This window comes from Dasypus novemcinctus, chromosome 7 (genome assembly GCF_030445035.2).
Source record: "Dasypus novemcinctus isolate mDasNov1 chromosome 7, mDasNov1.1.hap2, whole genome shotgun sequence".
Taxonomy (NCBI): domain Eukaryota; kingdom Metazoa; phylum Chordata; class Mammalia; order Cingulata; family Dasypodidae; genus Dasypus; species Dasypus novemcinctus.
In genome coordinates, this window is record NC_080679.1 from 38,450,945 (window position 1) to 38,506,080 (window position 55,136).

The following is a 55,136-nucleotide window of genomic DNA, read 5'->3' on the forward strand; positions in this document are numbered from 1 at the left end:
ATACCAAGATACCAAACAAAAATTACAGTCCACACCAAGAAACAGGAAGATATTAGCCCAGTTAAAGAAACAAGATAAACCTCCAGATGACATAAAGGAGTTGAGACAACTAATCACAGATGTTCAAACAAATCTCCTTAATAAATTCAATGAAATGGCTAAAGAGATTAAGGATGTTAAGAAGATACTGGATGAGCACAAAGAATTTGAAAGCATGCATAGAAAAATAGCAGATCTTATGGGAATGAAAGGTACAATATATGAAATTTAAAAAACACTGGAATCACATAATAGGAGATTTGAGGAGGCAGAGGAAAGGACTGGTGAGCTTGAAGAAATGGCCTCTGAAAGTGAATATACAAAAGAACAGATGAAGTATGGAAAAAATTGAACAAAGTCTCAGGGAACTAAATGACAGCCAGAGATGTGCAAACATATGTGTCACGGGTGTCCCAGAAGGAGAAGAGAAGGGAAAAGGGGTAAAAGGAATATTTAAAGAAATAACAGTAGAAAATTTCCCAACCCTATTGAAGGACATAGATATTCCTGTCCAAGAAACATAACGTACTCCCATCCAAAAAAATCCAAATAGACAAACTCCAAGACACATACTCATCAGAATGTCAAAGGCCAAAGACAAAGAGAAAATTCTGAGAGCAGCAAGAGAAAAGCAATGCATAATATATAAGGGATATCCAATAACATTAAGTGCTGATTTTTCACCAGAAACCATGGAGGCAAGAAAATAATGGTCTGATATATTTAAGATATGAGAGAAAAACTTCCAGCCAAGAAATTTATATCCAGCAAGACTATCTTTCAAAAATGAGGGCGAGATTAGAATATTCACAGATAAACAGAAACTGAGAGAATTTCTAAGCAAGAGACCAGATTTTCAGGAAACACTAGAGGGTGTGCTAGAGCCTGAAAAGAAAAGACAGGAGAGAGAGGCCTGGAAGAGAGTCTAGAAATGAAGGTTATATCAATAGAAGTAACTAAAAATGTCAAAAGAGTGGTAAAAATAAAATATGACAGATGAAACTCAAATAGGAATAACTTAACTAATAATGTAAAGCACTTATATTCAGAAAACTACAACCCAATGCTAAAAGAAACCAAAAAAGTCCTAAATAATTCGAAGACCATTCCATGCTCAAGGATTAGAAGACAAAATATCATTAAGATGTCAATTCTACTCAAAAAAAAAAAAGTTGCTAATCCAGCATTCTACCATACTAAGAAATAGTTATTTAATTTCAATCCTTTGAAGTAACTGCTCCATTACATATAACCTGTGTATCTTCAGTTAAACTATCTTCTCACCAGCATCAACATTTATTCCTTTTATTTACTATTTCTCAAACCAATTGTAAAATATATTTTTGTTTCCATTATTCTCTGATTCTTTAAGTATTTCCGGAAAAAGTGTCTAACATGAGGAAAAAGTAAAGACATATTTAAATATATAATATTATATAATTAAATACAAGCTTAGCCTTTAAATTGCATTTTAAAAAATACAGTATTAGTCTTCACATTAGTTTTACATGAAAATATATCACTATTTGAAAATTTAAATATAGTTTCTCTTTACAAAAAAAAAGTACCACTCAGAGCCCTAGTTACATAAATAATTCAAATGTACAAATGCACAACACCCTTTACATAATATGGTCCACACTGTACAACTTAGGCAATTATAATTAAAAATCTCTGCAACATACTGAATAAGGACAAATTTAATAAATACTAGTTATGGTCGTAATTTGATTTTTCACTATTAAAAGAAACAATGTATTCTTGAATATGTGAAAACATTCTACTGTTTCATCTATTCTGCAAGTTAAGCCAAAATGTACTTAGTCAAAGGGGCACATCTTATATCCTACCAAATACTGAAAGTAATTAATTTCTGGATTTAATTTAAATGATAATTTTTACAATTTCAAGTTTTCAACCTTGTCTAAATTAATGTTGATTATAAAAATTAGGAAACATTTCCAAACTGTTAAACAAAATAATCAGGGGAAACAGATGTGGCTCAAGCAACTGGACTCCATCTACCATATAGAGGGTGCCGGGTTCAATTCCCAGGGCCTCCTGGTAAAAAGCAAGCTGGCCCACATGGCACAGAGAGCTGGTGCAACAAGATGACACAACAAAAAGAGACACAGAGGAGAGACACAACAAACCAGGGAGCTGAGGTGGCTTGGGCGATTGAGTGCCTCTTTCCCACGTGGGAAGGTCCTGGAATCCGTTCCCAGTGCCTCCTAAAGAGAAGATGAGAAGACAAGCAAACAAAGAAGAATGTACAACAGTAGGACACAGAGAACAGACAGTGAAAAACTGAAATAATCAGTATTGTGTTTTACTTTATAGTTTCAAAAATATACAGTTTAAATACATTCCTTTTTTTAAAAATGGTATTTAGAAGTTTACAACCTAAAAAAGGTAATAAAATTGTTTTAACTTTAAATTTTAATCACTTGAATATGAGTTTCCCTCTCTGTATGATGTATATGTATATGATGTATATATATTATACATTATTTCCATATGTTCTCTTGTTTTTCAACTTACATTAAAAGCATGCAGAATGTTTACTACTAGTACTTAAGAGAATAATTTATCTATCCCATAGGAAGACACTAATACCCACAAATAGAATATTTTTATATATTAGCTGTTTACTTCATGATCAATGGGACAGTTTCCTTACTAAATTAAAACTGGAGGATTATTTTGAACTAATGGCCTATAGTGATATTTTAGAAGGAAATTAAAATGTTTGTATATAAGGAGGCACAGTTGAAGGAAATGCTACATATGCCACATTGCAACTAAAAATATATATATTTGCCAGTTTTTAAAAAATAATTACTACTTAAATTTTGAAGAAACTACAACAAAACACCATTATAACATACCCACAGGTTAAATGGTCCTGAAATAAAACCACATTTAGAAACCAAATGTTATATTGCATTTTCATTAATACTAAAATAACCCATTTTATATCTCTGAAATCATAATAATATCTTACCATTGATCCTAGTTTCAATAAAATATGGAAGTTATACCATATAGTTGAAATTCAAGTTCCTAGCATTGAGATCTGAGATCTTGGCTTAATAGGAAATTGGATGCATCTGTAACAGCTCAACCCAGCAACCCTGAATAAATGCTATATATTGAGCACCCCAGATTTAAACTGTATAATTCACACCTTTTATTAGAATTATTATAATCAGCTAAATACTTTAATAACTTTCCTTAGCAAGCTTAAAGAAAGCTAAGCCTAATGTAAAAATACATAGTTTTTCATTTGCAAACTGGGCCTTTACTTACATTATCAGTTTTATTCAATCTTTTAAAATATTAAGGTTATAAATAATTTACCAATGAAAAAAATTAATGCCTCCCTAACTAATATTACCAAAACCAATCATTTCAATTCAAATAATGAAAAAATGATACGGTAATGTCAAAAATATTTTTAAGATATAAGGCATAAAATAACCTGGATTTTCATTTAAACCACCAACTCTTTACGTGGAGGAGAGTAAAGGTGGTAGAATAGCATAATCATACTGGCAAGATGATTTTCCCCTCTAGATCTAATAATGCTAATGAAGAACCTACAGAGATTGTAGGTATGCACTGTCCAAATGAGTAAAGTTAGGGACTTGCAGATCCAATTTAAATGGAACACAAGGAATTTGTGTTATGTATATAAAATCACCAGATGGCTTTTAAAACTGGATTTAAGATTATGGAATCTCATTCTCTGGGAGGATTTTAAAAGAAAGCTAAATTGTCTTTTGCTTATGATGATTCAAGACAAGCCCAGTCAAAAGTTAAGGTAATTTATTACATTTTTAATTATTCACTTAGTATACTATATTGACAATATATCTCTGAAGCACATAGACTGTAATATATTATTTGTTCCAATTTTTAAAAAATGAAAATAAGATAATATTTAATGTTTGCTCTAATTATTCATGCAGTGTTACAGCCTTCTGGCAAGAGAGATGCAGGCATAAAAATAAGCAACGTGATTTGAGGGAGAAAATCTTTTATGTTATGCTAAATTATATTATGAGATAAATAAGATTATATTATGAGATTAATATAATATTATGAGATGAATGATAATATAATTTATATATAAATTAAATTATGAGATGAAAGTCTTCTTCAGGAAACGGTGGGCAAAGGATGCTTTTGACTCAAAAAAAAAAAACAAAATAAAAAAACAGGAACCTAAACACTAACTGCGAATGAATATAAAAGTTCTGAAAAATAATTATCTAGAGCAAAATAGTTTTAAGGTTAATTTTCATCCCAAAGTTGGGAAAGCTTTGTGCATTAAGGATGAAATGGATTTCAGTTCAAGTATTGGATCTTCAACCAGCCTTAATACAAAAATGTCTAGTTTACCTTATTACCGCTCAATTTATCTGATAGCCGAGTCCTTATTCTATCAGATTGTGCTGTCTGAGAAGATAAACTTCTCAGATCATATATTTTAACAGGTTTAGAAGGCTGTCTGGTGGTACTAAGGCGATTTTTTTTTTTTTTTTTTTTTTTTTAAAGATTTATTTATTTATTTAATTTCCCCCCCTCCCCTGGTTGTCTGTTCTTGGTGTCTGTTCGCTGCGTCTTGTTTCTTTGTCCGCTTCTGTTGTCGTCAGCGGCACGGGAAGTGTGGGCGGCGCCATTCCTGGGCAGGCTGCTCTTTCTTTTCACGCTGGGCGGCTTTCCTCACGGGCGCACTCCTTGCACATGGGGCTCCCCCACGCGGGGGACACCCTTGCGTGGCACGGCACTCCTTGCGCGCATCAGCACTGCGCATGGCCAGCTCCACACGGGTCAAGGAGGCCTGGGGTTTGAACCGCGGACCTCCCATATGGTAGACGGACGCCCTAACCACTGGGCCAAAGTCCGTTTCCCCTAAGGCGATTTTTATTACCATTCATCTTCCTTCCTGCAATGCTGGAAGGATCCTGTACAGGTGGCTTCAGAGCAGAACTTGCTATCGCTCTTAACTGCTCATCAGTACCAGTTGATGAAATTAAGGTATTTAAAAGCATTTTGGCTGGTGTCTTCACCTTCTTTAGACTACTGACATCAGTTTTTTTCTTCTTAAGATATACTCCAATAAAAGTACTCCTGGATTGATATCTATGATGCACAAAAACAGAGTATTTTGGAATATACTTTCTAATTATGTCACTTGGTTTGGTCCTGATCCAAACTGACTGTTTTTCTGAAGCTATTCTTTTTTGCTGGAGAATATTAGTTCTATAAACCTTTTGGGGAAAATGTGGCTTATTACTAATTGTCATCTTTCTTCCCTGCCTTTTCTTTTTACTTTTACTTTCTAAAGACTCATTTCCAACTGATTTTGGAGAGATTTTGGAAACATTCTGACTTACAAGAGTTAACAGGAAACTACTTTCCTTTGGAATCTCACTAGAATTCAAAACTTCTGACTTTTCTAGAAAAACGAAGATCCACTGGCCCCTTGATGTGACCTTAGTCTATATCTTACCGGCACTGTCATAAAAGGTGCTGAAGGAGAGCTTGGTATGTGAGTGTCGTCTCGTGCACTGGAGTTTAGGTTGCTCCCATTGAAATGAATTTTGACCCAGTTATGCCTGTCAGACTCTGGTACTACTGTGTTCTGGAAGGATTAATTACAATTTGATTAGTCAATGGATCATAATACTTAAAGTAATTTCTCTTATATTCATATTGCATATTACCATCCCACCTATTTGTGTCACTGTGGTGTCTCACTTTAGAGAAGCTGAGGGATTCATAGCCCTTATCTTCCAGAATGGCATACCCCCCTTTCAAAATTGGTGGTTGCTCAGCCACTGACTAAAGAGGGACTTTTGAAACATAAATTATTTCAGAACCATTGGGCTCATAGTCCTTATCATTCAGACATATATGTTCCTCTCTTAGAAAAATTATTTCTTTAATAGCCTCTTGAATTTCATCAGCCACAGACTGAAGAGGTTCATTAGAATCAAAATTTAATTTCAAAGTACTTTCATCCATCTTATCTTCCAGGTTAACATGTTCCTTCTGAAGGTTGATCTCCTTAAGCACTCCTTCAGCTTGGCCAGTCACTGAGTGAAGGACATCAGAATTATACATAATTTCACAACTTCTAGCATCACCCCTCTTATCTTTCGAGCCAACTTCTTCATCCTTCCAAAGTCTTATTTTTTTAACAGTTTAAGTTGGTCAGCAACTGACTGAAGAGAGTCATCAGAATCAAAACTTACTTCAGAACCACAAGATTGATTTTGTTTGTCTTCTAGCTCAATATGCTCCTGCTCCAAAATAGTTATTTGATGTTGATCAACTATTAACTGAAACAAGAAATCAGAATCCAAGCTCATTTCAGAAACACTATATTGGCTGTTTTTATCTTCCAGGTAAGCATGATCTTCCTTTTCAAGGTGTATCTGTTTAACAGCTACTTCAGGTTGATCAACTGCAGAGTGAAGAGAAAAATCAGAACCATGAATTAATTTAGAAACATTTGATTCATCCATCCTTATTGTCCTTATTGTCTACACATATATGTTCTTCCTTCTGAAGTTTTATATCTTTAACAGATTTGTCTGAATGCTCAGTCATTAAGTGAAGAGGCATATCAGATTTCAAGCTGATTTCGGAAACACTCGGTCCATTACCCTTATTTTCTGAGTGTACTTGTCCCTTCTGAAACTTTATTTCTTTAATGGGAACTTTGGAATGGCCAGTCATTGAAAAAAAAGTAATATCATAATCCATAAAGAAGTCAGAATTATTAGGTTCACTGCCCTTATTTTCTAAGTGTTCTTTTTTTCCTTTTTGAAGAGTTAGCTTTTTAACTACTACTTCAGGAGGATTAGTCACTGAATGAAGAGGGACATCAGAATTCACACTTGTTTCAGAACCACTGGATTCATCCCTCTTGTTTTCTAAGTGTACATGCTCTTCTTTCTGAATGGTTATTTCTTTAACAGCTACTTCAGATTGATCAATTCCTGAATGAAAATGTATATCAGAATCAAAAGTTATTTCAGAAATACAAGATTCATTACTCTTATTTTCCAGATCAATATGTTCCTTCCCATCAACAGTCACTTGAGGTTGGTCAACTACTGACTGAAGAGGAATATCAGAATCAAAAGTTATGTCAGAACTATCAGATTCACAGCTCCTATCTTCCAAGTTAATGTGCTCTTTTTTTATCTCATCAAAGGCCAGCTGAGACTGCTCAGTAACTGACAAAAGAGGGGGATCAGAATCAAAAGTCAACACAGAACTGGAGCATGCATAACTCTTAACTTCCATGTCAACACTGAACTCTTTAAGATTTGTTTCACCCCAAACCCCTTGAGGAAGGTGATTAGCTGAATGATGAAGAGAAGCATGAGAATCAAAACTTAAATCAAAAATGCTAGATTCATCACTCTTATTCTCCAGGTCAATATTCACTTCCCGAAGGTTTACGTCTTTAACTGCTACTTGAGACTGGTCTGCCACTAATTGAGCAACAGTATGAAAATGCATTTCAAGACCATGAGATTCACAGCTCTTATTCACAAGGTCAATGTTCTCTTTCGGAAGATTTATTTCCTCCACAGTCCTCTGAGGTTCATCAGTTACTATCTGAAGACATATATCACAATCAAGACATCCTTTAGTACCATTGAGTTTATACTTCTTATCTTTCTGGTTAACATGTCTATCTTTTAGGTTTCTTTCCTTGACAGCCAGTTGGGGATGGTCAACTACTGACTGATGAGAAATACCACAATCAAAACTTGTTTCAGAACAACTTGATCCACAGTTCTTATCTACCAAGTCAATGTGCAACTTCTTCCGAAGTTTTATTTCTTTGACAGCCACTGGGAGTAGGTCAACCATGGTCTGAAATGGGAAAGCAGAATCAGTACTTATTTTAGAACAACTAGATTCATAGTTCTTATCAATCAAGTCGGTGTGTACCTCCTTGGGAAGGTTTACTTCTTTTACAGGTGGTTGGGGGTGATCAATAACTGACTGAAGGGGGGTATCACAATCAAAATTAATTTCAGAACTACTAGATTCATAGCGTTTGTCAACCAGGCTAATATGTATTGCCTTCTGGAGGCTTATTTCTTTAGCAGTCACTTGAGATTGGTTGGTAACCAACTGAAGAGAGCTATCACAATCAGAACTTATTTCAGAAACACAAGATTTATTATTTTTACATTGCAGATCATCATATATTTCCTTTGAAAAGTTTAATTCTTTGGCAGTCACTTTAGATTGGTCAGTCAGTGGATGAAAAGAGGAACTGTAATCAAAACTCATTTCAGAACCTCTGGATTCACAGTTCTTATCTTCTTGGTCAATTTGCTCTTCCTTCCAAAGGTTTAATTCTTGTACAGTTTCTTGGGGTTGACCAGACACTGACTGAAGAGAGCCACAATCAAACTTCATGTCAGAACTCTTTGAGCAGTTCTGTTCCAAAAAAGCTGACCTACTAAAAATTAAATGTTTTTCTTGTTGGGTACAATCTGTAGTAGAAAAGAGTTCCTCATGGTACTTTGGAATGTCATCTTCCAAGATTCCTTTATTAGAAAACTTGTCAGTTTTATTCAGGATTACTGCTGAGTTTACTGGTAACTTTGAAAGAGATTTAAATCTGAAGGAGCCCTCATTACCCATAATTTCATGGAATTTAAAGCCAGTTGACAAAGTTTTACCCTGAGATTTTATATCTTTTTGTAAAACCAATTTACCAGATTTTATACCTAAAGATTTCCTATTTGATTCTTTAGATTTCTGATATGAAATTGAAGAAGATTCCAGATGGGGTGATGACACAGTATTGCTAGAGCCTTTGCCTACCTGGTCAAGAGCTCTGTTGACTTTTTTTGGATCACATTTGCCAACTGAACCCAAATGGGCTGCTAGTGGTAACCTAGTAATATTATTCATAACTGGTCTGTCATAACAGCTTTCAGATAAATGACCAGTAGGAACACTGGAAATCACTGAGCAAGATACTAAATTTTGTCCATTATTTGAAGCTTGACCAACATCTATTAGATTAAATTCTTTAATATGGCTCCCAATTTTATGAACAAACTCCAAGGGCTGCTGCTGTCCTTTTTCTAGTTTTTTAATAACTGATGGTCTAATTAAAACATTCTGTGTATATTCTTGAGATTTTCTAGGTCTGGAACATAATTCTTCAACAGGTTCCAAACTCTTGGTGGGTTTCTCTACTGTGAATCCAGCAGTGTCCTCAGCCATTTCTTCAGGAATAAAATCATCAAAATGAGCCACTTCAGATGGTGACACAGGATTCATAAGAAGTCTCTCATTGTGTGCTGATCTAAAAAGCAAGGAGGAAATCCATAAAAATATCCTAATATCTAAAAAATTCAAATATCTATTTTAAGTATTAAAATAAATGCACAATAAATGCTATTTCTTTTTATTCTAGGTCATCCTCAGAGGACAAATAATCAAGGCAATAATATCAGGATGTAGACTGTATATATTTCAGGGAAGCAAAAGAAGAGAATGGTGGTATCTAAAGCAATTGCTACTACTTAGTAAGTACAAATAGTTCCTAAACATTAGAAAAAAATGCAAATAAAACTACATATTTTTCAGTTATCAAGTGGTAAATATCAGAAAGTTTGCCAAAAGTTACTAAACTTCTCTATGCCTCAGTTTTCTACCTCTGGAAAAGGGGAACAATAATAATAGCATTTTCCCTGATGAGATTTTTTTGAGGAGTAAATTTGTTATATTTAAAGGGCTTCACTTAAAAAAGCATAATACATAGTAAGAACTCATAAATGTTAGTTATTATTATAATACATTGTTTTGGCAAGGGTGAAAGGATACAGGGATTTAAATTGCTGGTAGAAGTATAGATTAGTTTAACCTCTTTGAAGAACAATTTGGCAATATCTATTAAAATTTAAAATGTATAAACCCTTTCATATGGATTAAATTGTGCTCCCCAAAAAAGATATGTTGAACTCTTGACACCAAGCATCTGTGAAAGTGAACTTATTTGGAAATAGGGGCTTTGCAGAGGTAATGAATTAATATAAGGTCATACTGGATTCCATGGGCACTAAATCCAGTATGACTGAAGCCCTTAAAAGGGAAGCCATAAAAGGGAAATATGGACAGTTACACACACACACAGAGGGAATGTGGCCAAAAAACTGAGGCAGATTCTAAGCCGAACTCAGCATATAAATACATTACCTTCCCCCCAGTATGGGACATGACTCCCAGGGATGAGCCTCCCTGGCACTGAGGGATTACTACCAAGCATCAGCTAGCAATGCAACTAGAAAAAGATCATGACCAAAAGCAGGGAAAAGTAAAGACAAATGAGTTTATATGGCTAAGAGACTTCAAAGTGAGTAGGAAGGTCATTCCAGAAGTTATGCTTATGCATATCTCAGCAGGATCTCTTTGACTGCCAAAGTAGATACTACCCCAAATAGGGGAGGGGGGGGGGCAGGAAGGCTCTGGAGACATCGAGACACTATAGTCAGGGCACATAGCTCAGGAGTTTGGTGCCTTGCCAGTGGGCTCTACTTTGGAATTTAGTCTCCCCAGAGTGAGAGTTGGACTCAATTGTGGTTTCCCTACACATGGCTCTTCTGTCCTTCTATTTGAACCTATTAGTACTAGAGTTGGTAGGTGTACCAACTTCAAGAGACTTAATCTTTGGGCTGTCCATGCACCAGCTGGGCCCTGAATTTCACTGGAATTGCAACACCTGTTCTCCAGTTCATTGGTCTCACCCAGGACAACTAATATGGAGGTGATGATGGACAACTATCGTACCAAGGAACTGAGAGAGTCTACTACTGCAAGCAAGAAAGTCCATCCGTAGGTCCTATGGGAACACAACCCCTAGGTGTAGTACAGGGGTTTTTTGGGGACTTGGAATTGTCCTGAATGACAATGCAACAACAGATACAGGCCATTATAAATCTTGTTTATAGCCTACAGAATTGTGTGGGAAAGAGTGTAAACTACAATGTAAATTTTAATCCACACTTAGTGGCAATGCTCCAAAATGTGTTCATCAATTGCAATGACTTGTACCTCACTAATGAAGGATGTTGTTAATGTGGGAAAATGTGGGAGATGTGGGGAGCACAATGAATGGGAATCCCCTATATTTTTTATGTGACATTTATATAATCTAAATATCTTTTTAAAAATTAAAAAAAAAAAAAAAAAAAAACTGAGGCAGAGATCAAAGTTAAGCTACCACAAGCCAAGGAATGCCTGGGGCTACCAGAAGCTGAAAGAGGCAAGAAAGGATCCTCCTGAAGGGTTCTGGATGGAGCATAACCCTGCCAACACCTTGATTTCGGACTTCTAGCCTCCAGAACTGAAACAGAATAAATTTCTGTGGCTTTAAGCTTGAGGAAGCTAATATACTTTCCTGAACTTATAATTCTATTTTTGGTTTCCTCATGTGTTTGATGAAGAATGTATAAAAATATTCACTGCTACTTTTTTTTGGTAAGAGTAAATGACTGAAATTGACCGTTCATGTAACATAGGGGAAGACAGACCATACACTCAGAATATCTATAGAAGGACACATTAAAAAACTGGTCACCCTGGATGACCACATAAAGGTGAATAGGGTGGCTGGAGGCAAGGATAAGAGGAAGACTTGGTTTTTAAATGTGCCTTTTGAATTATGTCTGTGTGCATGCATTTCCCATTCAGATTTTTAATTTAAATTATTTTCTAAAATATCTAAAACTTTGATATCTAAAACCAGCCTATGGATCTCCTCTAGTAGCATCAAGACCCAAAGCAGGGAAACGGACTTTGGCCCAGTGGTTAGGGCGTCCGTCTACCACATGGGAGGTCCGCGGTTCAAACCCCGGGCCTCCTTGACCCGTGTGGAGCTGGCCCATGTGCAGTGCTGATGCGCGCAAGGAGTACCGTGCCACACAGGGATGTCCCCCGCGTAGGGGAGCCCCACGCGCAAGGAGTGCACCGGTAAGGAGAGCCGCCCAGCGCGAAGGAGGGAGCAGCCTGCCGAGGAATGGCGCCGCCCACACTTCCCGTGCCGCTGATGACAACAGAAGCGGACAAAGAAACAAGACGCAGCAAAAAGACACAGAAAACAGACAACCGGGGGAGGGGAGGGGAATAAATAAAAAAAATAAATCTTAAAAAAAAAAAAAAAAAAAAAGACCCAAAGCACTTTGCAATTGCTCTTTCAAATAAATATTAATATAACCAGGTGACTTGACAATAATGACAGGTCCTAAATTCTTAATTAAAGGAAGGCAAAAATTCAGTTATACAACAACCATCTACTAAGAACTTAGTACTATGCTAGGTACTGACTTTGACGTCCTATGCCAGATGCTGAGGCAAAGTCAATGAATGATACCATTAACATCTTACATTAGTATACTATATTTGTTACAATTAATGAACCACTATTGAAACATTATTATTAACTAAAGGTATGGTTTATTCAGATTTCCTTAGCTTTAATCCAGTGTCTTTTTCAGTTCCTGATTTCTTTCCAGGATACCACATTAGATCTTATAAAAAAGGGAAAATGAGTATATGGAGACTCTCAGTATTAGCTTCTCAATTTTTCTGTAAATCTAAACTTGTTATAAAAAGTCTATTAAAAATAATAAAAACAAAAAATAGATCAACATATTAAAATACTTCTATTAAATATTTTTCAATTCAAGAGATACATTTATCTGAGAGAACATGCATATGTGTCAGTCACATGCAGCTGTTTCTTATTAAGCACATCATTAATATCACTGCTACTTTCTTTCCCATTTATTATCTTAACAAAAATTAACTTGAAATTTGGAAAAGAAAAAGACAAACCCTCATATTAATATGTAGTGTCATGGGGAATAGAGGTAACTCGACTGTTTGAGCACCTGCTTCCCATGTATGAAGTCCCAAGTTCGATTCCCTGTACCTCCCAGAAACAAACTAATGAACAAATAAACCAACTCTCACTGGGGAATGGCTGAAGGTCAGTGGCTGAGCACCTGCTTCCCATGTACAAGGTCCTAGGTCCAATTCCTGGTACCTCCTAAATATATATATAATGTCATGATAGAGCAAAAATTCCCTAATATTTCAGACTTCTGAACTCTAATGAATAAAATTTTGGGTACAATGTTTCCCAAAGTTTTTCTGAGACTAAATTATCTCCATGTCTTAAAGAATATCAGATCCTCAAATAAAACTATTTTGTAACATTTGGCTAAGAAAAGAAAGGAAGGAAGAGAAGAAAACAAATGAAAGTAAAATCATGAAATCAAACAAGTTGGCAAAACCCCAAAAAGGGTTAGGAATCACTGTACAGATACTCTGATTTACATCTATATTTTTAAGTGTATGTGGTTATGACTAACAACTAAGTCACAAACTATATTTTTTCTCATTTTTAATTAACTTCACAACAAAAAACTCTCCAAAAATCTAAACATTAAAAAGGAAATTTTGAAAAGCTATCTATAAATAAATAAAACAGCTACATATCAAAATCTATGTGATATGGCCAAAATGGATACTTCATATACTTAAATATATCCATTACAAGAATTAATAAATAGAAACTATTAACAAATAAATGAGCACCCAATTCAAGAAGACAGGAAAAAATTACAAGCAAACCCCTCCCTAAAAGTAGAAGAAATAAATTAATATAAGAAAAAGAAAAATTAATGAATAAAAAACAAAAAGCAAAAGCTGATCATGGAGAAGACAAAAATAAACAAAAAATTTACAATACCTGGACAAGGGGGAATAAGAAGGAAGAAATAAAAACAAAGCATAAACCCCATAATTTAGAAAGCATATAAATATAATTAAATAATGCGGTGTTTGCATGGGATTAAAAAAAAAAAAAAACTCAAAGAACAGAATGGTGTCCAAAATCATACATATACATGCATATATAAACACACATACACAAATACAGAAATTTAGTTTATGCTACAGGTTAAATTTTATATCAGTGGGGATAATCAGATATCCATTTATAAAAAATTAAGTGAAAATATTCCTCACACCATAATAAAAACAAATTCCAGGAAGATTAAATATATACAAGGACATGAGGAAAATACATGGAAGATTCCATTAGGGAAAATTCCCCATACATCTGATTATGACTAAATGTTTAGTTTCTATATGGTAAAAGATGCCATAAACAGTTGAAAGACATGACAGATTCTGAGAAAATATAACATATTTAAAAAACAAAGGACATTATCTATATTTAAACATAGCTCACAAATCCAAAATATACAAATAACAGAAAAATGGGCAAACAATTCATAGGATAAAATATATGGCCAAAAATATGAAAAAAGAGGTTCTACTTTACTCATAAATAAAGACTAAGAGATACCCTTTTAGGCTATTATTTTGGGGAGAAAGGGATAATCTCAGTGTTTGCAAGAGTGACAGAATATGAGTATCTCATACACTACTGGTGTGAGTGTAAATTGATATTGCCTTTTAAAAAGTACCTATTAAGGATTTAAAATGCCCATATGTAATTTGAGCAACAAAACAATCATAGTAACAGATTGTAACCCACAGAATAAAATAAAATCCATGAGTCTACAGTAATATAAATAATTAAATAAATGTCCAAATTTGGCATACTCAAAATAACTAGCTTGTAGTTCAGAAAATTGTCAAGAACTTAAAAGCAAAGAAAGACTGAGGAACTGTCAAGATTAAAGAGGACTAAAGAGATGTGACAACTATTGCAGTGTGCAATCCTGCATTGAGTCCTGCTTCAAAAAAAGGCATTAATAGAACATCTGACAAAATTCATATAAATTAGACAGATCAACTAATATTATGGTATCAGTGTAATTTCCTGATTTTGATAATTGTACTGTAGTTATGTTAGATTTAACATTTGGGAAAGCCAGGTGAAGACTACAAAAATTCTGTACTATTTCTGCAACTTTTTTTTAAGGCAGAAATTATTCCAAAGTGAAAAGTTAAAAATTTTTTTTTACTGTCCATAAACTTTACCTAGAAGTTCAAATACTAAAGAATCTATACTACAGAAATAGCTGTATATATAAATACATTTGTGGGTTTATTTTTAAGATTTATTTATTTCTCTCCCCTCCCTACCCCCGTGCCCCGCCCCTGCCCGGCCCCCACCCCAGTTGTCTGTTCTCTGTGTCTATTTGTTGGGTGTTCTTCTTTTGTCTGCTTCTGTTGTTGTCAGTGGCACAGGAATCTGTGTTTCTTTTTGTTGCGTCATCTTGTTGTGTCAGCTCTCCGTGTGTGCGGTGCCATTCCTGGGCAGGCTGCACTTTCTTTAGTGCTGGGCGGCTCTCCTTATGGGGCGCACTCCTTGCGCATGGGGCTTCCCTACGTTGGGACACCCCTGCGTGGCAGAACACTCCTTGCACTCATCAGCACTGCACATGGGCCAGCTCCACATGGGTCAAGGAGGCCTGGGGTGTGAACCACGGACCTTCTATGTGGTAGATGGATGCCCTAACCACTGGGCCAAGTCCAATTCCCTATAAATATATTTGTTAAAGGATTGTTCATACAAGCAAGAAACTGTAAATTTATTCTGATCCAAGATAGGCTAATACTATTTTTTCATCAGCTAAGAAATTGCACATTTTTTCCTGCTTTTTCCCCCATTAAAACATTTGGCCATTTGCAAAATTCTGGGCTGGTGACTTGTAAATCACAGAAGTGTATCCCTTTTTCTACTACTAGTGACCTTTTTAGTTAATTCTGCACAGATGTGCTAAGACCTCATTATACAGCTGTATGCAATTTGCTCTTTCTTGTTCAGCTGTAGCTTACAGTAGTTAATCTGATTTTGAATCAATGTTTTTCTTTAACATGGGACCTTAACCCTTAAACATGTTCAAAATACTTATTTTTATTAAAACAACCAGAATAAATGGATACAAGAGAAACTTATAAAGATATTGAAAGAAAATTATAAAAAGAACCATTACAAGAGAAAACTTTAGGATGTATATATAACTAGAATAAAAATTAAAGGATAAAACATAGGACTAATAAAACACAGTGAACCTTATTGTAGACAATGGATTATAATTAATAGTCCAAGTACAAGAATGTTCTTTCATGAAGTATACAAATGTACTATAATTAATACAAGGTGGTAATAATAGTATGGCATATGGGAAAAATATACTTAATATAAATAATGGATAGAAATATTTTCATAATCTTCCATCAATTATAACAAAGGTAATCTTTCATAATTGTAATAAATTATAACAAAAGTTTAAAAAAAATAGTACAATTATATATTTTTTAAAAATGTTATCATAAAAAGTTCCATACCAATGCAAGTTGTTGTTGGTGGGGTGATGATGTACAGGAATTCTGTATTTTATGCATGATTGTTTTATAAACCTACAACTTTCCTACTTAAAAAAAAAAAGTCATTCTATTTGATATCTCTTTTATTCAGAGTGAGCGTAATAGTTTCATTAATGTGGAACTGACTTAAATTTACTTTGACCATGTTTATTCTGCTATAGTCATTAACTTTTCTGTTACCAATATTTTAAGTTACTTTTGCTTCCCCTTTATTCCTCTATTTAAATGAAAGATCTTAATGATAAGTAATCATTTACTTGGCCTAATACTTTTATTTAGGAAAAAGCATAGTGTAAGCCACATCGTTTGTACTGAAATTTCTTATTTATTCTAAAATGATTCGTTAATGCAATGAGAAATTACTAGATAAAATTCCACATTAACTATATTTCTTCATGCAAAATTTCATTTTAAAAAGTATTGCGACATTAACACAAATATCCACTATAGCACATAACTATGAACTAATTTATTCTTCCACTCAACTACATTACCTGTTTTCTTGATACTGATATGGGTGGTGCCGCAGAACATCTTGTAAGAAACGCTCCATTAAACTACTGGTACCCATCTGATGTCTGCTCTGTGTGGCCAAATTTCTGTGTTGGGTACTAAACATATGCTACAAAGAAAAAAGAAATTGAATTTTTTTAAAATGGGTAAAACTCACCAATAATACGAGTTTCTCAAAATATATTCAGTTATATACTCCTGAAAGAAGTATAAAGTGATATATACTTTCCGAAAAATACAGCTGAAAACCATAAAAGTAGCTATCTTTTAGATAAAGTAAATTCATTTTTAAAAACTATCCTAAGAAAATCATCTTCGAGGTAGATTATTTAGGCAAAAATGATGCTTATCCCAGCATAACAAAATACTGGAAACCATTTAAGTGTCCAACAGTAAAATTCTTAAATTATACCCTAAGACTTAATACTATGTAGTCATCTAAAATGACACAAAGGAGTTTTAATAATATGAAGATATATAATACATTAAAAGAAAAACAGGGGATGCAGAAATCACATGTACAGTTTTATCTCAAACTATAATTCAAAACTGTACAAGCAAATAAATGGAAAACAATATCTCCAAATTTTTAAAGCATTTATACCTGAGTGGTGTGACTTTGGGTAACTTTTAAAATTTTCTTATAAATTCTTGTATTTTTCAATGAGCAAATATTTTTACAATAAAGAGCTGCTGAAAGAGAGAGTAAAGTAGGAATATTGTACAAAGGCCATCATTTCCTCCAGATTTAAAATCCTACCTTAAATAGAATATTGAAATAAAGACACCATATTTTTCTATTTTGCAATTATCTCCATAGTTAGGAAGATTCTCTAGCAAGAGTGATGGGAAAGAAGTCTACTATCTACTGAGCACCTATAATATATTATATAATACAGTGCTATTCTGTGTGCACAGTAATCACAATAATCTCATTGAATTTTCACTGAGTAGGGATCTTGTCCCCATTTTAGAGACTGATGCACAAAGAAGTAAATTGCCCAAAGTTATATCTACCAAGTAGCAAAGCCAGGATTTGAATCTGAGTCTGTCTAACTCTAAAACTTAGGCTCTTTTCATTTTATCAACGTTAGCACTAATGGTGCATTTTTTTTATTGTCTTTTTTTTTAAGGTACATAGATCACAAAAAAAAGTTACATTAAAAAATATAAGAGGTTCCCACATACCCCACACCTCACCCCCCACTCCTCCCACGTCAGCAACCTCTTTCATCATTGTGGCACATTCATTGCATTTGGTGAATACATTTTGGAGCACTGCTGTACCACATGGATTATAGTTTGCATTGTAGTTTACACTCTCCCCTAGTACATTCAGTGGGTTATGGCAGTATATATAATATCCAGCATCTATCCCTGCAATATCATTTAGAAAAACTCCAGGTCCTGAAAATGCTCCCACATCCCACATCTCATCTCTTCTTTCCACTCCCTGCCCTCAGCAACTACCATGGCCACTTTCTCCACATTAATGCTACAGTGTCTTCCATTACTAGTCACCATAGTTCTATAGTCAAATACCAGTAAGTTCACTCCAATCCATATTTTATTCCTCCATCCTGTGGACACTGGGTTGGTGATGTCCACTCCACCTCTACATCAAGAGGGGGTTTAGATCCCACATGGTTGATGGATGCAATTCTCCTCCTTGGAGTTGTAGGCACTCTCTGTTCCCAGGTATGGTGGTTGACCATCTTCACCTCCCTGTTAGCCAAGCTGTGCAAGTCTAACAAACTGGAGAGTAGGAGCTGCAACTCTGCTGAGGCTCAGGGCCCAGTTGTCACATGGCAGTCCAGAGATTGAAGTCTCCTGGGTATATACCAACCCCAGTGCCAACTACAGGTTCAGTAAAAGTAGCAGAAGAGGCATCCAACTCCATCACACTCAGGAGCACAAATTCCAAAGTAGGGCGCACTGACATGACACTGAACTCCAGAGCCAACTGCCATAATCATACAACCTGTGTGTCTCCATAGCGCTCAGGAGCACCAGTACCTAGGGTTGTATCTACTTAGGCTGTCTCTGGGATCCTGCTGAGGTGTGCATAAGTGTAACCCTTCTGCTGACCTCCTGACACATTTTTGAAGACTCTTAGCCATACATATTCACTTGTCTTTACCATTTCACCCTTTTATTCAAGGTCTTTTTCTAGTTGCATCACCAGTTAGTGATTGGTAGTAATTCCTCAGCGCCAGGGAGGCTCATCCTTGGAAGTCATGTCCCACAGTGGGAGGAAGGCAATGCGTTTACATGCTGAGTTTGGCTTAGAGAGTGGCCACATTTGAGCAATTTGGAGGCTCTCAGGAGGTAACTCTTACGCATCCTGCAGCTCTAGGCCTAGGTCAAATTTCAGACACACAGGCTTAACACATGTTCTTTATAATTTTAATAATCATGCATTTAATTTAACAACACTTGAGAAAACTCATGTGTTAAATACCATGGAAAAGGTATAAAAAAAAAAATTAAAGCAGGTTGCTGGCTCTGATCAATCCCACATTCTTGGAATTATTTCCTTCCATGTTGATTTCAAAGATCTACTCTGTTAACTGAAGCCCAAAATCAATCTAAATCATTATTACAGTCTCAAAATTGCCTGACTACAAAACTCCCCATCTTCCAGTATCTATCACCACAGCTAGATTGTCTAATAGATAGAGAGGAGAGGACAAATGCACAAGGGAACAAATAAAGGTACAATTAAAATCTAACCTTGTCCTTCTCTGCCAAAGCAAAGAGATAAAAGCAAATGTGAATGGAGAACTGCACTTATATAAATTGCAGTAACCACCCCCAACTATATATTAGAGAAGAATATGTTTCTACAATTTTTTAACTGATGCAGAGCACACATTTTTAAAAAGTACATAAATCATCAGGAAACAAATATACCCATAACTATATATCCATTAAAAACTAAAAAGCATCCAGAAACCCCTATCACGTCCTATACCAATCCAGTATTCCTTCCCTTCTCCCCAAAAGTAACTATTATCCTGGATTTAGTAACATAGATTAATTTTGACTATTTCTGAAATTCATATAAATGGAGTTATATAACATGCATTTTTTTGTGCCCAACTTCTTTTGTTCTACATTATATTTGTGATACTCATCTATACTAGGTGTAGTCTGTTCATTTTCATTTCTGTATAGTATTCTGTTAATAAACCACTAAAATTTCATTTATTCATTCTCTCTTGATGGATATTTGTGTTGTTTCCAGCTCTGGCTGTTACAAATAATGCAACAAAGAATCTTCTTTTATGCATATTTTGGGTCCATGACCAACAAGTCTTCCATAGTGGTTGTGCCAATTTATACTCCTAACAGCAGTGTATCATAGTTTGCATTGCTCCAGTTCCTCACCAACACTTGGTAATGTAGTCTCTAAATTTAGGTATGGGGAAGCAGACTTGGTCCAGTGGTTAGGGTGTCCGTCTACCACATGGGAGGTCCACGGTTCAAACCCCGGGCCTCCTTGACCGTGTGGAGCTGGCCCACGTGCAGTGCTGATGTCTGCAAGGAGTGCCATGCCACGCAGGGGTGTCCCCATATAGGGGAGCCCCATGTGCAAGGAGTGCGCCCTGTAAGGAGAGCCGCCCAGCATGAAAGAAAGTTCAGCCTGCTCAGAAATGGCACCCCACACAGGGAGAGCTGACACAACAAGATGACACACAAAAAAAACCACAGATTCCTGTGCCGCTGACAACAGAAGCGGACAAAGAAGAACACGCAGCAAATAGACATAGAGAACAGACAACTGGGGGTGGGGGGTGGAAAGAAATAAAATAAATAAATAAATAAATTTAGGTTTCATGGATTTTTAATGTTATATCATTGTGACTTTAATTTGTAATTTTTGTGATAGTTTTTCCTATTTACTAGTAATCTGGATAATATCTCTTATTACATGTCTCTTCACGTCTCTTCCTATTTTTTCTAATGGGCTATCTTTTTCTCATCGATTTGTAGGGGTTACTTTGTTCAATTACGGGTTTCAAATATTTTCTTCTTCTATGCCTCAACTTTTTACTTTCCTAATCATCTACTTCTAACCTTCCATTGCTTAACTTCATTGCAATCCAGTGAACTATTTTTTCTTTATTGTGATTTTTTGTGAACAGTTTAAGAAAATCTGCCTACTTCAAATTCATGCAAATTTTCTTCTATTTGTTTCTAGAAGTTTTATTGTCTTACTTACATTTACATTGCAATCTACTTGGAATAGAGTGAGTTAGAGATCAAGTTTCACTTTTTTCCCACACCAATATCCAATTGATGGACCCATCAATTATTATAAAATCATGTATTGAAGGAAATCTTGTCCTCAGGGCTCTGCCATGCCACCTTTGCCACAAATCAAATATCCATATACACATCTGTTTCTGGAGTTTCTGGTTTGTTGCTATGGTTTTTTTTAACTTTGCACCAAGACTATACTGTAAGTCTTGATGTCTACTAGAGTAATTCTTCTCACTTTGTTTTTTAAGATTGTCCAGGTTCTTAGCCTTTTGCAAGTCTATATATATTTTAGAATTGCTGAATTTAAAAAAACACAAACTTGCAGAGATTTTGATTGGGAATATATTGGATCACTACATCAGTTTTGATAAAATTGACATGTTTAAAGTATTGATTCTTCTAATCCATGAACATGGTATATCCCACCATTTATCTAGTTTTTCTTAAATTTTTCTCAATGTGTAGGGTCTTCTGTGTAAAGATCTTGTGCACCTTTTGTTATATTTATTCCTTAGGATTTGATGTTCTTTGTTGCTGTGGTACATGATATATATTTTTTAACCTCATCTTCTGTGTGGTGTTTCATATAAAAATACAATTAAAGTTTTTATTGATTTCTGTGAAGATGGCATTGGAGAAAGTCATCAGAGCTCAACTATCTTAACAAACAATGGAGGAAAGGCAAAAAGCTGCCCAAAGGAGATGCTTTGGGGATCTGCACACCAATAGAGTGCTGCACATCACCCAGAGGGGCAAGGGACAGATAAATGAAGACACCAGCATGAAAACCATGAGTTATTCACCTCTGTGGCTTGGAATGGCAACCATCAACCACCCTCAAGGCAAAGAGCATCTGTAAAACCCACAGGTGACTGCAGCCAACAGAGAGGGGAACAGAGGTCTTCCTCCTGAGAAGAGGGAAGGTACAGTGGAGGGGGAAAAGTGGTTTCCTGTCAATGAATTTGGTCAGCAGATCCCATTATGAATCTGAGCTCTGCCTGCCCAACAAGTGGAGACTGAAAAAGACACTTCCACGAAAAGACTCACAGAAAAGCGCCACATGCTAGTAGGCTGGGAAACTGCAAGAAGAAAAAAACTTGGGACTCTGTCGTGTCTCAGGACCCTTGGATCTGATTTGAGCCCCATTAGTGGATCCCTGGCCCTGTTTTCTTAACTTATGCTGGGAAATTTTAAATATTTAGAAAAAGTTAAACCAAAAATCAAAGAACAACCATGAAACAAAACCATTAGAAAAGAAAGAGAAATTAATCATAAGAATAAATTCACCAGCAAAATCATATGACTAGACATTAGCAAAAAAATGAGACGTCATACTAAGAAATAGAAAGGTATGGCCTATCTAAAGAAACAATCAAAAGTCCTGACAGATACAGCATTTAAGACAACTCATCAGTGAAGTTCAAACAAAACTCCGAAGTCAATTCAAAGAGTTGAAGAGAAAATATGGCTAAAGAGATAAAGATGACACTAGGTGAGCATAAAGAACAATTTGAAAGCCTGTAAAGAAAGTAATAGAATTTACAGGAATTAAAGACACAAGGAATAAAATTAAAAATATATTAGAGGCATATAACAGCAGATTTGAATTAGCAGAGGGCAAAGTTAGTGAGTTAGAAGACTGAGCACATAAACTTGAAAAGACAGAAGAGAAAGAGGAAACAATAGGAAAAAAATTCAATTCATTCTCAGGGAATTGAAGTACAATCTGCATGCACAAACATACACATTACAGGTGTCCCAGAAGGTGAAGAGAACAGAAAAGGGGGAGAAAAAATTTCGAGGAAATGACTAAAAATTTCCCAACCCTTATGAAAGACATAAATATCAATATCCAAAGACAGTCCTCCCCAAACAAATAAATCCAAATAGACCTACCAAGACACCTACTATTCAGAATGTCAAATGCCAGAGATAAAGAGAGGATTCTGAAATCAGTAAGAGAAAAGCAAAGTATCACATACAAGGGAACTTCAAATAGGCCTAAATACTGATCTCTCATCAGAAACCATGGAGGCAAGAAGGCAGCAGTATGTTGTATTCAAAGTACTGAAACAGACACTGCCAGCCAAGAATTCTTTATCTGGCAAAACTGTCCTTCAAAAATTAGGATGAGTTTAAAGTCCTCACAGGCCAAAAACAAAACAAAACAAAACAAAACAAAAAACAGAAAGGGTTTGTCACCAAGAGACCAGATTTACCAGAGATACTAAAGGGAGTACTGCAGCTAAAAGGAAAAGACAAGGATGACAGACTTGGAGAAGAGTGTAAAAATTAAGATTAAAACTAAGGGTAACTAAAAGGATAAAAAGACAGACAATAGTAAGGTACAACAATGGAAAGTTAAGTGATAAAATGCACAAAGTAAGTAATGCCTTTACAGTAATAAGACTTAACATTAATGGATTGAACTCCCCAATCAAAAGACATTAGATTTTGAAGACAAAACTGTTATAAGAGATGAAGATGAACATTACATATTTTTAAAACAGGCAATGTATCCAGAAGAAATAACAATCATAAATATTTATGTACCTAATAGGGGTGCCCCAAAATCCAGAGGAACACTCTGGAAAACTGAAGGGAGAAACAGATGTCTCCATAATAATAGTTGGAAACTTCAATACACCACTCTTGGCATTAGAGAGAACATCTGGACAAAGGATAAATGAGGAAAGAGAGAATGTGAATAATATGATAAATGAACTACACATAACAGACATTTATAGAACCTTGTATCAAAAAACAGTAGGATATATATCCTTTTCAAGTGCTAATGGATCCTTATCCAGGATAGGATCAGGATATTGGGTCACAAGGCAGGTCACAATAAATTTTAAAAGACTGAAATTATACAAAGCATTTTCTCTGATCAAAATAGAATGAAGACAAACATATATGGTTCAAGCAATTGGGCTCCCACCTACATGGGAGGTCCATGGTTCAATTCCCAGCGCCTCCTAAAGTAGACAGCAAGCTGTTGCAATGGGTTGGTGCAGCAAACTGACACAACAATATGACACAACAAGAGACACAAGAAGAAAAACATAATGAGAGACACAACAAAGCAGGGAGCAGAGGTCCCCAGTGCCTCCTAAAGAAGACAAGCAGGACAGCAAGCTGGAACAATGGGCAGGCACATTGAGCTGGCGCAACAAGATGATGCAACAACAGACACAAGAGGAAAAACATAATGAGAGATACAACAAAAGCAGGGAATGGAGGTGGCTTACATGATTAGGCACCTCCCTTCCACATTGGAAGTCCCGGTTCAATTTCCAGTACCTCCTAAAGAAACAAAGAAGAACAGGCACAACGAGTACAAAAACAATGAGGGAGTGGGGAAAGATTAGTAAATAAAATAAATCTTTTTTAAAAATGGAATGAAGCTGGAAATCAGTAACAAGTGGAAAAAGGGAAAATTCACAAATATGTGGAGATTAAACAATACACTCTTAAAAAACCAGTGGGTCAAAGAAGAAATTGCAAAAGAAATCAATAAATATCTCAAGATGAATGAAAATGAGAACACAGTGTATCAAAAATTATAAAGGGAGTGAGTATAGCTCAGTGGTTTAAGGGCCTGCTTCCCATGTATGAGGTCCTGGGTTCAATCCCCAGTACCTCCTAAAAAAAAAACAAAAAAGAACATAAAAAACAATACCAACAACAACAAAAACAACAACAACAATAAAACCTCACAAAATCTATGAGGTACAGCAAAGGCAATGCTGGGAGGGAAATTTAGAGCCAAACTCAAAGACCTAACTGCACACTTGGAAGAACTAGAAAAAGAACAGCAAACTAATCCCAGAGCAACAGAAGGAAAGAAATAAAGAGTAGAAATAAATGAAATGGAGAACAAAAAAAACAGAGAGAATGAACAAAACCAGAAGTTGGTTCTTCAAGAAGATCATCAAAACTGACAAAACCTTAGTTAGAATAACAAAGAAAAAAAGAAAGAAGATGAAAATAAATAAAATCTGCCTAAGCAAAGTACCAGAAATGTGTTGGCTTTTATACAGGGAATTTATTTGTGGTAAAAGCTTACAGTTCCAAGACCATGAAATGTCCAAACCAAGGCACCATTAGAAATTCTTTCATACCAAAGTCAGCTGCCACGTGGTGAAGCAAAATGGCAGGTGATCGCTGCTTAGGTCTCTTCCTTCCCCTCTAGACTCACCTTCTCTCAAAGTCCTGCTCCTGGAGTTTAGCTGTGAGGAACCTGGCATAGGACTTGTCTCTTTTCTGACCTCCTTTCTCAGTCATGGCTGCTTGGCTTTCTTTCCAAGCTCAGCTCTGTAAGCTATCAGGCATATGGCGGGGATTATCTCCTGAGCCTTGAACTGCTCCATGGGCCCAGACCTTCAGGTGCTGCTTTCTGTGCCCCTATGCAATGCTGGATCCAGACTCAAGGACCTCTCTCAGCTCTCAGGGATTCTCTTGTTTTCCTGTAGTCCCCTATCTTACATGGTGGGATGGATATGGTGGATCCCCTTTTTTCTGAGTATCTCTGTTTCTCCATTTATATCAGACCCAGTAAGAGAGGAGACTCAAGAGAGCTCATGCCTCAAGGATGTAGTTCAATCAAAAGGCTCCATACTGGGAAACGGACTTTGGCCCAGTGGTTAGGGCGTCCGTCTACCATATGGGAGGTCCGCGGTTCAAACCCCGGGCCTCCTTGACCCGTGTGGAGCTGGCCATGCGCAGTGCTGATGCACGCAAGGAGTGCCGTGCCACGCAAGGGTGTCCCCCGCGTGGGGGAGCCCCACGCGCAAGGAGTGCGCCTGTGAGGAGCTGCCCAGCGTGTAAAGAAAGTGCAGCCTGCCCAGGAAAGGCGCCGCCCACACTTCCCGTGCCGCTGACGACAACAGAAGCGGACAAAGAAACAAGACGCAGCAAACAGACACCAAGAACAGACAACCAAGGGAGGGGGGGAAATTAAATAAAATAAATAAATCTTTAAAAAAAAAAAAAAAAAAGGCTCCATACCTACAGTAATGGATTAGTTAACATAATCGTTGTCTTTTTGGGATTCATAAAATAACTTCAAATTGTCACAAACTCTTCCAAAATATTGAACAGAAGGGAAAGCTACCAAATTCATTCTATACAGTCAACATCACCCTAAATCAAAGCCAAATAAAGATATTTTGAAAAAAGTAAACTACAGATAAATATCTCTAATGAATACAGATGTAGAAATGCTCAAATAAACACTTTCCAAATGAATCCAAAAACACATTAAAAGAATTATACACCACAATCAAGTGGGTTTTATCAGAGGTATGCAAGGGTGGTTCAACACTAGAAAATCAATCAGTGTAATACAGCCATTAATAAATTGAAGAAGAAAAACCACATTATCTCAATTGATGTAGAAAAGGAATTTGACAAAATACAACATCCTTTCCCAGTAAAACTAATCTGAAAAATAGGAATTGAAGGAAACTTTCTCAACATGAAAAAGTGCATATATGAAAAACCCACAGTAAACATTTTACTCAATGATGAAAGACTGAATGTTTTTCTGCTGAGATCAGAAACAAGACAAGGATGTCCACTGTCTTATCTGTTATTTAACATTGTGCTAGGAGTTCTAGCTAGAGCAATTAGGCAAGAAAAATAAATAAAAGGCACCCAAATAGCAAAGGAAGAAGGAAAATGTTTGCTATTTGCTGATGATATGATCCTATACCTAGAAAATCTCAAAAAAAAAAAAAAAAGAAAACACAACAATGGTACTAGAACTAATGAATGACTTCAGCAAAGTAGCAGGATACAAGATTAATAAGCAAAAACAGTGTTTCTATACACTACTAATGAGCAAACTGAGGAGGAAGTCAAAGAAAATTCCATTTATAACAGTGACTAAAAGAATCAAATATTTAGGCATAATGAAGGATTTAAAGGGCCTGTATTAAGAAAACTACATGACATTGCTAAAAAAAAAAAAAAAAAAAGAAGACCCAAATAAATGGAAAGACATTCTGTATTCATGGACTGGAAGAGTAAATATCATTAAGATGTCAATTCTACCTAAACTGATTTACAAATTCAATGCAATCCCAATAAAAATTCTAACAGCCTTTTTTCTAGAATTAAAAAATTATCAAATTTATCTGGAAGGGATAAAGGCACCCAAATAACCAAAATGTCTTTAAAAAGAACAAAGTTGGTGGACTCTCACTTTCTGACCTCAAAGCATATTACTTAGTTACAGTGGTAAAAACAGCATGGCACTGGCATAAATATCAAGATTGACCAATGTAATTGAATTGAGAGTTCAGAATAAGACCCTCACATCTACGGTCAAGTGACTTTTGACAAATTGAATTTGTCTGATATTAACATCGCTACTCCAGATTTGTTACTATTTGCATGGGATATCTTTTTCCAGTCTTTCACTTTCAGCCTGATTGTAACCTTTTTTTTTCTGTGTGGTTGCGCAATCGTCTCTTTGGTGCATTGCTTCTCCACGCATGCACCTGTGCCTCTCTGCACTGCATAGGAGCCTGCACCTCACTACACTGGTCTGGGATGCCTTTTTTTTTTTCTTTTTACCAGGAGGTCCTGAGGATTGAACCTGGGTCTTCCATATGGTAAACAGCTTGAGCCACAGCCACTTCCCTGATTGTATCCTCGAGTCCTTGGTGAATCACTTGTAGACAGCATATAGATTGTTCAATTTTTTTTTTAACCATTCTGTCTATGTCTTTTTTTAATCAATTTTACTGACACATATGAATAAATCATAAATCCATTCAAAGTGTACAATTAATGGTATTCAGTATAATCACATAGTTGTATATTCATCACTCCAGTCTTTCCCAGAGTATTTTCATTATTCCCATAATAATAATAATAATAAACAAAACCAACCAAACAAAACTCATCACCTCTCCATCGCTCTATGCTTCCCTTGCCAAACATAAATGCAATTTTGTTCCTTCTCTGTAGTTTATTTGTATTTATATTTTGCAAAAACAGTCTTATATATGCAATATCACCCATAGGTGTATTTTACATAAAATTTCACTATGTTATCCAGTCCCATGTTACACTTTGTAGCTTTCCTCCTAGTAATATAAGTGTCCTTAGGTTTTCCCTTTCACCCACTGTCATATGCCTATAATAGCTCTGCTAGTTACAAACTCATGATGTTTTGGCTATTGTGAATAACTCCACTATAAACATTGGTGTGCAGATGTCTATTCATGTCACTGCTCTCCGTTCTTCTGGGTACATACCCAGCAATGGTAGGTTTATTGCTGGGTCACATGAGAAGTCTATATTCAGCTTCCCTAGGAAGTGCCAAACAGTCCTCCACAGTGGCTGTACCATTACATATTCCCATCAACAATGAATAAGCATTCCAGTCTCTTCACATCCTCTACAACATTTACAATTTTCTAGCTTTTTAATAGTGGCTTTATTCATCAGCGAAAAGGGTGCTGATGCAAAATACCAGATATCTGTTGGCTTGTATAAAGGGTATTTATTTGGGGTGGAAGCTTAGAGTTACCAGGCCATAAAGTGTAAGTTACTTCCCTCACCAAAGTCTGTACCATGTATTGGAACAAGATGGCTACTGGTATCCACAAGAGTTCAGCCTTCCTCTTCCTCCAAAGGCTCCATGGTCCTAGCTCCTTCCATTCTCAGCTGTAGGTTAGCATAAGGCATGTCTCTCTTCCTGGGTCTCATTTCATTGCAGGTTCAAATGCTTTGCTCTCTTCACAAGGTCAGCTGTAAACTATCAGGTTCATTCTCTTCTAGAGGCCTCTGCTGTGTCTGATGGAGACTTCTCTCTTTCCTCACATATCTGCTTCTCTTTGTATTTACTTCCCAGGGCTCCAGCATCAAAACTCCAATTCTCTCTTCTGTGAGTCCCTGCCCCCTTGGTGTTCTGCTGATGTGGCCGGAATCAAGGCCTTATCTTAATTTAATCAAGTAAAAGTAAAATCTCTGAATCTAATACAATATGCCCAGAGGAAGAGTTTACAAACATAATTCAATATCTAGTTTTGGAATTCATAAATAATATCAAACTGCTACACCTCCCCTCTCATTTCTGATTTTATTTATTTGCATCTTTTCTTTTTTTCTTTGTTGGTCTAACTAAGAATTTGATTTTGTTGATCTTCTCAAAGATCCAATTTTTGGTTTTGTTGATTCTCTCTATTGCTTTTGTTCTCTATTTCATTTATTTCTGCTCTGATCTTTACTATTTCTTTCCTTCTGTTTGTTTTAGGATTAATTTGTTAGTCTTTTCCTAGTTCCTCTAGGTGTGCAGTTAGATCTTCAATTTTAGCTTTTTCTTCTTTTTTAATGTAAGCATTGAGGGCTATAAATTTCTGTCTCGGCACTGCCTTTGCAGTGTCCCATAGGTTTTGATATGTTGTGTCCTCATTATCAATTGTCTGAAGATACTTGCTGAATTCTTTTGCAATTTCTTCTTTCACCCACTGATTATTTAAGAGCATGTTGCTTAATCTCCATATATATATGAATTTTCCCTTTTTTGGTCCATATTGATTTCCCGCTTCATTCCATTATGGTCAAAGAAAGTATTCTGTATAATTTTTCAATTTATTGAGACTTGTCTTGTGACCCAACATATGGTCTATCTTGGAGAAGGATTCATGAGCACTTGAAAAGAATATATATCCAGCTGTTTCGGGTGTAATGCTCTATAGATGTCTGTTAGGTCTAGTTCATTTCTCATATTACTCAAGTTCTCTGTTTCTTTCTTTATCTTCTGTCCAGATGTTCTATCCAAACTGAAAGTGGTCTATTGAAGTTTCCAACTATTACTGTAGAGACATCAATTTCTCCCTTCAGCTTTGCCAGTGTGTACTTCATGTATCTTGGGGCACTCAGGTTAAGTGCATAAATATTTAGTATAGTTATTCTTTCTTGGTGAATTGCCCCTTTTATTAATATATAATGACCTTCTTCATCCCTTATAACACTTTTGCATTTAAAATCTATTTTCCCCAATATTAGTATTGCTACTCCAGCTCTTTTTTTTATTACCATTTGCCTGGAATATCTTTTTCCACATTTCACTTTTAACCTGATTGTGTCTTTATGTATGCGGTGAATCTCTTATAGACAACGTATAGATGGCCCACAGTTTTTTATCCATTCTATCGGTCTATGTCTTTTGAGTGGGGAGTTCAAGCCATTAACATTCAATGTTATCACTGTAAAGGCAATAGTTAACTTCATCCATTTTGTACTTTGGCTGTCTGCTGTCCTATCGTACTACTGTCTGTTTTTTTACCCTCCCTAATAATCTTCATTTCTATACTCTTCTCCAAGTCTCTCACCCTTGTTTATTCCTTTCAGGCTGCAGCACTCCCTTCACAATCTCTTGCAATTCTGGTCTTTTGGTAACTTAACTCTATTAGTATTTGATTGTCTGTGAAGACTCCAAACCACCCTCATTTTTGAAGGATGGTTCTGCCAGATGCAGAATTCCTGGCTGGCAGTATTTTTCTTTCAGTACCTTAAATACTTCATACCACTTTCTTCTTGCTCCAAGGTTTCTGATGAGAGGTCGGCACTTAATCTTATCAAGGTTCCCTTGTATGTGATGCTTTGCTTTTCTCTTGATGCTTTCAGAAACCTCTCTTTATCTCTGATATTTGTTATTTTGAATAGTAGGTGTCTCAGGGTAGGTCTATTTGCATTTATTCTGTTAGGGGTGCATTGTCCATTTTGGATATTGATATTTATGTCTTTCATAAGGGTTGAGATGTTTTCAGTCATTATTTCCTCAAATATTCTTTCTGCCCTTTTTTCATTCTCTTCTCCTTCTGGGACACCGATAATGCATATTTGTGCATTTCACACAGTCATTCAATTTCCTGAGAACCTGTTCCATTTTTTCCATTGTCTTCTCTTTCTGTGCTCATGTCTTTTTCAGTTCAGATGTTCTGTCTTTGAAATCATCAGTTCTGTTTTCGAGTAGATCGCATCTGCTCTTATGTGCCTCTTATGTATTTTTAATCTCATCCATCGTGTCTTTCATTTCCATAAGGTCTATTGCTTTTCTTTGCAGGCTTTCAAATTGTTCTTTATGCTCACCCAGTGTCTTCTTAATGTCCTTTATCTCTAAAGTCTTATTTTCCTTCAATTCTTTAAATTGATTTAGGAGAGTTGTGTGATTATCATTAATTGTCTTAAATCCTGTATCTCTTCAGGATATTTGGTTTGTTCCTTTAGCTGGGCCATCTCTTCCTGCTTCCTAGTATGACTTGTAATTTTTTGCTGATGTCTAGACATCTGAATATGTTGGTGAATTTATTCTGATGGCCAATTCCTCTCTCTTGCCTATTGCTTTTTTTCACAGTTTTTCTTTGATGTATCTTTCAACTTATTCTAAATCTTTAAAATTTCCCAGCAAAGTTATCAAAATCATGCCAGGAACTCACTAATGGGGTGCAGAATTTATCCCAGGATTTAGAGTGCAGAAAGAATCAAAAGCAGTTTTTGCCCCATGCAATTTCCAGATTGGCCAGCAGACGGTGCTCATCGGTGCACCTTTCCACAGAAAGATTTCAATCTGTTTCCTTGTGTTTTGGTCTAGCTGGAGCTGAGATTCAAAGCAGACTCTGCTGGCCAAATTCACAGAAGAAAAGCCCTCTGACTCCCCCTCCCTGTTCCCTTGTAACAGTTGACAGGGAGGAAGATATCTGTTCCCATCTCAGTCAGCTGCACTATGCCAGGGGTTTTACTATAGCTTAATACATTGGGGTGGGGGAGGGGAGCCCTACCCAGTTGCTGCAGGGTTTTGGTAACTAATGTTTGTTGTTTGGGGTTCTTTGTCTCTCTTGTCCCTCATTCTCCTAGGAGTTGTGTAGCACTGTACTGGCCTTTGATGCCCAAAGCAGGTACCTTGACAGTGTTTGGCTCTTTCACTGTCATTTTTGTGAGAGAATTGAGCCCTGCCTGCCTAATCCAATGTCATCTTTCCACAATTCCAGTCTATGTCTTTGGTTGGGCAGTTCAATCCATTAACATTCGATGTTATTAATATAAAACAAGGATTCTTAATCATTTTTGTTCCATGGACCCCTTTGCTAGTCAGGTGAAAACCACAGACCACATACTAATTCCACAATATATTGTGTATTATTTAATAAATATATCAAACATGCATCAACATGTCCCCACAAGAATGGTTTTGGATTTTTTTTTAAGGAATTATCTTTTTTTTTTTGCTTTCCCCCCTTCCCCCTCCCCCTTCTCCCCCTGCTGTTTTTAATGTCTGTGTTCATTTGCGGTGTGATCTCTGTATATATTTCTCTTTTTGTCTTCTCTTCTTGTCTTTCTCCTCTAGGATTCACTGGGATTCAATCCTGGGGACCTCTGATGTGGAGAAAGGTTCCCTGTCAATTGCACCCTCTCAGTTCCTGGACTCTGCTGCACTTCACCTTGACTCTCCCCTTTGTCTCTTGTTGCATCATCATCTAGCTGCATGACTCATTTGCCCAGGCACTGGCTCACTGTGCAAGCACTTGGCTTGCTGTGCAGGCACTTGGCTCACAACACAGGCACTGGCTCACTGCGCAGGCACTCACACAGGCACTCAGCTCACACACAGGCACTCACTCATGGGCACTGGCTCATCACACAAGCCCTCAAGTGGGTCCTTGGCTTGCAACACAGGCACTGGCTCACTGCATGGGCACTCAGTTCACCATGTCAGCACTTGGCTCACTGCACAGGCACTCTGCTCATCATGTGGGCACAGGCTTGCCATGCAGGCATGTTTTCTCTTCTCTTTTTTTTCACCAGGAGGCTCCAAGGATCAAACCTAGATCCTCCCATATGGTAGGCAGAGGCCTTATCACTTGAGCCACATCCACTTCCCATAATGTTTTTTTGAATTTCAATGAAAGCTCACAAACCACTTGTTAAGAAACCCTGCTGTAAAGACATTACTTACTTTGCCCATTTTATCCCTTGACTTTCTGATACCTTATCTTACTACTGTCTGTCTTTTAACCCTTTACTTACCCTTATTTATAATCTACATTTCTACACTCTTTTCCACATCTCTCACCTTTGTCTTTTCCTTTCAGCTATAGCACTCCCTTTAGTATTTTTGGTAAATCCAGTCTTTTGATGACAAACCCTTTTGGTTGTTTTTTGTTTGTTTGTCTGATTTTGCCTGTGAAAACTTTTAACTTGCTCTCATTTTTGAAGGACAGTTTTGCCAGATAAAGATTTCTTGGCTGGCAGTGCCTCTTTTAGTACCTTAAATACATCATACCACTGCCTTCTTGCCTCTATGGTTTCTGATGAGAGATCACCACTTAGAATTATTGAGGTTCCCTTGCATGTGATGTTTTGCTTTTCTCTTACTGATTTCAGAATCCTCTCTTTATCTCTGGCATTTGACATTCTGAATAGTAGGTGTCTTGGTAGGTTTATTTGGATTTATCCTATCTGGGGAACACTGACCTTCTTGAATACTAATATTTATGCCTTTTATAAGGGTTGGGACATTTTAAGTCATTTTCTCAAATATTTTTTCTCCCCCTTTTCTGCTCTCTTCTCCTTCTGGGACACCTGTAACTTGGATGTTGTGCATTCTCATTCTCCTTCAATTCCCTGAGAAATTGTTCAAGTTTTTCCACTATTTTCTCTTTCTGTTCTTCTGTCTTTTCTAGTTCACATGCTCCGTCTTCTAACTCACTAATTCTGTATGAGGTTCAGGGTTCAAACCCAGGACCACCAAATAAATAAATAAATAAACAAACAAACAAATGGAAAGAAAGGAAGAGCTAAAAATCAAAGACTTAAATACACACCTGGAGGAAACAGAAAAAGAATAGCAAACTAATCCCAAAGCAAACAGAAGGAAAGACATAACAAGTAGAGCAGGAAAGTGAAATTGAGAAAAACAAGAGAGAATCAACAAAACCAAAAGTTGGTTCTTTGAGATCAACAAAATCAACAAACCCTTAGCTAGACTGACAAAAAAAAGAGAAGATGCAAATAAGTAAAATCAGAAATGATAGAGGAGATTATTACCACTGACCCTGCAGAAATGAGATCATAAGAGGATACTATGAATAACTGTATACCAAAGTAGATAATGTAGACAAAATGGACAAATTCCTAGAAACACATACAAACAATGTACACTGACCCTAGAAGAAACAGAAGACCTCAACAAACCAATCCCAAATTAAGAGATTGAAACAGTCATTAAAAACCTCCTAAGATGAAAAGCCCATGACCACATGGCTCCACCGGTGAATTCTACTAATCATTTAAAGAAGATTAATACCAATCCTGCTCAAACTCTTCAATAAAATTAAACAGAAGGGAACACTATGAAACTCACTGTACCAAGGCCAGATAAAGACATTAATGAAAAAAGAAAATTACAGAATAATTTCTCTCATGAATATATATACAAAAATCCTAAACAAAATACTAACTAAATAAAAAACACAATAAAAGAATTATACAACAAATTAAGAGGGTCTTATCCCTGTTATGCAAGGGTGCTTCAAAACAGGAAAACCAATTAGTATAATACACCACCTTAATAAACTGAAGAAGAATATTCACATGATCATCTCGATTGATGCAGAAAAGACATTTGACAAAATCCAACATCCTCTCTTGATAAAAACACCCCAAAAGATAGGAATAGAAGGAAACTTTCTCAACATGGTAAAGTACATATATGAAAAAACCACAGCTAACACTGAATTCAATGGTGAAAGACTGAAAGTTTCCCCACTGAGACCAGGAGCAAGACAAAGATGCCTGCTGTCACCACTGTTATTCAATATTGTCCTCAGAGTTCCAGCTAGAGCTATTAGGCAAGAAAAGAAATAAAAGCACCCAAAAAGGAAAGAAAGAAGTAAAATTTTCACTATTTGCAGGTAATATCACCCTATATCTAGAAAATCTTGAAAAGTCCACAAAAAGCTATTAGAACTAATAGATAAGTTCAGTAAAGTGGTAGAATACAAGATTAATATGCAAAAATCAGTAGCATTTCTATACACTACTAATAAGCAATCTGAGGAGGAAGTCAGAAAAAAAATCCCATTTACAATAGTGACTAAAAGAACCAAATATTTAGTAACAAACTTAACAAAGGAGATAAAGGACCTATATTCAGAAAACTTCAAAGCTTTGCTAAAAGGAACTGAGGAAGACCTAAATAAATGGAAGGACACAATGAGGTAACATAATGAGAGACACAACAAGCAGGGAGTGAAGGTGGCTCAAGCCAATCGGTGCCTCCCTCACACATGGGAGGTCCCAGGTTTGGTTCCCAGTGCCTCCTAAAAAGAAGACAAGCACACAATGAAAAGACACAGAGAGCAGACAGCAAGCACAAATAACAAGGGGTAGAGGGGAGAAATAAATACATATTTTTTAAAAACTCATGTTTGGTATTAATTTTAAGTGAGTACTATTAGATTTTAAAAAAGCAATTAACAGCAGAATTTTTACTTATTATAAGCCTCTCTGAGCTATCATCTAATATGTAGCAGTTTAGCACTAGCAAAACAAGAGTTTCACCTATAACACAATTCTATAGCTTAGATCCTGAAGAAAGATTGGAGACTCTTTTAAGTTAACAATCCTAGTCAGAAAACTATAGCTACTAATAACATGAATAATTATTTCAAAATTTCCATAAATAATCCTTCACAAACTCTTCCAAAAAGGGAAGAAAACACTACCTGACTTATTCTATGAGGCCAGCATTACCCTGATAGCAAAACCAGACAAAGGCATCACAGAAAAAGAAAGCTACAGGCCAAAATTCCTTATGAATGTAGATGCAAAATTCCTTAAACAAAATATTAGTAAGCCAATTCCTGTGCAAAGCAAAAGTATTATACACTATCACCAAGTGGGATTTATCCCAGGAATGCAAGATTGTTTTAACATCTGAAAATCAATGTAAAATACCACATTAATATAATAAAAGGGGAAAAAAAACATGTAATTATCTAAGAGATGCAGAGAAGCATTTGACAAAATCCAACATTCTTCCCTGAAAACACTCAACAAACTAGGAATAGAAGGAACTTCCTTAATATGATACAGGGTACCTATGAAAAAACACAAAGCTAACATCATACTTAGTGATGAAAGGATGAAAGCTTTCTCCCTAAGAACATGAAAAAGACAAGGATGTTTACTCTTGCCACTTTCATTCAACATTGTATTGGAGGTTTCAGCCAGGGCAATAAGATAAGAAAAAGATATGAAAGACAACCTGATTGGAAAGAAAGAAGTAAAACTATTTCTATTTGCAGATGACATGATCTTGTATTGATCTTGTATCTAGCAAATCATAAGGAATCCACACAAAAACAAAAAATAAAAAATTTCATTAGAATTAATAAACAAGTTCAGCAAGGTTGTAGGATACAAGAGCAATATACAAAAATCAGTTCTGGTTCTATACACTAGCAAGGAACAAATCAGTTCTGGTTATATACATTAGCAAGACACAATTAGAAAAAATTAAGGAAATAATTCCAATTATTACAGCATAAAAAAATATTTGGGAATAAATTTTAAAAAAGAAGTGTAAGACTTGGACACTGAAATTATAAAACACTGTTGAAAGAAATTAAAGATCTAAATAAATGGAAAAATATTTCCTGTTAATGAATTGGAAGACTTAATACTAAGATGTAATACTCTCCAAAATGATCTACAGGTAGAGTCAATGCAATCCCTATCAAAATTCCAGCAGTCTTTTTGCACAAATTGATAAGGTGATCCTAAAATTCATATGGAAATGGAAAGGACCCAGAATAACCAAAGAAATCTTGAAAAAGAATAACCAAGTTGGAGGATTCAAACTTCCTGATTTCAAAACTTTCTACAAAGCACAGTAGCCAAGACTATATGGTAATGACATTAGGATAGACATACAGATCAATAGAATATAAATTAGAGTCCAAAAATAAACCCTTACATTCACATTCAATTGATTTTCAACAACAATGCCAAGACAATTCAAATTTGGAAAAATAGTCTTTTCAACTAACAGTATAAGGAAAACTGGATATCCACATGCAAAAGAAAGAAAAAAACAGCAGCAGCAGCTAGACCCATACCACATTTTTTCGATTTCTATTAAGAAAATAAAGAAAAGACAATCCACAGAATGGGAGAAAATATTTGCAAACCATGTATCTGACAAGGGTCCAGGATCCAGAACATATAAAGAACTACAACTCATCAATAAAAAGACAGTCCAATTTTTTAAATGGGCTAAATACTTGAATAGCATTTCCCTAAAGAAAATATATAAATGGACAATAAGTTCATGAACAGATGTTCAACATCATTAGTCACCAGGTAATGCAAATGAAAACCACAATGAGATACCACTTCACACTGGATAGGATGGTGATAATCAAAAAAACAGGTAATAACAAGTGTTGGCAAGGATGTACAGAAATTAGAACCCACATACATTGCTGATAGGAAAGTAAAGTGGTGCTATCACTTTAGAAAACAGTTTCATCAGTTACTCAAAATATAATCAGGTTACCATATAGCCTAATTATTCCACTCTTAGGTGGACTCAAGAGAATTGAAAACATTACGTCCCCACAAAAACTCTTACATGAATGTTTACAGCAGCATTATTCACAGCAGCTCCAAAGTGGAAACAATTCAAATGCCTATCACTGTTAAGTGGATAAACAAAATGCAATATTTCATACAATGGAACATTATTCAACCATAGAAATGGAGTAACGATACATGTTACAACCTATATGAACCTTGAAAACACCGTGCTAAGTGAAAAAAAGTCAGACCAAAAAAAAAAAGACCATATATTGTATGATTCCATTTATATGAAATATCAGGCATAGGCAAATTGTAGAGTCCAAAAGTAGATCAGTAGTTGTTGGGAAGAGCAGGGAAATAGAGAGTGACTGTTAATAGATATGGGGGGTTTCTTTGTGGGGTAATGAAAATGTTCTGGAACTAAAGAGTGATAATGGTTGTACCACTGTGTGAATATAATAAAAACCACTGAATTAAGTACTTTAAAAGAGTGAAGTTTATGGGATATGAATTTTATCTCAATAAAAATATAAATTTTTTAAATTCTCTATATAAAATATTCTCTCCATAACAGAATATTCCCTTAAATTATAAGTTAGACGATTTACCTCCTCTGTCAATCTCACTCAGATTAAATTCAGTCCCTTACCTTAACTTACAATGCCTTAATAAACTACTTCTCTGATAAATGCACAATTACGTGATTAAGTCAAATACCGTAGATTGTACACTTTGGACTGTATGCTTTATGAGTATGTATCAATGAAATTGATTTTTTTAAAAAAAGATTTTAATGTACTAGGCATGTTTTGAAGTTTCTTATAAGAATTAAAAAATAAATGCATAAAAACTATCTCAAGAAAAAATTTCAGAATTATAAAATTTTGTTTTGTGGTAAAATACATTTAACATAAAATTTACCATTAGTGGCATTTACTACATTCACAATGTTGTGCAACCATCACCATTATCTAGTTCCAGAACATTTTCATTACCCCAGAGTAGCCAAAAGGAAATCTGGTACTCATTAAGCTGTCACTCCCCATTTACTTCTTCCCTCAGCCCCTGGCAACCACTAATTTGCTTTCTGTCTCTATAGATTTGCCTATTCTGGATATTTCATACACATGGAATCATACAATATGTGGCTTTTTGTGTCTGATTTCTCTCACTTAGTATACTGTTTTCAAGGTTCATCCAGGTTGTAGAATGTATTAGTACAGAACTATAATTTTTAATCTGCTCATTAACTTATTTTATTTTAATAACAGCATTCCTTATCTTCTGTTTTTAACTTGTTATCCACTATAGGTCTAGACTGAATATTACAAAATAATAAAGAAGAAAAAAAAATCTACTTTTCAAAATTCTTCATGTATCACTTAAAACCTACCCTCTACCTTCACTATAGCCACATTGGCCTCCAAATTATTTGTTTAGCATGCCAACATGTTTCAGGGTGTTTGTCTTTGGACTCTACCTATGAATTCTTGCTCCATTTTTCTGGCAAGTCTGGCTCCTATACTTCATTTAAATCTCAACTCCAAAGTTGTTTCCTTAAAAAGGCCTTACTTGACCACCCTACCTAAATTAGCATTACCTTCCTTATTTTATTTTCCTCATAACATTTATCACAATCTGATATATACTAAATTTATACAACTATTTATTTTCTATCTTACTCAACTAAAATGTATGCTCCATGAAAAAAGGGTCTGGATTTTGTTCATAGTTGTATCCTGAGGACCTTAAACAGCATCTAATACCTAGTAGATGATCAGTATATTTCAATAAATGAATTTAACAAATTATAAAAGCAGAGAAAACCACGATTAGGTCCTGCAAGGCAATACCATAGTAACAGGAACCTCTTACCTTTTCCAGGTTATTATAGTACACACGGCAATAAGTGCAATATCCTTGTCTGTTCTGCATAGTGAATAACAAAAGTCAAGTGACTGCTCCTGAATATTCCAACTGAAAAAAAAAGAAAAATGACCAAAATCACAATAATTCCTTACAACTATGAGGAAAACGACTATGATAACATCAGAGAACGGAAATTTACTCTTTGGTCCCTCCCCTTTCTAAATCTGAGGAAAATAGATAACGTGCCATGAGCTATTGAATCAATCAGCAAGCCTAAAGCAGAAGAGTTACACATCTTCTGAAAGAGTAGTGTGTTGACAATATTTGAAGCCTTAATAATGATTTTTTTATTCATTCTCTGATAAGCTGTTAGTTTTTAGGAATTGATTCAGTATTGAAGAATACAGTACTCAATGTTTAAAGACAAATTATTTCAAAGATATTACTATAGTATATTTACTATACTGGGGCTCATTAATTTTTCCATCATATTTCTATACAAGACCCTAGGTTACTTAACCATCAATGTCTCATATAACATCTGATTATCTATCATGAGAGTAAAGATACCACATGGGATTTGCTCTTAGCTCACAAAGAAGCAGATTTTAAAATAATTTATCCAACAAAGTTGTTAAAAATAAGAATAACAACTAAGTAATCTTTGAAACAGAAGGTATTTCTTTTCTGACAATTATATAAAATAAGTATGAACAATTTCCCCCCACTGGTACTTTGAGATTTCTCTACAAATAAAAGTTTCCACCCACCTAAAAGTATATTCCTTCAACATAACATACTGCAGTGATTTCCAAATCAGGATGAATATCAAAATCGTCCTCCAAAAATTCTAAAGTAGTAGAACTGAGACAAAGCCTAGGAATCTGAATTTTTAAGACTCCCCAAGTAATTCAGATGCACAGCCAATTTATTAACTGACAAAATGTGTGTAGAGTTTACCACTTTTCACAACAATTTTAATACAATGCACTTTTTTGCTGTTTTGCTAAACTGAAAACAGAACTGCAAGAAGTAATTTTGTCAAAGAGTTTTTACTCTAATTATTTTAAACATTCTTGTCTGTTGGAAAGCACATAATAGAATATTCTCAAATATGCAGAATTGAGTTTTTTTGAATCAGATTATAATGCTACAGAAAAAGCTTAATCATTAAAATCAGTGATTAACAATGAAATTGCAGTATTAAAATCAATAGAATGAGAATAGAGAAGTTTCATTAAGGCAAAATGCTATCGTATCATTTGCTTACCTAATACTTTTTATTACGAGAATCTTTGCTTCTCTGATATCCCTCATTTATTAGGAAAGTAAATAAATAAAACCAGTCTCTGAAATAAAGATTATTTTTAAAAATTACTTACTTAAAATTTGGTCTTTTTTTTCCATTAATTTACTTCACTTACTATATTGACACAATAAAATGAAAAAGTTATTATATTTATAGATATAGCAATTTTCAACCTAAGAGAACCCTAGAGCTTAAATCTAAAGTTTGAAAATCATGAAACAAACATTTTGGTGTTTTACTGAAAATATAATTAAAACATTCATTGAATGAAAAGCAAAATCAAGTAAAAGGGTAACAACCCTTAACCCTTCTGGCCTTTAACCCCATGGCATTTTCACCTACCATTTCCATTACCTCCATCATCATATAAACGCCACAACATCAGTGAACTGCAATGAGCTGGAGGTACCTGTAGGCTTTTTTTAAAAAAATCCACTCGCCAGGCTCCCACCTGAAACTTACTGAATCAAAATCCCCTGGAAGGAGCCCAGACACATGCATAGTATGCATATTTAAAATGCTCCAAGGTGATTCCAATATAGGTTGACTTAATAATATAGATCATTTTTATGCAAACTAGTAAATTTTTTTACTTATTAAAGCAATAATTTCTTTAGGGTCTGGGATTATATTACTTTGCATTACTGAATGTGTCATTTTATACAAACTCTGAATTCTACTGGTACCTGATAGCTTCATAAACAAGTCTTTTACCTTAAGTAGAAAAAGGCAGCTATTTCATCAGCTATATTAATCCCAGCAAACATCTGTAAATTTTGAAAATTAAAGAAAAAGACTAAGTCCCATAAGTGTCTCCCATTGGCTAATACTGCAAAATCATATTTAAGTTTGAAAAGTGACAATTATGCTTTCAATAATAGGAGAAAAATATTAATTTTTTAACACAAAGTACTTTATATATGACTCACTGATTCCCACAACATGACTTTCTAAGATGCTCTGGAGCAGAAAGACTGTGGTGACTCATCTAACCTACCATCAAACACTTCATATCTCTGGGTTCTGGGAGCAGTATCTATAAAACAATATAAAAAGCAATTGTGCCTTTAGTAAAGTCAAGTAGCAAGGATGCTACCAAACGCAAAATAAGCTTCATGAGAATACCTACGTGAAATTAAGTTTGGGTCCTGGACTAATCACCCATCTCTTAGCTACCATGTTAGCTTTAATGAAAAATATCGGCAATTCTTTATAATCTATGTCAATGGGCAATTAAGCAAAAATATTTATCAATTTTTTACTTTTCCACTGTTGTGGAAAAGGGCTGACCCTTCTCCAGAATCATAGGTTAACAAAAAATGCTAACACTTGGACTAAAAAGAGCCAGTGATACCACATACATAATCAAAGAATAATTATCAAGCACCTAACCTATATGTAAAGTTCCATAGGAGAAACTTTAAGGAATGCAGAGAAATAGAACACAAACTTTCTTGCCATTAAAAAGTTTAAAATGCAACACCCCATCGAGAGGCTTTATTTTGGAATATATGATAATCTATTTCCTCAATATAAGAGATTTAGACTCATTTGTGGTATCCCTACTCATGATTATTCCACCCCTTTTATTTGAACCTATAATTATCACTATGCATGTTAAATATATTAATATATCTCAGAGACTTAAATCTTCTATCTCGTCATATGCCAGTTAAGCCTTATGGCAAAAGCAGAGTGGTTATCATCCCACATTCTTCTGAATTGAGGAATGAACAAACATAAGGCAGGTACAACCACAGACCAAAGTAGATTTATTGTTATTGTAGTTATTAGTATGTGGTAACAGAAGAACTTGTAACATTGATATTTGATATGAAGATAGTGGTTACTAGATGTTAAGAGAAAGGGAGGGGAGATTAGGTTGGAGACAGGGCATTTCTAGGGCACTGGAATTGTTCTGTATGATACTGCAATGGCAGACACATGTCATTATACATGTCAAATCTATAAAACGGTACAGCACAAAGTGTAAACCATAATGCAAACTATTGATGGTTAGTAGCAACGCTTCAATATTTGCTCATCAATTTAAACAAATGTACCATACTTGTTACATTTGTAAGAAATAAGATGTTATTAAATGCAGGTGGGGGAGGGGATGGGGTTATATGGGAATCCCCTATACTTTCAATGTAATTTTTCTGTAATCTAAAACTTCTCTAAAAGTAAAGTTTATTATTACCAAAAAAAGTAACAGCTTAAAATGGAATTGATAGTTCCAACAGTACCAGGTGGTATCTGAGAAATTCCTAAGCACAAGTAACAAGTGTCAATGGTTTCAACTGCAAAGTTGTTTTAGCTGGGTGACCAGAGATATAACAAGGAATATGGTATTTTAACTGGGCATCAGTAGGGTTTGCTTACAGAAAGGTCAGGAAACAGCATTCCAAATAACAAACAAGCAAAGGCACAAATGTAAAAGAGCAGGAGGTACATTTAGAGATAGCAAGTTGAAAAGGTCGATAAATCCAAGGTTTCATTTAAGAATTTAAGTTGAAATAAAGAAAAGTAAGGTGGGTTTTGACATCCTAACTTTTAAAGACAAACCGAAGAATTTATCTTTAGGCTGTGTGGAATTTTTTTGGAAAGAAATATTCAGAGTGCTTTAGGAAAATTCTGGAAGAGTAATTCTCTACTACTCAGAGTAACTTTTCCAATAGCAAGGGATATAACTGTTATATATTCTATTCAGCACCATTACCTACAATACCGGAGAATTAAATATTCAAATTATTTCAGTTCAAAGAGTCAGCATTCCTTTGAGTCAGCAAAGACTTAAAGGTCTCATTTATGCTAATAAATTAGGAAAACACACTAAAATGACTCTTCTTTAAAAATGACTTTTATTAGTTCTGTATTACAAAATAAAACATAATTATAGAAAAATTATAAAAATACAGATAGAGCATAAAAATCAGCCATAATCCCGTCATCCACTATTACCATATTATATATTCTTCTAAATATATTTTTACAAAAATGGAATACTATATTCTGTTCGCTAACCTGATTTTTCACTGAACCATATATGATAAGCACCTATATATGCCATTATATAAAATTCCAAAACAGAATGTTTAATGAGTGCATGATATTCCTTTTTATTAGTATAAGAAAGAAGTCCTCTTATCTGATAAGAACTGGTAGTTGGGGAGTTAGCTTTTTAAAAGTCAATCAATAAGAGATTGAAAAAATACATAGTTTTAATATTTTATTTTAACTTAAAACATAAATGTATATATACCTTTGATACAAGGTCAAGTTGGGTTTTTGTTTAGTTTGGTTTGGGTGTTTTCTGAACAGGTCAGCTAGAGATCCAAGTCTATTTTTTTTTAATAAACTACAACAATAATACAACCTCAACAAGTTTCCATTTTGGTTGCTCTAAAACAGAAGAACTAAAAACATTTTCAGAACTGAGAGCAGAGTTACGATTGATTTTTAAGATTTTTCCCAACCTTTTACAGTTGTCACATCAAATTCAATACTTTTGCAACAGCCTTTTGAGCCCAAAGCTTCAACTTACGTTTCATAAAAATGACAATGCTTAGGGAAACAGATGTGGCTTAACCAACTGGGCTCCTGTCTACCATATAGGAGGTCCAGGGTTCGATACCCAGGGCCTCCTGGTGAGGGCAAGCCGGCCCACACAGAGCGCCCCCATGCATGAGTGCTGCCCCGCTTGGGGATGCCACCCTGCACAGGAAAGCCGCCCTGCGCAAGAGTGCCAGCCGACGTGGAGAGCTGGTACAGCAAGATGATGCAACAAGAGACAAAGAGGAGAGAAAACAAGATGTAGCAGAACAGGGAGCCAAGGTGGCACAAGACAGTAATTGCCTCTCTCCCACTCTGGAAGGTCCCAGGATCAGTTCCCAGAGCTGCCTAATGAGAATATGAGAATACAAGCAGAAAGAGAAAAGCACACGGTGAACGGACAGGAGAGCAGACAACTGGGGGAATGGGTGGGGCGGGGGGGGGGGGTGAATAAATATTTTTTTAAATGACAATGCTTTTATACTCTTACACCCTTATTTCATTGGTTTACGTAACATTTATAACTGCAGTAACCCATTTGGGGCAGTGAAAAGCGATCTCTGATTTTAACTGAGATGACTTCAGCACAACTGACTCAGAACAAAAATTAGGTTACATTTTCTTTTTTGAGGATTATTTCTTGCACACATGAGATTCATACCTGCTCCAGAGATAAACACCGATAGAAACGGTTGAAGTAAGTTCAGAGTTGTCATGTTTCTCAAGTTGACAAAGGATTTGAAATAAGAACCAAGAAAATATATACCTATGTTAAGTATTTTTCAATTATAGAAGGGTATCTGATCTATTGAATAAGGCAGTCTAAGTCACTTGTCTAGCAGCAGGAAAACAATTGGGAACCAATCACAAAACAACGGCAAAATGATATAAAAACACTATCCTAAATTGGTGTCCCTTCCTCCATACAACACTATTAACTAATTATTATCATTCCACTTCTTGGATTATCCACCTTATGCTGACTTCCTACTTGTGGTAAGCATTTTCCTGGACAACTCCTTTCAGTACCAGTTCGATTCCCATACCTCCTAAAATTAATAATAGTAAAAATAATATCTAACACTGAGCCAGGGAATATGCCAACAGCTTCACATGCACATCTCATCTAGATCATCTAGATCTTATGAGTTAGGTGCTCTGTTAATGCCCACTTTACAGATCGGGAAACTATGGTTTAGAGAGGAGAGAGCATGCCCAGGTCACACACTAATAAGCAGTGTAACTAGGATCTGACCCCGGGCCAATCCAGCAGTTTATACTCTTAAATTCTATCAAATACTTCCTTTCTGTATTTTCAGGAATGCTAATCAATTGTGTTAATATTAAGCAAAAACAATTAGAAATATAATTTGCTGCAAGAAAACATAAAACTAATGTTTATTTTAATTGTATCATCGCTCCATTGTGAGATAAATTCGACAGAATTTAGAGATTTTCAAACTTAATTAGCATACATAAACACAGGAAACAATATATTCTATACCGAAATCCAGTATGTGTGCAGGCACAACATAATTAAAACAAAATTTCACAAAACAATACCTTAACGACATGTAATGCATGCTGGTATTCCCTATGCTATCTTATTTCATTCATTTTTTAAAATGTTATTCATGACCCACTAAATTAATTTCACATTCACTAATAGGTTGAAAACTGTAGTTTGAAAAAAAAACGCTACCTCAGATCAGTAAACAATAGATGCTGGTTGTTATTCTGAATTTTCGGCTTACTTCTATCCAATGGCCCAGGTGGATAGAGATGGAAAAAAAATTCTTGTCCTCTAGTCTCTGGGTCCAGGTCAATAAAAGGTAAAAAAGGCAGTGTAGTTTTATCCGTTGGAGAGATACTTACACAATATTTATGCAATGATATAGAAAAAGTACTCTATGTATCAACTGTAAAAGGCAGATTACATAAATAACCCATTTGTGTAACACACACACGTTTACGTAACCATGAAAGAGAAGTTAAAGATATACCCCAAACTGTTTATGATTCTCTCTTGAGGATGAGCTTGCTACAGGTTCTCTCAGTGTTCCTTGTTTTTGGGGTTTTTTTCGCTTTTTTCTTTCTTTCTTTCTGATAGAATATCCTTGTAAAATAAAAGTAAAGATACTTCCACTTCGGAGGGAAAAAAGGATGGGTCCTTGAGAACCGTTTATCATGTAAATGCATTTCTTCCACGCACTACATAAAATCAGTGTCGGATAATCTTAGGTGCTGGAAAGGATCTTCTTAGGGGCAAATAGTAAAGACAACGTAATTGACCAGATTCACTTGAGCGACAGTGGTAAAGTGATCATTACAACAAAAATCGGACGTCTCCAAAATAAACTCAAATTCTCTGAGGCTGGTAAGGGCCTAGGAATGGAGACAGCTGTAAACAGTACAGGGCATCAGGAGAAAGAGGTGTGGACACGTGTTTCGCGATCTCTCCCCACAAGTGCCCGGACCGCTCCCGGTAGCAACAGAGTCCGGAATCCGACCTTCGCAGGCCGCCCCTTCCTCATGCCCGAAATGCCGCCAGACGCCCGCGGGCCCCTGCTCCCCACCTCGATCCCGACCGGGAGACGCCGGCTCCGCCCACGCAAGAGGGGCAGAAAGGGACTCCAGGTGAGAGGAAACCAGCGGAGGCAGCGCGGCAGTTGGGCAACCGGTGCGCGCATTCCTCCGGAAGGACGCCGGGTGAGAGGCAAGGAAGCCCCGCCCCCGGCCGTGCGTACGAAGCCCGCGGGCGACGCCGGGACCTCGCCCGGCCGAGCCCCGGCCCCGCCCCCGAGCCCCGGCCCCGCCCCCGAGCCCCGGGCCCCTCTCCTGGCGCCCGGCCCCGCCCTCGCGCTGGGCCCGGGCAGCTCCCGGCACTCACCACCCTGCGGGACGCGGGGGAAGTCGTAGGAACCGGCGGGAGCGCGTCCTATTAACTCCGCGTTAGCGACGGCGACCGGACCCTTGAGTCGTTCAGTGCGGTGCCGCTTGCAGCGCACGGAGGCAAAAATCTAAGCCGCCGGCCGCTCACTCCAGGAGAGAGAAGGGGAGTGCGAACGGCTCTCGCAGGACTCGAGTTGCCTACCTGGCTCACGCAGGCATCCTTGAGCGACGTGGCCTTGCGGCCCTCCCTGACGTTAAAGTCAGGGAAAGTGTGATAACAGGGCCCCATCTGACGCGGGAGGAGGAGCCCCTTCTGCCATGGATCATTTAAGGTGGACTTCACCCAGTCCGGCCCACTGAAGAGCTTGTGAAATCAAACCTTTTGCAAACTAAATGACCAGACCTCTAGTGCATTTAGGACGCGAGATGGAGACAAATGTTTTAGTATTCGAGGGAGCAAATAGAGATTACTTTCCAATTCAAAGCAACGTGTGAACTATGGAAAAGAAAATGGGGGCAAACGTAGCTAAGAGGGCTACTTGTCTTGTTTGTGCTGTTTCCGTGTATTTCCCACAGTGAGGCACACCTAACAAAAGCTGCTGTTTAATGAGCACTTACTCTGTGCAAGGTACTATGCTTAAGATTTTTATATATTCTTGCATTTAGTTCTCAGTCCGACTCTATAAGATGAATCCTGTCATTATCTCTTGAAAAATGTGAAAATTGAGATTTAAGGAGGTTAGGCATTCAAAGACTTATTCTGCACATACAGAGAGCCACAAAGTATCAAGTAATTCAGTTATATTCGCAGCGGTACCCAGTACAGATACATTGGTGAGCTATAACAAACAGATTAATGTGATGGAGGACACAAACCTAAATCAATCACACTATTGAATGTATAAGAAAAAGAATCACACCTGAAACAAGAGCACCCCTGCCCCCACTTAGAGAGCTTATGTCTCATGTAAAAATCTTAAATCGACTATCGCTCTAATTATCACTCTACTTTTTTGTGACTTTGTACCTTTTTTGTTTGTTTAACTTCTCCATTGTTTTGCACCCATAGTTTTCATTCTTTGTATATTTCTCAGCTATTGCCATCACCTTTACATCTTTCTCACTCTTTAAACCTGGGTTATAACAACATTTTTTACTTATATCCCCCTTTAGATTTTTTAACACACCAAAAGGTAATAATTTTTTTTAACACAAGCTCTTTCCACATCCCAACATTGCAATGATTGAAAGAAAACTGATTTATATTTTAACCCAGCCACGATTTCACAGATTCTGAGACACTTTTTTCACACTTTAACATTTCTGAAATAAGGATGCATCTTATGAAGTGTGGTCACTTACAGTTTTGGGGTAGGTGGCAGTCTTGACCTAGTTATCACTGCCTCCATGTACAGGAATTTGGATCTAGCTGTTCAAATTGTCCTCATTTCAACTGAGTTAAGTGCATTGCTTAATAAAATCTGTAACATTAAGGGAATTAACAGGCGTAGGCATCTTTCAAACTTGAAGAGAAGGATTTTCCTGCAACCAAGATATTTCTCAACCCTTAGGAAAGAGAGAGGTGGAATTTGCTAAAAGCTAGCAGACTTGTGGAAGCCCTGGGTAACCCACCAAGTACATTAGTTCTTTTTTTTTTTAAGATTTATTTATTTATTTATTCCCCTCTTATCCTCCCCTTTCTCCTGCCCTGCTGTTTTCGCTGTCTGTATCCATTTGCTGTGTGATTTTCTGTATCTATTTCTTTTTTGGTCTTCTCATTTTTTCACCTCTAGGATTCACTGGGATTCCATCCTGGGGACCTCTGACACGGAGAGAGGTTCCCTGCCGGCTGTGCCACCTCAGTTCCTGGTTTCTGCTGTGCTTCACCATGACATTCCACTTTGTCTCTCCTTTGTTGCTTCATCATCATACTGCGTGACTCACCGACTCACTTGCATGGGCACTGACTTACCGTGCAGGCATTTGGCTCGCTGTGTGGGTAATCAGCTCACCAAGCAGGCACTGGCTTGCCGTGCAGGCACTGCCTTGCGGGGCAGGCACTAGCTTGCTATGCAGGCATGCTTTCTCTTCTTTTTTACCACAAGGCCGCAGGGACTGAACCTGGGTCCTCACATATGGTAGAAGAAAGCCCTATCACTTGAGACATATCTGCTTCCCTAAATTAGTCCTTAATGCATTTTTGAAAACTCTTATCTGAATAGTTAAATAATGAACCTAATAAAATAATAACAAGTGAAATGAAATGATTTGGTTATTGTTCCTGATGACATGATTAGTTAGTCTTAACTTCTCCGGGTTTTAGTCAAAAAGCCACAAGTCAGGGACAGAATCAAAACTTGTGGAACAGCGTCAGTTGTTTGAATAAAATCCTGGATTAAATAGTGGATCACTCTTTTAAGAAGGGACCTTTGCTTTTGGTGGTACAGAAGATAATACTGTATAGAAATCACAGCCATCAATAACTGACTCAAGTGGTTCAGAAAGGTAGAACTGTGGAAGAGTTTTTAGAATGCCCTAACCAATTCTCTTTATACAGTATTGCCTTTTTTCTATAATACAAGTTGATACATATAATCTGAATTTATCGTGTGTCTAAGTCTGAAAGATCTCTTTCACTGAGTATGAATTAATCTAGAAACCATCAATGCAGAAGACCAGTTTTTAGACATAACAAAGACTTCTTTATAAAATGATCCTCAGTATGCTTAAGGAGATAAAAGAACACAGAGAAAGAACTAAATGATAACAGGAAAACAACACATGAACAATACAAGAATCTCAAAATGATACTGAACTTTTAAAAAGGAACCAAACAAATACTGGAGTTGAAGATCATAATAAATAAAATGAAAACTTCCCTTCAGGGTTTTATTTGTATTGTTTTTGGTTTTTTAAAGATTTATTTATTTCTCTCCCCTTCCCCTCCCCGCCCCCCAGTTGTCTGCTCTCTGTGTCCATTCGCTGTGTGTTCTTCTGTGCCTGCTTGCATTCTTGTCAGTGGCACCCGGAATCTCTGTCTTGTTTTGTTGCATCATCTTGGTGCGTCAGCTCTCCATGTGTGCAGTGCCATTCCTGGGCAGGCTGCACTTTCTTTCGTGTGGGGCGGCTCTCCTTACGGGGTGCACTCCTAGCATGTGGGGCTCCCCTACGTGGGTGACATCCCTGCATGGCACGGCACTCCTTGTGCGCATCAGCACTGCGTGTGGGCCAGCTCATCACACAGGTCAGGAGGCCCTGGGTTTGAACCTTGGACCTCCCATGTGGTAGGCAGACGCCCTATCTGTTGGGCCAAATCCGCTCCCCGCCTTCAGGGTTTTAATAGAAGATTGGAGTTGGCAGATTAAAGAATCAGTGAACTCAAAGATAAGACAATTGAAATGATTCCAGCTAAAGAACAGAATTTAAAAATATATGAATCTATAGGAAAGATGTTAGTGCTAATGTCCATATCTTGCTGGTTGTTTTAAAACAAAAAGTGAAAAGATGAAAGCTAGAAGAGTAAGGCTTACAGTTTCAGAGGTATACAGTGGATACACAGAGAATGGCAGTATAAATGTGAAGAGGTGAGTACAAAGGGACATTGTGCAAATGAGTCAAATCCTCATCCATCATGTAGGAATTCAATATATACATTGTTACTAAAGTTAACAAATCACTTCCTTGCATTTTAAGTCTATTTACCTGACGATCCACCCCAAGATACAGAAGAACTTAAAACAGAATAAAATTTTTAAGTGGTTGCTTCTGGTTATGAGACAAAGTGTGGGCAGAAAAGTGGCAATGGAGCAGGGTCCTACAACTCTAATATCCTGACTACATTTTCCCCCCATCAACTTAAAATTATACACAAAGAAATTTTAACATCTCCATTATAATTTTCCTCATCCATCTTACTATCCTGTTCTGCCTTTAGCCTAGTCAAAGCAACTCTTTTCCACTCTCACCATCTGTGGCAGTTTGATATTACTTATGAATTCAAAAAAGAAATATAGATTATGTTTGTAAACTGTTCTGTTCTTCTGGTGTGATAACGATTTGATTGTATTAGATTCAGCTGAGATGTCTGATTAAATTATATGACCATTAGGGCTTTGATCCAATCATGTCATTATATTGCGACTCAGCATCGAGCCCCAGCCCACTTGGTCTGATATAACAGACTCTCACCCTGAAGTGAATACAAAGAGAAGAACAGAGAAGCAGATATGCAGGGAGAGTGCGCCATAGACATAGCCCCGGGAACAGAGATGAGCCTAGTAGTCTACAGCTGACCTTGTGGAGAAAACAGCTGAGCCAGGAAAGAAAGCCACGGGGAGAGTGACAAGCCTTAAGCCAGCCTACGGCTGAGATCTGAAGAAGCTGGGACCACAGAGCCTTTAAGAGGAAGAGGAAGGCTGAACCACCTTCCATCAAGAGGTGGCAACAGACTTGGGGTGAGAAGGTAACTCTTATGGTGCCTTGAGTTGGACTCTAAATAAATACCCTTTATAAAAGCCAACAGAGGTCTGGTACTTTGCCTCAGCACCCCTTTGCTTGACTAATACACCATCTGTATCTTCTCTTCTTCATTCAAGGACATAGCTAGGTTACGTTTCCAGTAGGTTCCCCCCCCCCCCCCCCGCCCCCTTTCTTTCTCTCCTCTTCTTCTACTTCTCTTCACCCCTGTTTTCTTTTTCTTTAGCAGGACAATTTATAGCTCTCAAGATGTGTTTTTAATTTCTATTCATGATCAGGACCGAAAAATGCTACTGACCTGGTACTTCTTCCTTCCTTTAATTCAAAAGTCATCTTAAGGCCTATATCCTTTAGAGTTTTAACTTTTAAAAAAATGATTATTGCCTTTTTATATAATGAAGCCATCAATTTCAGAATTCTCAAGTCTTTCCTCTTTAAACTTCCAGATGTCTTCACTTGTTGATTTGCAACAATGTAGACTTGTGGGGATTAGTTCCACCACCTTGGCAAGGGCATGGTTAAATGATTTATTAAAGCTCATCTGTTCTTGCTTCAGAGCCAAAATAGTTCTGTCCTTGCTTATCTCTGCACAAGCTATCTCTTTCTGCTTGAAGTTTGAAAATGAATTCTTCTTGCATCTCTACCGCTAGATAGGATATGAACCTCGGGACAAGATTTCTTGTTCCAAGACAAAACATCCTTGAGAAATTTAACTTTAACCACTGCCCTTAGCTGAATCCAAAAATACATGCTATATAAGCAAGAGAAATAAATCAGACAGGGTCCTCCCTGCATATGAGTTTTGGTATGTGAGTCTTTCATTCCTGCAGCATAGAATTATTCTGTTTGAATATAAATTGCTGTATAGGAGGAATATAAGTGTTTACAAGGAATAATTTGAGGCTAATCTGAGTATCAGAGATCCTATTTTTAAAAATCAATTGTTGACACCCAAAGATTTTGTTATGGAGAGACCTCCAAAATATATTAAGTAAAAAAGCAAAATAATATTTAACCAAGGGGGAAATAGGATTATAAATTTATAACTTCGTATTTTCATAAAGAAACTCAGAAAGGAGACTCAGGAAATAAAATTGGTTATGGTAGATATATTAGTAATGCAGAGTATAAGAAATCTGTTGGCTTTTATAAAGGGTATTTGTTGGGGATGGAACTTCCAGTTATAAGGGTCTAATGGATCCAACTCAAAATTACTTCCTCACCAAACTCTGTTGCGATGTGTTGAAGCAAGATAACGGGCAACATCTGCAAGGGGTCAGGCTTCCCCTTCCTCTAAATGCTCCGTGGACTCAGCTTCTTCCGATCTTAGCTGTAGGCTGGAGGGTTCATTTCTTTCCGGGCACAGCTTCTCTGGTCTCTCCACAAGGTCAGCTATAAACTATCAGGTTCATCTCTCTTCCCAGGGCCACAGGATCAAAGTTCATTCCTCTTCCTTGTCCGTGGTGCTTTCTCTGTTCCTCTGTGTGTATCTTATTCTGTGTTCACCTTGAGTGACTTTCTGTTTCTTTGGTCCACAAAGGGGACGGGGACTCAAACAGAATTGCCCTAATGATGTGGTGGAATCAAAGCCCTGATCCTGATCTAATAAAGTAAAAGTGAAACCTCTGAATTTAATACAGTCAAAGGAGTATTACACCCAGAGGAACAGACCAGTTACAAACATGTCTCTTTTTGGAATTCATCAATAATCAAACTGCCACAGTAGGCACAAGATTGTGAGACATGGGGAGGATGGGAGTGGGGAAATTGAGACTTTTCACTGTGTACTCGTTAAGTTATGGTTTATGACTCTTGTGAAGGTTTTCCCTATTTAAATTATTACCTAATTTTAAAAATGCTGAACAGTAGAGATAAAAATGTTACAATAATGGGCTCTACAGCAGTCTCCAGGACGGCAGTTGCAAGAGCCCCACCACAGGGACTTAGGGTACAAGGATTAAAACTTTTACATCCTTGAAGCATCACCTTTGGAATTTGCTGCTATATTGGCCTCAAACCCCCTTGAATATGACCCTACAGTAAAAAACAGTGCTAGAACTGGAATCCTTTTGTCAGAAACTGAGGAACTCATCATATGTCTTAAACTGGGCCTGCCTGAACAACTTCAGTCCAGACCACCTTTAAAGCATGTTAAAGCACAGACTATCTACTGCTAAACCAGAGCTGCCCAGCCTCAAAATAGATAAACTTGGATCCAGAGGACTGACAGACTTTTCAAAAGAAATTTTGGCATATGCTCCTTTAAATAATCTATCATTTGTCATTAGCGCTATGTAATTTTGTGCCATGAAAATGTGATTTAACATTTTGAGATACTGCAAAAATAATTAAGAGTCTGTTTTAGTTTGCCAGGCTGCTGAAAGCAGATACCATGAAATGAGTTGGCTTAACAATGAGCATTTATTAACTTACAGTTTTGAGGCTGAGAAGAATGTCCAAATCAAGACTTCATCAAAGTGATGTTTTCTTTCAGAAGATTGGCTCCTGGCAATCCTTGACTCCTCTGCCACATGGCAAGGCACGTAGTGGCATCTGCTTGTCTCTTCCCTTCTCTTCCAGGTTTCATTGCTTTCAGCTTCTTCCTTTCATGGCGCGCGCTCTCTCCCTCTCTCTCTCTCCCTCCCTCCCTCTCTCTCTCTCCCTTCCTCCCTCTCTCTCTCTCCCTCTCTCTCTCTCCCTCCCTCCCTCCCTCTCTCTCTCCCTCTCTCCCTCCTTCCCTCCCTCCCTCTCTCCCTCCTTCCCTCCCTCCCTCTCTCTCTCTTTCTTTCATTTTTCTGAATTCCATTCTCTTATAAAGGACTCCAGTAAGAGAATTAAGATCCACTCTGAGCTATGCCTTAACCTAACCTCATCAGAACATCCTACCTATGATAGGTTTATACCCACAGGAATAGATTAGCCTTAAGAACATGATTTTCTGGGAGACATAAAGTTCCAAACCACCACAGGGGCTTTTGGCTTGTTTATGAAAATATATGAACTTCCAAACCCATTGGAAGATTAAAATTGTTATTTAAATAAAGTGCTACTGCTTTGTTTGGGCTCCTTAAGTTCTCAGGAGGTTCCAAATGAAGTCACACAGATTCATTATGACCATTCTATAGTAGAAGACCTTGGGGATTTGTGATTGCCTTTTATACATGTGTTAGAAAACCCTTTCTGGAACCAGATA

General features: G+C 36.6%; 1 protein-coding gene across 14 annotated transcripts; it reads right to left on the reverse strand.

Annotated features, from left to right (window-relative positions):
* Window positions 1-4,570: 4,570 nt before the first annotated feature.
* ZDBF2 (zinc finger DBF-type containing 2) lies at window positions 4,571-54,479 on the reverse strand. Of its 14 annotated transcripts, none has more exons than XM_058300295.2 (7): window positions 47,670-47,792; window positions 46,579-46,691; window positions 46,278-46,386; window positions 40,982-41,060; window positions 39,718-39,819; window positions 16,956-17,083; window positions 6,414-9,397 (listed from the first exon to the last, which is right to left on the reverse strand). In XM_058300295.2, the coding sequence occupies exons 5-7, from the start codon at window positions 39,775-39,777 to the stop codon at window positions 6,568-6,570; spliced, it is 3,018 nt and encodes a 1,005-aa protein (XP_058156278.1). In that variant the 5' UTR covers window positions 39,778-39,819; window positions 40,982-41,060; window positions 46,278-46,386; window positions 46,579-46,691; window positions 47,670-47,792; the 3' UTR covers window positions 6,414-6,567. The 14 variants fall into 14 exon arrangements, with proteins under 14 accessions (XP_071072269.1, XP_071072268.1, XP_058156278.1 ...); XM_058300294.2 differs by lacking the exon at window positions 47,670-47,792 and adding an exon at window positions 47,466-47,662; XM_058300296.2 differs by lacking the exons at window positions 46,579-46,691; window positions 47,670-47,792 and adding an exon at window positions 47,152-47,290.
* Between the last annotated feature and the right edge of the window lie 657 nt (window positions 54,480-55,136).

What these genes read in the sequence shown, in the direction of transcription:
- ZDBF2 (XM_058300297.2), bottom strand. Translation starts at nt 39,777, where the DNA reads ATGCAGAACAGACAAGGATATTGCACTTATTGCCGTGTGTACTATAAT. An exon ending in ACTATAATAACCTGGAAAAG is followed by an intron (nt 17,084 to 39,717) that starts GTAAGAGGTTCC and finishes TTTTCTTTGTAG; the next exon opens with CATATGTTTAGTACCCAACA. An exon ending in TATCAGTATCAAGAAAACAG is followed by an intron (nt 9,398 to 16,955) that starts GTAATGTAGTTG and finishes CTTGCTTTTTAG; the next exon opens with ATCAGCACACAATGAGAGAC.